Here is a 72,089-nt window from a genome sequence, read left to right as displayed (position 1 = left end):
ACGAACGCGTGTGTGCATATGTGTGCCTATGCTTTTAATGCTTCTGAAAATAACAAATCATATTTCCATGTTATCTTTTAAGGGCCTAAAAGCATCCATCCCAGTTAATGATGCAACCCTCCCTTCCACTTTGACAAGCAGGGGTTTATTTCATACCCCCAGCTACACCCACAGCAATGGTCAAACACACTGGTCAAGACGTATTAGGCCTCAGTTCAGGCAGCTAGTCAATGACAAAACCAGGTCTAAAGTCAAAGATGAAGATGGTGTCACCTCCACAGGACACTCACTCCACAGAAGAAGCTGTTTCTGAGATAAGCATCTTCTTGCTGACTTAATACATCCATCACTTTGGAAATGCTACACTGTCTCTCAAGATGTTTCCGAGAAGCTGTTTTAGTCACCACATCTTTACCTTTCAACTTCTTCAATTTTCATTTTTGGTTTAATTCCTCTCTGTAAATTTGCATGGAATAGGCAAGATAGTAGATGGATCAATTTTAAGGAAAGCTTTCTTTTGAGGAAATACGATTTAATCCATATTCTATTTACATCTCTGAGCTATTGAAACCCACCCTTTAAAAAAGACATTGCACTTTTCCCCTTCACTCTGGTGTTCCCCATTTATTCTAAGTGGACAGAGCACAGAAGATGGTCCACTGTGGTAGGGATTTTAGCCCAACAGAATGCCCATTCTATTTTTGGTGAGCATATTTTTTAGGAATTATTGGCTTTTTTATTATATATTTTATAAACAATGTACTTGTATTTAAAATCCAGACAGAAACTTCCAGTTTTTTTTTTTTGTTGAATTAGTTGGTTTACTTCTGAAGTGGAAGTCTCGCCATGGGCTTCTAATGCACCTCCGATCCTAACCATTGCCTCAGTAAAGTGAGGAGGCTATTCTGGTGTTTGAGATTCTACCAGCTTTGACACATTATGAATCTTTAATTCTGTAAACCCAGATTAGTTCTCTAATAGATTGTAAACATCTTTCCATATTCCACTCTCTGACCTCATTTCCCATATGGATTCTTTTTCAAAATGAACAAGAAACTCATACAATGCAATATCAAAGGAACCCAAACAACCCAATTAAAAATGAGCAGAGAATCTGAATAGATATTTTTTCCAAAAAAAACTTACAGATGGCCAACAGACACATGAAAAGACGCTCAACATGACTAATCACCAGGAAAACGGCTATTTGATTAGAAAGGTGCTGTTTTGGGAGAGAGGCCATGTCTTCCTATCTCTCTGCTTGGTCTCCCATCGCTTCTCACTAATTTGCTTTCTCTGCAGACTTATACTTCATTTTGGGTATTTTCAAACTGTATACATGGGTCAAATACATGGGGTAGGTAGGTTTACTTTGGGTGAACTGCTAGGTTCAAAGTAAAGAATTTCCACAATATCTTTAAATTTCTGATTTTTTATTTCCGATCATTGTACTAGACATTTGGAGAGTGGTCCTCACAAATTCCAGTACGAGTAGAACAAAAGTGTTGAGACAGGAGCCTTCCCTGTTTGGCCAGTAGATGGAAGTATTTCATAAGGAAATAGGCAAAAGTAGGGTTTTGGTTGGTTGGTTCTTGTTTTGTTGTTTTTAAGAGGATGGACAAAGATGCAGACAAAGGCCCATCTAGTCAAGGCTATGGTTTTTCCAGTGGTCATGCATGGATGTGAGAGTTGGACCATAAAGAAAGCTGAGCACCAAAGAATTGATGCTTTTGAACTGTGGTGTTGGAGAAGACTCTTGAGAGTCCCTTGGACAGCAAGGAGATCCAACCAGTCAATCCTAAAGGAAATCAGTCCTGACTATTCATTGGAAGGACTGATGCTGAAGCTGAAACTCCAATACTTTGGCTACCTGATGCGAAGAGCTAACTCCTTGGAAAAGACCCTGATGCTGGGAAAGACTGAAGGCAGGAGAAGAAAGGGACAAAAGAGGATGAGATGGTTGGATAGCATCACCGACTCGATGGACATGAGTTTGAACAAGCTCTGGGAGTTGGTGATGGACAGGGAAGCCCGGCGTGCTGTGGTCCATAGGGTCACAAAGAGTCAGACATGACTGAGTAGCTGAACTGAAGAAGATGGAAGACTCATCCCAGAAAAGAAGTAGAAAGGAGAAATGAAAAACAGAAGCTCAGAGACAAGTTCTATAAAACACAGAGCTTCTAAACTGACTAAAAACCCATTTTCTGTTGAGGTTTTCTCTATCCTCTGTGACTCTGTCCCTTTTGAAAGAATAGAAGGATAAATTAAACAGTTCATAACTCTGGAGTTTTTTTTTTTTTTAATACAATCTCTATGAATTCTTGAGAGTCTGAAAAAAATCTTTTCAGGAGAGTGAATAATGCAATCAGCCTCTCCAGCAATCATGCCAGCTGAACATGAAGCTGGTGACCTCACTGGAATGCTTAATGCCCATCAGCAAGAGTGGTATGAGAGGAACCACAGGGAGGCCTGTGTTGGCAGCTCCAACCAACGATTTGGGCTAGGGTTCCAGTGCAAGAATCACAAAACCATTGCTGTATCCTTCCTCTTGCCTGCTCCTGTTTAGAACTACTGGTCTACCACGGACAAGCTAAGGTGGATAACCAAACATTGTACCAGCAGCTGGTTGCGTGAGTCCTCTGAGTACTGTGTGAGTGTATTTCTAATATCTCAATTTCAGTGAACTGTGTGTTCGAGTTTCTAGGCAAAATCATATCCAACGTGGAAATTAGGTTGAAAAACAGAATTGTCGCCAACAGCAGAGGAGATGAAAGCCATCATTTCTGTATCAGCTCCCACTGAATTGGTGCACTCATCGACACACCCCTCTCCAAATGCCCCAGTCTCCTTGTGAGTTTCAGCAGGAGATGAAGGACTGGATTTTTAGCTCTGTGTTTGTTTTGGGGAAGCAATCAACAATTTTCCAAGTATGTCAGGAGAGAAATGAAAACTCTATAGATAAAAAATAACTTCTAGAAACCAAATTTCTTTTCATCTACATATTTTTAAAGAAAATCCCAACAAATAACAAGCATGCATGAGGCAAATGAAATGCTCTGAGACTGGTTAACATCTTCTAAAACAGAGCTCAGCTTATTCACCCAGCTCTATTATTTCTCTCATCAAAGGGTAATGTTACCCTCTTTATTAGTATTTCTGACTTTTTTCATCAGCATTGTGATTTTAATTGCATTTGTCTAAAAACTGCCTCTATAAGCAATGCCCTTGATATAGAGTTTCAATGTAACTGCTGCATTAATACACTTATTTTCTTCTTGTAGTATGTCCTTGAAGTAAGGGCTTTTAAAAATATAATATGCAAAAACTATGTAGATAAGCATTGAGGTATAAGAATTATTGAGCATTAAATCTATTTATCCCCAAGTTCTTTTTTTTTAAATGAAAAGATTGAGATCAAAGCAGAGGAATATATTCTTCAATTTATGAAAACAAAGTTACCATCCCCACCCCCCGACCCCTGCCCAATCCAAATGCATGGCATTTTGGAAGGAAAAAGATAAACCTACAAGGGTTAGTCATTGTCAAGCTCCAATGGTCAGTTTCTTTGGTAAGATCTTTGGGCCTCCTAAGTATTTTAAAACATCTTTTGATCTCACTTCTAAGAAGCAATGAACTTATTTGGGGGGTGGAGCAGGAGAATGCTATAGAAGAACGATGGATCGCAGCCTTTCTGGACAGGAGAGACAGGGAAAGAAGAAAGCAATTTGCTGGCAACGTATTATTTGCTGGTTGAGAAAGCCAAACTCCATGGAGCAGCCATAGCTGAGCAAGCTCCCTGGCCCCTCCTCATTTACACTGTCTATAACCACTAGAGCCAAGAGCTGGGGCTGGATGCCCTCCGTATCTGTGGATGTGAAACCTAGCAGATTCGAAGGGCCAGCTGTCCCATGTCATTTTATTTGAGACTTGAGCATCCGGGGTTTTGGTGTGAGTGGTCCTAGAACCAACTTTCTGGGGACACCAGGTACCACAGTACTCACCAAAGCAAAGATGTGTGTGTGTGTATGTGTTAGTCACTCAGTCATGCCTGACTCTTTGTGACCTTATAGGCTATAGCCTGCCAGGTTCTTCTGTCCATGGAATTCTCCAGGCAAGAATACTGGAGTGGAGTGGTTTGCCATTCCCTTCTCCAGGGGATCTTCCTGACCCAGGGATCAAACCCTTGTCTCCTGCATTGCAGGCAGATTTTTACCATCTGAGCCACCAGGGAAGAACACCAAAGCAAAGGAAGCTCTTTGGAAATCTTGCCATTAGGGAGCAACAGCGACTAATTTTTGCCTTCAAGGCCATCCCAGCCCTACTTCCCTCCCCCCACCCCTTTAAAAAAAAGGGTTAGGGTGTTTTTTGTGTGTTTTTTGTTTGTTTTTTTCCACCTTGGGGCACAGGTGAATGAGCCCTTCTAAAAGCACACCTTTGCAGTTTCCTGCTCAGAGCTGGGGAGGAAATGGAGTCCCGAGAAATGGTGGATAAAACAAAGCCTGTGTTTCTCCCTTTGTTTGTCAATGCTGCCTTGGCTCAGCTCGAGGAAGCTGGAGAGAGGGGGTGTTTGGGGCCCTGCACAGGAATCTCATGAGTTTGGGAACGGGTTGCTCTGGAGACCTCTCCCCTCTGGATTTTCAGGAGTCAGACAAGTTGAATTTAGGTTTGCAAAGTTAATCCTTGCCCTGAGGCACCATCCTTGGATTAATAAATCTAATGAAATAACCAAAATAGTAAATCATTTTACTGCATTTCCACTCAAAATGTTTTCTTCTGCTTGGATCTTTCTTGCTGCAAACACTATTTTATGAGTGATTTCAACCATAGATAATCCAGATTTCCCCCAGAAATTAAGAAATAGGGGAATCTTTATTTCTGGGCTTCCCTGGTGGCACAGTTGCCAAAGAGTCTGCCTGCAGTGCAGGAAACATGGGTTCCATCCCTGGGTCAGGAAGATCCCCTGGAGAAGGAAATGGCAGCCCACTCCAGGCTTCTTGCCTGAGAATCACATGGACAGAGGAGCCTAGTGGCTACGGTCCGTGGGGTCACAAAGAGTTGGACACGACTGAGCGACTAATACTTCTTTATAAGAATCATTAATGAGATGATACAAAACAAAGCACCAGGGGTTGCCAGAAGGGAAGGATGGGAAGGAGGAATAGACTGGGAGTTTGGGATTGACAATGGTTTTGTTAATTATTCAAAGTAATCGCACCTTTAATACAGTTGCTAATTGTTTCCTATTTTAGAACGCATATTTGGCTACCACACTGTGTGCTGAATGATCCATTGTAAACTACTGATACCAGTGTTTTCAAGGTTAAGAAGGAATGAGTTCAGTGTCTTCTCATCCCATTAAAATCCAAACATTCAAAGTACATAAAGAGAAAAAACGTGAGTGAGCCTCCCTGGTGGCTCAGCTGGTAAAGAGTCTGCCCACAATGCATGAGACCAGGGTTCGATCCATGGATCTTGGAAGATCCCCTGGAGAAGGAAATGGCAACCCACTCCAGTATTCTTGTCTGGGAAATCCCCAGAGGAGTCTGGCAGACTACAGTCCATGGGGTCGCAAAGAGTTGGTCACGACTGAGTGAATTTGCTTTCTTTCAGCTTTTTCACTTGAACTGGTTTCATCCATCCACCCAAACATCATTTCATCAAATAGATATTTCTGTGTTCTCTATGCTTTTCCTCCTCCTGATGTTACACTAACATTGGGGATACTAGAATAAACAACAACAAAAACAAACCAAAGCAGAGAAAGGTAGAAGAAATTCAACAAGTCTCCCCTAGAAAGACAGGAGTGCTGTAAGAAAGATGGCCCAGGACTCTTCCTTGGCTTTGAGAGGAAGGATTTTTCCTAATCCTTTCTGCAGCTGAAGAATAAGTTTCTGGGGGCCCTTTTGGTTTCCAGACTTTTTTCCCAAACCTGCCACACATTGGTTGCCATTCTTTCTCGTCCTATGTCCCCCACCTGCTTCTGGAGTGAGGCAGCAGTTAGCAGTAGGGATGCTTAGAATCTAGTACCCCAGCCCAGCCAAGCCACACTCCGATAATCATATCATTAACCTTGTGATCGGATGTGGGGTTGGGGACGAGCCAGGTCAGCTTCCCTGAGGGCTGAGACTCCCTACTTCGAAAAACATGCATTTCTATCTAATGGGCAATCTGTCACTTGCCTTCTAATAGAAATCAGCTGCTCCTAGAATAATCATTAAACAAACTGACAGCATGCGAGAGCTGGACTTCCCAGCTTCAGTGCTGCCTGCCTGAATCAAGCACGTGGAATGAAAACAAGCACGACACATCACTGCACATCCTTTAGAAGCTCATCAGTCACAGGAGGATCACAGGCTCTGCTGACTCTTCCCCTGGAGAGTCCAGGGGTCCTTTGTGGCCAGGGGCCAGTGCCCTGGACCCCAAGTGATGGCTTTGAGTCTTGACTTTGCCACCTACCAGTGCTAGGGCGAGAAAAGTCTCCTGGGAGATACAATACCTACCTCAAAAATGTCTATCTCATGGATTGCATGAGAGTCAAGTAGCTGTTATGAGAAAAAGCACCTTGTGAATTTAAAGATTTAAGCTCTCAGTGCGACGGCAGTTTGGACACTCGATAATCACAGCTGTCAGGGTTCCATATTAAACACTTTATGCAGATGGTCTCACCAAATCATCACAACAGTGCCTGGTAGATATCAATTCCCCTACTTTAGAGATGGAAGATTTGAAGTCTGGAGAAATTCAACATTTTGCCCAGGTCTCTGAGCTAACAAGTGGTGAAGATGATTCAAAGCCTAGTCCACGGTCCAGCTGACTCCAGAATCAGTATTCTCATTGATGGGGTTTGGGAGAGGTCACCCCAAAATATGGCAACTCGGCATATTAAATATACTAATGAATTTTTTTTTTAATGGGCAGAAGCAGTTTTTTTTTTTTTTTAACTGCCTTGCCATCCTTCTTCCCTGAAACAGGTCATAAAGCTCCCCTGTGAAAAGTAACTCTCCCTATGCAGGGCAGGACAAAAACACTCTTATCACCAGAGACAGGAAATTTAGGGCCAAAAAGGCTGTATAAGTGAACCTTGCTAAAGTCACCCTTATCTTTCTAGTTATTTCTTCTCCATGAATCACCCCTGGCCTAACCCCTTTGCGTCTTTTCCATTCTTCACAAATTTACTATTTCTTGGACAAATAGCTTTTGGATCTGGTCACTTCCTCTGTTTTCATTCTTCAGTGATCGCCTTCATCCCCATGTAAAAATTCAGTTCTCTTTGTATGCTTTTCTCTGACTGTCTGGGTCAGATTGGTTTCCAGACCAAGCCAGGGACCCTATGAGGATGGAAGGAAATTTTTTTCTTCCTCGACATCACTGTTTCCTCCTCTGCCTCAAGAGGATTGAGGGAACTTTGTCCTCTTCTGAATCACTGTTCAGCAATGCTGCCTGACAGTTGGCCTGTTACATACAGACTGCTGCCTTTATCTTGGGGCAGGGGAGCAGATAAAATCCTTGGCTTCTGAGGCTGCTTCCCTGCAGAGAGGTTAAACCTCCTTCCTCCTCTTAGCCCTCGTGATTCATTACAAAGGGGCACTCGATACTAATGAAGGCTCTTTAATGGCCTTTATAGAGCTATCCTGATTGCCTCCAGTGCTCTGATTTGGAGATCGTGTTGTTTCTTAGGGGAGCTCTTCAGACTAAGGAGGAGAGAAGTGGGCATGACTTGGAGGCAAAGAGGGGAGGGCGCTGAGGGATGAGGCCAGTCCCTACACCTAATTAGCAGCATTTTGCAGCTGCCACGGAGGAGAGCTCTTCTAAGGAGAAGTCACAGTAAGATGCTGTGATGCTTTAATGGCATGACCATCTCCTGGGAGACAGGGAAGAGAGGACTCTGGGTGACTGGCCCAGGTCCTCTAGAACTACTTTGATTTGAGGTCTCATCCCTGGAAACTGTTCATAACAGGGAAAGAGCTCTGATACACTGAAATGCACTGGGCAGAAGGGCAGATAACCTATCAAACATCATCTGACATTGAGTATTTGAAGTGTGTAGTTGGAATTATATAGCATTACTTTTAAGGTACATGATCCTTGTTTAGGGTAGGGTTGGCAGTAGGCATTTACTTCTTGCATATTTGTTTCATTTTGAAAAAAAAAATGAGTTAGCTGAGATTTATAGATCTTCTTTGGCTCCTCCACTGCATTTTGCAGAATCTTTTCACAGTTTTAAAAAGATGGGTTTGGTGGAGGAGATGGCTGTGCAGAGAAGGCAGACACACAAAAAGCAGAAGGAAACTATGAGGAAGCTTTTAGTGCTTAATTAGAAACTCAGGTGTGCAGCCCTAAAGAGGGACATGAGACCAGATGATTTTTCATGGAGGAGACAGTACTAAGGAGCAGGCAGAGTTCAGAGGATGAAGGAAATAGAGAAAATCATTCCAGCTGAGAAAAGGTCATGAAATTCAAGAATGAACACACATGCAGAGGGAGGGGGAGGAGAAACATTGTGAGCGGACTCAGACCACTTGGGAAGCTTGGTCCCTGGGTCTGTCTGCACATGAGAACCACCTGGGATGCTTCAGAGTCGACACATGTGCCCTCCCCACCGATCTTTTTGTTTTAGAAATTAATCTGCAAATCTCATTTCTCTTATACAGAATCTAGCACTGCAATTAAGAGGAGACATAGTTTAAAGGAAAAAAAAAACCAAACATGCTTTGAGATCTAAAGGTCAGTGCTTCTATCCCTGACCAGGTCTATGATCTTAACGACAAGGTAAAGAGCATCCTTGAGTAAAGTGGGTGTCATCTAGGGCTATTATATAGGAGATATTGGAAAATGGCTAGATCTCAAAGACACTGGCCTCTATTTAAGCTGTTTGGAAATGGAATAAGGTGTGTGTGTTTGTGTGTGTGTGTGTGTGCTTATTAGCATCAGACTCTTTGCGACCCTCTGGACTGTAGCCCATCAGGCTCCTCTGTCCATGAGATTCTCCAGGCAAGAATACTGGAGTGGGTTACCATTTCTTTCTCCAATGGGGTCAGGGGGGTCTTCCCAATCCAGGGATTGAAACTACATCTCCTGTATCTCCTGCACTGACAGGTGGATTCTTTACCACTGGTGCCACCTACAGAAATGGAATAAAATGTATAATAATAAAGACTGTAAAGTATCTTTCTGGGACTCAAGAACCACAAGATAATAAAACAATGGCTTCTTGACTTTTGTGGATAACATTTAAGATTTTGACTAGGAATATATAGCTTCATTAGTAATTTTGCAGACCTTATGAATTTGAACTTAACGTTCTAGAATTGGCTAGGATACTGAGTGTCTTGGTAGGTGAGCTTAACAGATTCTTTGTATCTAAATCTTGACTCAAGTCTGTTGTCTGTCTGGCCCTGTATATTCACTACAGTTCATGATTAAAGTTAAAAATAAAGCAGCACCAAAAAAGCTACCCGTTTAGATCTTTTGAAAAATGACCTTGAGAGACAGTCAACAACTAAGTTTGGGATAAAAGTTAAGGTGCTCAAACGTTATGTTTCTCAGCCAGAAAATAATATTAAGGACTCAAATAGTGAGTTCAATTCAGAACTATAATGTACTCTAAAGAGAGACAAGGGTAAGCAATCAGTGATATCTCAGCAATTGCTTCCACCAGGATTAATTTTAATATCTGTATAAAAGGCATTAGTACTGAATTTACAGAATCAGTTATTGTCTAAGGGGGTTACTTAAATTTTTACATTATATCTCATAACATTTTATGGGGAGAATGATAGATAATGGTGGTATTTTGAAATTTGTGGATTTAAGAATGTCTTGGGACATTTCCCATTGGAATGTGTATTTCTTAAAGTATTGATGATATGGTCCAGATAAGAAGAACAAAAGAATCTAGAGAAGAGAGGATGTAAAGCAGTTAAAAAAAGAATTCCCTGAACCCTGTCAGATATGGATCTGGAGATAACAGTCTGAAGGACTAGAGTCCTAATAGGTTGATAAGGGTAATGCAGATGAAAAGACAGAAATGTGCTGATGCAGGTAGGAGGCTGGACACTCCTAAAAATGCATGACATGAGTTAGGAAATTTATGTGAGCAAACTCCAGGAGCTATAAATGGGGAGTTTCCAAGACCAGGGCTAGAATTGCAGTCCAGTCCGTTCCTAACTCTGTGACTTTGAAAAAGTCCTTTATTCTCTTTGAACCATAACTTCTTTTTCAATTGGTTGTGACCCATAGCATGTGGAATCTAGTTCCCTGACCAGGGACCGAACCCTTGCCCACTGCAGTAGAAGCCAGAGCCTTAACCACTGGAACGCTAGGAAAGTCCCTTAATTTCTCAGTTTGAACCTATATTTCTTTATCCATAAAATGACTGCAGGGGCCTGGGTGATAGCTGAGATATAGTTCAGTGATTTTATGGCTTGTATATAATCATACTATATACAGGTATGCATCTATTTTTCTCCTTCTACTGTATGTTAGATAGTGAATATTTTCCATGTCACTGAAAATACTCTGAAACATTGTTGCAAAGACTGTGTAACATGTAATCTATTAATTAGCCATTTTCTAGGTGTTTGGGTTTTCAATGTTTTTAATTATAAAAATGCTACCATAAGTATCTTTGTAAATATTTGTCCCCTGCTGTAGTGACTTCCTTGAATAGAGTCTTAAAAGTGAAATTACTATGTCAGAGAATATAAGCCTTTTTTTAGACGTTTCATATGTATCGCCAGATCTCTTCTTGGAAAGCTCTTATCATTTTTATTCCCTCTTGAGCTCCTGGGTCTTCTCTTTTCCACCCACATTGCTGTGTTTCATGTTTTCTGTGTGTGAGTTCGGGTGATAATTTCATGTATCTTACCATTTCAATTTCTAGTTCTTCTTTCATTTTTAAATGGAATGTTTATACACATGCATTTATAAGTCACGGTCCTTCATGCAGGGCAGAAAAATATTTTTCCTCAACCTTCTTAGGGTCACTGGCTGGATCTGAAAATTAAACTGACAAAGACAATCAGAGAAAAACAGACACTTTTTATTGAGTTTTTTACATACACAAGGGAGTCTTCACCAGAGAATGAAGACCAAAAGAAGGGACCAGAGCAGGGAGCTTTTATGACTTTTAGACAAAGAATCGATACATTTGCAAAGAATTGACAAGACAAAGGGTTTGGACTAGAGATGGTAAACAGTGAAGAAGTAACTAGGAAAATAAGGACTTAACAATGGTTTGTTTGCAGAATCCACTGGTGCCATATCTGTGCTAATAAAAATCTATTTCCAGAAAGGAGAGTTTGTATTCTTGCTTCAGGTAAAAAAAGGAGAGCTTTTTTGTGTTTACTGTTTCTTAATTGCCTTCAGTTCAAAATAATTTTTATGTGAAAGAGGCATATTTTGGGGGTGGCATATCTGGTTTCCTATATTCACTAGTAAATTATCTGTTGATATTCATTGACCTTTTTTTTTTTTTCCATTGGAAAGACAGTCCTTTGTTTCAGTGTTAAGAATGCTTTTATGTTAGTGATAATCATTGTCTTTGTCTCTTATGTTGCTAATCCATAGGTGTCTTGGTCTCACCTATCACTGGTGACAAATTTTCTGCCAATCTTAATGTTCAGAGTCTCAAGCAGTTCTGGGGTCCCCCTTGCCACATTATTCTTTAGGAACCTGGTTAGGGAAGGGGAGGAACTCACATAGGGATCAGATATCCATACCTTTTCTTGATGGCAGCTCCTTCTGTCTCTAAGTCCCAGACAATCAGCCTGATGCTTTTCACCATATTCCTGAAGCAACGTGGGGACTCTTCTCTCTGGTCAGTCTGATAGGTTCCTCTACATTTTTACGCTGCTCCTTGGAAGAGGTTTCCCACTCCAGGGTAATGAGATTCCCCAACTATCCAGCAGGCTGGTGTCCCCCTTCTCAGACAGCACAAGTGTACCAAGGGTGGAGGTGGTGCTGTGGGGGCCAGGCCAAATTCAGATTTTTCTTAGAAGTCATCTTCCTACTGATCTCGAGGTTCTGACACTTTCTTTCAGCAGACATACTCACACAATTTTCCCCTTTCTGTCCAGTCTACCTGTCAGATCTGCAGACACATTGGAATGTGTCCAATAGTCATGTTCTCTCTTTCAGACTGGTTCCCAGAGCCCTCCAATGCAAGGCAGGTTGCAGCATCCCTTTCCTCTTGAAGCATCCCCCGGGTAGCTTGTCTGCAGGTAGGGCTGTTCCCTCTCAGAGCAGTGAAGGAAGTGCTACGTCCTGATCTCAGGAGGACTCACAGTGTCCGTTAGACGGCCCCTCCCCAAATACTGCTACGTGGCATGCCAATGCTTCTCCCAAGTTTGTTACTGATTAAAAAAAAAAAAATTTGTGTGTGATGTGGACCATTTTTAAAATCTTTATTGAATGTGTTACAATGTTGTTTCTGTTTTCCATTTTGCATTTTGGGCCTCAAGGTATGGGAGATCTTAGCTTTCCCACCAGGCACCCCCTGCACTGGAAGAGGAAGTCTTAACCACTGGACCACCAGGAAAGTCCCAATACTGATGCTTTCCAAGTACAGAAGTTCATATTTTTATATAAACAAATTTAGGATCTTTCTCCCTTCATGATCTGTTCCACTTTCATTCTACATTGAAAATGCCCGCAAGTCTGAACTCTGTTGTTCATCTGGAAAAGATTTTCAATGAAAAGCTTAAAAAAGGAAAAGCAATAACTTGCCCCCATCGTTTACTGCAGGCTTCTTTGGGGGTTCAGTGGTAAAGAATCAGCCTGCAAGGCAGTGGGGGCTGGTTTGATTTCTGGGTCAGGAAGATCCCCTGGAGGAGGGCATGGCAACCGCCTCCATTATCCTTGCCTGAAGAATCCCATGGATAGAGGAGCCTTGCAAGATACAGTCTATGGGGTCACAAAGAATTGGGCATGACTGAAGCAACTAAGCATGTAGCACATCATTTATTACAAAATTTATCAGTTCATAGTGATTAAAATCGATCAATTTGCCAGAACTATCAGGCATATGCATCCAAGTGACAGAGGAAAAAAAATTATAAAATAGACCGTATGTAAGAATGTAATGAGTAATAGAGGAAACACTGCATGTGAGTGAGAAAGAATCCTATTATTCTGTGAATAGTATGGAAAATTGGCTACTTAGATAAAACACCAAGGTAGAACTATAAAGTACATGTACAGCTATTTTAACCCAAGTTCAGGTAGGCAATTTTACTTAAGGTGTCAGATACTGTTTTGGGTACTGAGGACACAATTGTGAAATAAATAGACAAAAACTCCGATTTATTCTAGCCAGAGAAATATACTTCAAGTGAATGAAAAAATAAGTTAATAAACAGTTTTACAATATAAATGCTACAAAGGAAATGAATGTGGTGAAGAGTTAGAGAAGTGGGGAGGAGGCAGAATGACTTGTGATGAGGTGGTCCTGGAAAGCGTCTCTAAAGATGGAGTCTGAGCAGAGGCCACAGGAAGCACGTCTTCAGTGAAGCAATGAGAAACAGCAAGAAGTCTGCAGGTGACCAACTGGAGGGGTGGCCCCTCTAGTCTGCGCTGATGGTCTGAGTATCAGAGGGGCGGGGATGGTGTGAGAAAAGCAAGGAGAGGTGTGGAAGCGGCAGTGAGAAGGAGAATACACCGCCTCACTGCCCTGCAGTATTGGGGAGGAGAGGGAGATAAAAGGCCTCCCCTTGAAGAAAAACTTGGCAGAAATGGAGTTCTTTGGAAAAAGATGGTTTTCAATAAAGGTAAAGCCATGAAGCTGGGAAAGATTGAAGGCAGGAAGAGAAGGGGACGACAGAGGATGAGATGGTTGGATGGCATCACAGACTCAATGGACATGGGTTTGGGTAAACTCCGGGAGTCGGTGATGGTCAAGGAGGCCTTGCTTGCTGCGGTCCATGGGGTCAAAAAGAGTCGGACACGACTGAGCAACTGAACTGAAAGCCATGAAGAGTTAGAAGATTTACTTTTTCCAGAAAAGGAAATCCAAGGTGCACAGCAGAAGTTTTGTAGGGGCGGGAAGGTGTGGGGAACATATTGAATGATGGGATGTTCCAAATAGGAAGAGGATGACAGTGGAAATAGCAGTAAAGAGATGAGAGTACAGATGATACTTAAGTAGGGAAGCAGGGCATTGTGGGATTATCTCTTATCCTCTCCTAGAGGAAAAGTCAAAGTGTTAGTAACTCAGTCATGTCTTTGAGACCCCATGGAGTGTAGCCTGCCAGGCTCCTCTGTCCATGGAATTCTCCGGACAAGAATACTGGAGTGGGTAGCCATTCCCTTCTCCAGGGAATCCTCCCAACCCAGGGATTGAAGCCAGGTCTCCTACATTGCAAGCAGAGTCTTCACCATCTGATCCACCAGGGAGAAGTAGGGGAATGCTTATTTCTACTTATAGTCCCAAGAAATTAACTGAATGAAGTGGAGTGATGGTTCTCTGTAACTCCAGATGATGTTTGTATAATTTGTGTAACAATCTTGACTGGGGACTGAGGCATGAGCAGCAGGTTGGAAGATTCTCACTGAGAGTTAGAAGCAAGGTGTCGGTCTTTGGGTGCTTATTTCCTCAATCAGTTTCTTTTATAATGGTCAGTCATGAATATAGGGATTATTTCATAAGCTAGAGTTATAGTCACTGATACCAGAAGTCAGAGGTGAAACTGTCCAACAAAGAAAAAAAAATGCCTAAGTTGTTAATTCTACTAAACAGTGCCAGACTATGAGCTGTAATAATTTGGGAAAGAATTTTAAACCCTAGGAAATGTCATTGGGTATTTGTCAATACTGCTGAAAATCATGTGTATCAGTCAGCTTTAGTTGCAAGAAACAGAAAATGACCCTTACAAAACGAAAATGAATTTATATTAGAATAGTATCTACTCACAGTAGCTTGAATATCTGAGAATGCTGGACCAGTAAATGTGTGGACCATGGAGCCAAAGCAATGGAAAACAAAAACAACACACATATCTGGTCTGTTGGGAAACCAACATCGTGGCCAATTGTAATTGGCAAAATGGAGCCCCAACAAAGTCCACGTCCCAATCCCTAGAAACTATAAATAGAATACTTTATGTGGCAAAAGGGGCTTTGCAGATGTAGTTCAGATAATGGACCCTAAAATAAAGAGGCTACCCTGTTTTATCCAGGCTTGTCCAGTCTCATCATGTAAGCCTTAAAATAGAGAACTTTTCTGACCAGAGGCAGGAGAGATGTGGCAGGGGGAGAAGTCAAATTCCAAGCATGAGTAAGACTCTGCACCACTGATGGTTTGAAGATGGAGCCAGAAACATGATGAGAAGTGTAGGTGGCCTTAAGGAGCTGAGAGAGGGTCCTGTATGAGAGCTAGCCAGAATGCGGGGAGCTCAACCTGCTACTGCAAAGAACTGAATTCTGCCAGCACTTCAAATGAGCCTTAGAAGTGGATCAACAATGACACCCAAGAAAAGGCAAGGGCAAGACCAAGACCCAACTGCTTCAACTTGCATTTCAGCAAACGCTGGGCCTCAGTTTATTACTTATATAAACAGCAAGATGGAAGAGCAGTCAGAGGTTCTGGTCCCACACACCGGAGTGGGAACCTCTCAGATTCCCAGAAAGGGTGACATCTCTCCATCCCAGAAAGGATGACACTAAGCAAAAGCATCCAGGTAACTATAGTGCAAACTGTGGACTACCTCATCGCTAAGGCGCCAGTTCAAGGCTACAGCTTATCCTCTAGCTCTATTCTGACGGGGGGAAGGGGCAGGGCAGAAAGTCCCATACCTCATCATCACCTAGGAAATGTCTTACAGGAAGATTAAGTGCAGGGGAAGATGATCTCACAGAAGTTTCCTACGATGCTCCCATGCTCTCTTGCTCTGGGAAGATCACAGGCACCCTGCCCAGGCTCAGAAGAGCTGCGCTTCAGGCCTTCATCTGCTTGGTCTATGTGGAAACCTGCAGGGTCAGCAGAGTGCATGGCAGAGCCATTCCTGTACATGGATTCTCTCTCAGAGTCTCCAGATAAGAGCTCAGGCAGGTCACCACCTTGATTGTTTTTTTCTTATGAGACCCAGAGTGGGGAAATCAGTCATGTCATCCCAAACTTCTGACCTACAGAACTGCCAAGAGAATACATTTGCATTGTTTTAAGGTGCTAAGTGTTAGTCTCAGTCACGTCTGACTCTTTGCGATCCCATGGACTATAGCCCGCCACACTCCTCTGTCCAGGGAATTCTCCAGGCAAGAATACTGGAGTGGGTTGCCATTTCCTTTTCCAGGGGATCTTCCCTACCCAGGGATCAAACCTGGGTCTCCTGTATTGCAGGCAGTTTCTTTACCAGCTGAGCCACCAGAGAAGGTTCCAAGGTGCTAAGACGGCTGTCATCTGTTACACAGCATTGGAACACAGAAGGGCTTCACTTGTGGCTCAGCTGGTAAAGAATCTGCCTGCAATGCGGGAGACCTGGTTTCCATCCCTGGGTTGGGAAGATCCTCTGGAGAAGGGAAAGGCTACCCACTCTGGTATTCTGGCCTGGAGAATTCCATGGACGGAGGAGCCTGGCAGGCTACAGTCCATGGGGTCTCAAAGAGTTGGACGCTGACTTTCACTCTCTCAGAACACATATGAGCTCTATTCACCAGGACAGTCAGGGACTTAACTGAATGCTGTTGCTGGCATTTCAGGTGTTGGTGTTCTTGGAAAATGGATGCGCCCACATCTACTTTCAGAGAAGTTCCTCCTGCCTCGATTTTTTGCTTTACCAGTTCCTTCTTCAAGGTCCAGTGGTTGCTTGGTATTGGGTGTGCAATCATATGCCCGTGTGCTGACTACAGGGAGGGTTTGGAAGGGAGTGTCTGAGCTTTTGGGGTGGAATTAGGCTCTGCTTCTCTTCCACTCATAATGTGAGAAATCCCCCAAATAGTGAAATGAGATTCAAATTATCATCAGGAAGAAAGTGTTGTTACTGTTAATTATCACTCTTTTGTTGTCCAATACCAGGAGATCCAGGCTCCTACGGTTTCCAGATTTCACTATTTCAGAATAGTGCTTCCCTGAAGCGACTCGGGAACGGCCCCATTGAATCTGAAGCTATAGCGCACCTGGCTACCCTGAGCTTTTCCAGCAACTGACTAAACCAAAAGAAATGTCTGTGATACGGGAATACTGATCAAGAACATGGTTAATTAATGCATTGTGCTACTGCATAAGATGAAATTTGTGAGATGGTTATTGTAGAGGGGATCCTTTCACTCTGATCTCTTGGATCCTGCACCTGTGGCTTCAGGAAGGAAGAGCTCCTTTCTGGTTGTTGGTGTGGAGTGACTTCCAATTCTATGCACAACACCTCTGTTTTGCTGGGTGTTTTCCCTTAGTTAACACAGAGTCTTCACGAAGCACTCAACTGACTTCAACGGAGTTAGCTGCTCCTAGATGATGGATTGGAGGATAAGATCAGTAAATCCTAAGGGATTCTTTCACTGTAAACTGAATTCACTGAAAAGTGAGTTTCTTGGAATATTACTCTCTTTTCTAAAATTTATTTGAAGTGCTTCAACTTCGCAGTGTGGGGCATGCGTGCATATCTAAATTAACATTGATCTAGAGTGCAGGAATGGTCGCGTAGCATGTGAAGTATGTTGGTTGCTAACTTACATTTCAGAATATATCAGAACGGGTTGGTTAGAATCTGAAAACCTTACTGTATAGTTCACACTCCACTACAGTAAATACCTCACATATCAGTCTGATTTGGCACCAGAGGGTTTATTAATTAACATAAAGAATATTAAATTATGTCATTGGAGAAATGAATAGTGTCAATATATGTCAGGCAGAAAGATTTGAACAGAAAAAAAATCTATGCTAGTTTGATTAACACTCTGACAATCCCAGCAGGCTAATAGTTTTTGAGCAGTACCCTAGATTTTGAACTCTACTCATTCCCGAGTTCCCCACTTTATAGAGAATTCTTTGCTCTAATAAAACTAGGAACATAGCTGTTTCTGCCATCAGAATACTTGTTGGGGCTGGATGAACCTTTAGTGCAAGTGACTTGCAGAGTACGTAGAGTGTGGAAAGGGTGGAGAGTAGGGCTTCACTTGAGTTGCAAGACCACATTATTCAGATATCTTAAAACCTGCTCGCCAATCAATATTGGTACTTATGGCAGTATTTGCAGCAATATCAATGGTACTTTTGGTAGCATCAACATTGGCACTTAGGTACGGTTTTTGCTTTCTTTAAAGCACAATATCTGGCAATGATATTGCAGAGAAAAAAAACGGCTCCAACCATCAGTGATCACTGGAGGCAACCAATATCCACCCCAAAGAACCTAACAACTCTGAAGAGCTGATTAACCTAGGTCAGCCTTAATAAAGGTACCATTAGGGTGAGTAGGGCCATAGTGCTGATAGTGGTAGGTATATGGTGGCCACGGATCAACATTTCCTGGCGATTCCCTGGGTCGTTTCACTGATACACAGGAATGAGTTGGCTTAGGTCAACCCTGGCCTCCTTGTGGGTAGTGGCTGCTGCCAAGTGTCTCAAAATAGGTCATTTGCCACTTGCAGTGCCATCCTCCGAAAGATGCTAAATGCTTGACCAATCTACTAAGAGCCACCACATCCTTGAGATGCCAAATGAAGCCGCATTGTCTTTGAGTCCTTCTAGGGCTGGAGCCATGGGATAACTTGAGGAGCAACAGAAAGAAGGACAATCTTCCTGACTCTGTGTTGACGTTCTCATCTGAGCACTCTTTGGGCTGAGAGTCTCATAAGATCTCTCAAGGAAAGAACTCTTTTATCCTGTGGTTTTTAATACCCTTCTCCATGGAACTGAAAACCCACAGCTCAGGAAACACTGAGCGTGGGAGCCATTGTTCCAAGACCTTTGTATACCCAAAGTCTCTGCATAACATGACTTCCTCAAGCCAAACAAACATTCTGTGTATATAAACTCATGCAAATAGATACTGAAAGGAAATAAGTGCTCATGCTTGAGGTTATATGTGGGGATAACAGTGTTGTGGAATCCCATATCAGCCTGTCTTTAGAATGAGGTCATATTACAGTAATGCATACCAAAGTGAAAAAATTATATTTTGTGAAGATTAGTCATTATTCAATCTAGTAGATTTCCTTGTTGTGTCTAAGTCTTTTGATACTTGCAATACTTCAGGACATTTATCATACCTTATTTTTTATTTTATTTTTTTTGCCATGCTAAACAGCTCTCAGGATCTTAGTTCCCTGACCAGGGATTAAAGCCAGGCACTTGGCAGTGAAAGGGGGTGTCCTGACCACTGTGCTGGCCGGGAGGTCCCAGAACACTTATTGCAAAGTCAGCTCCTGCAGAGGCAACATCGCATCTGCAGATACCCTAAGGTAGCTCATAGGGTTGTCTTGTTCAAGCCCAGAGAAATATCCAGAAGGGTCCAAGGTCAGTGTTTTTAAGCTTTAAAAAATAAGTTGTTAACCTTTTTAAATAGTTAAATTTCACTTTAAAATATCTGGATTTCTAGATATACTTGAAAAACAAATCCTGCACCCTCACTCCCAGATGGCAGGAATAGGCTATGACTTTTAGAAAGGGCATTGGTCTCCAGTTTTTTTTTATACTTTCCACCTTCCCACTTAATTCTGTAGGTTTTTGTTTGTATTCTGTGCTTCAGAATCTCATTCATGTGGTGCATTTATGTGGAAGAACCCAGACAAATGTCATAGAAATCAATTTACCAAAAGCTCTACAAATACCCTATGACTCTTGACTATAATTTCATATTGTCCAGTGGGTTCCAAAAATCTGGTCATGGAGCAGCACCTTGATGGCTGCAGGGAAACGAACTGGAGGAGTTTTCTGAATTTAGATGATCAGGCTCCTGCCCTCAGAGATGTCCATCTTGTTTAAAACATCTAGAGTAATTTTGTTGCACACGTGTGTTGGGAACAATTGGTTTCCTCCAGCCGTTCTGATCCTGGAGGGAGGGAGGGTGAGATGGGAGGGGCAGGGGAGCCCATTGATTATTGCAACTTGACTGCCTGGCAGGTCCAGGAATACTCATACATTGAATTAAATTTCCTGGCATTCAATTCAGTTCAGTAGCTCAGTTGTGTCTGACTCTTTGCGACCCAATGGACTGCAGTACGCCAGGCCTCCCTGTCCATCACCAACTCCCAGACTTTATTCAAACTCATGTCCATTGAGTGGGTGATGCCATCCAACCATCTCATCCTCTGTCGTCCCTTCTCAGCATCAGGGTCTTTTCAAACGAGTCAGCTCTTCATATCAGGTGGCTGAAGTATTGGAGTTTCAACCTCCACATCAGTCCTTCCAATGAATATTCAGGACTGATTTCCTTTATTAGTAATTTTATTTTGATCTGTTAGATGAACCCATTGAATGAAAAGATCAAGATCTAAAAGAAACATGGCTGAAGTCAAAATTACAGAAGCAGTAGCAGCTCAGAGATCTGTGTTCTAGGTCTCTCTGTTTTCAAGAGTACTTTGGCCTCTTGGTTTCCCCAGACTTCTTGTACATTTTCAAAACCCTCAGCAGGGTGATAAGCAATTGAGTGATTACTGGGTTTAAAATTTCTCTAATTTTACCTCTTCTATTTTTCCTTTAAGCTCCTCTGTCCATAGGTATTTTTTGAGGTCTTTGCACAGTATCAAGATGGAACACTGACATTCTGATGGTAGGTCAAGTAAATATTTCATATCTAAATGTTGATATTGATGTATTTTTTTCAGGTTTTTCTAAGTACTTTTTCTAAATATTACCAGCTGAGCCACAAGGGAAGTCCAAGAATGCTGGAGTGGGTAGCCTATCCCTTCTCCATCGGATCTTCCCGACTCAGGAATCGAACCAGGGTCTCCTGCATTGCAGGCAGATTCTTTAACAACTGAGCTATCAGGGTAGCCTAAATTTTGATATTAGTCAATTTTTTTCAGGTTTTTCTAAGTATTTTTTCACTGGATAATATTCCACATGTATTTCCTGATATACATACTTTTTATACTCAGAGGAAAGACGTAAGGAAGATGGAGAAAAAGAAATTAGAAGCTTCCAATTAGAGTCCAGGATTTCCATGGTTTCAGAAACCTGATCAAAGTCTTTACCAAAAAAAAAAAAAAAAAATCACCTCACTCACACCCCCAACAGTCTTAAAAAGTACAGCATCAATGTCCTAACAGACACAGGGAGCAATAGTGTTTGGATATGAGGGCTTAGTCAAATGAAAAGTTGATCAGTGAGACTGAGTACCTACCCTTTGATAGAAGCCAGATGCTGCTTCTGTGCATATGAACTAATGGCAAATGAAGGACTTTCTCCTGAATTGTAATGTGTTCTTTTATCTGTATGAATGGGGCTTAGATGGTAAAGAATCTACCTGCAATGTGGGAGACCTGGGTTTGATCCCCGGGTCAAGAAGATCCCCTGGAGAAGGGAATGGCTACCCACTCCAGTATTCTTGCCTGGATAATTCCATGGGCAGAGGAGCCTGGAGGGCTACAGTCCATGGGGTCGCAAAGAGTTGGACACAACTGAGCAACTAACACACATGACTGAGCGATTAACACACACACATACACACATCTGTATGAGTATTTCAAATCTAGAGCTTGACAAAACAGAAGGAATGCAACATAACTTTTGGGACCGTGCTGAATGCTACCAATGCAGCAGCAACCCTAGTTAAATATAATACAGGATGCAGGACTGCCATGAAAAAAGTGTCCGTATGTTCAGGTCCTCTCTTCTTCCTTCCTGCCTAGTTCTCCCTCTTCTTTTTCTTATTCCTCCCCCTTGTTCCTTACATCACTTATCTTTCTCTCTGCCAAACACCACCCCAAGTAGAGTAATTTAAAACAATGAACACTTATTTAGCTAACGGTTCTGTGCATCAGCACTTCTGTTTTCAGCTTGCTTAGGTAATGCATCTGTGGTCAGCTTCCAATCAATGAGGAGCTCAGATCTGAGGTTTTGGGGACAACAGCAAGTACCTGTTAACACACAGCAGGCTAGCCCGTGAGAGGCACAACGGGGGTTGCGAGGATCTTGAGAGGGAAAAGAGGCATGCAGGGCATGTGGAGAAGGAGGCTCAGACCCAGTACAGCAACATTCCTGACACGTCCTCGAAGCAAAGCAAGAACAGCCCAGATGCAAAGACTGAGGAAGAGGTTCTGCCTCTTGCAGGAAGTCCTGTAAAGTCACATCGCAAAGAGGCATGGATAAAGGTCGGAGTGAAGAATTACAGCAATTTTTGTAATCTATCATTTCTCTGTTGCAGGTCTCATGAGTCTCTTGGTGACTTACAATTACTGCAATATCTCTGTGTATAGGTGTTGTGTGTGTGTGTGTGTGTGTGTGCGTGCACACTCAGTCATGTCCAAGTCTTTGCGATCCCATTTACTGTAGCCTAGGCAGATTCTTTACCACTGAGCCACCTGGGAAGTCTGTGTAGGTGTTATAAGGAGTGACAAAAGGAAGAAAAACTATTGTTGCTGTATTCAAGTTCCTAATAATCTACTGGGGAGATAAACATCTGCCTCATCTAAGGTCTACAGATTCATGCATCCCTAGCTTATAACCACCAAACACATGTGTGCTAGGGAGACATGAATGAGAGGCTATTGGAAGTAGGGACTATTTGAACCACAGTCAAATTTGTTTAGCTACTTCAGCTCCCTGTCTATCTCCACCATAGTCTAAGCTCTTCTGCGGCTGCTAAGTCACTTCAGTCGTGTTCGACTCTGTGTGACCCCATAGACGGCAGCCCACCAGGCTCCCCGGTCCCTGGGATTCTCCAGGCCAAAACCTTCTTTAATCCTGCTCTACTCAAATTTTAAACATATTTAAAAGCAAGGAGAACAGTATAACCACCCTCCACGTACTCACCACATAAATCAAACAGCTGTCAATATTTTGCCATATTCTATCATATATACGTGCCACACAACCATACATACACAGATATATGTATAATATTTAAAAACAAAATTCGTATATACATTTTAAAAATCAGACATTTTCAGCTGAGAGAAATTTATAGTTCTAAGTGCTAATATTAAAAAAGAACAAGTGTCACAAATGAACAGCCTAACTTTGTATCTTAAAGAGGGAGAAAAAAAAACTAAAAGCTAGAGGGAAGAACATAATAAAGATTAGAGCAGAGGCAAATAAAATAGAGAACAGCAAGGCAATAGAGAAAATCAATGAAACTAAGATCCTTGTTTCTCCTTCAAAAAGATCACAGAATTGATCATCTTTAGCTAGATTAACTTAGCAAAAATAGAGAAACGCCTCCAAGAAGTAAAATCAGAAACAAAAGTGGGAACATTACTACTGACTTTACAGATATAAAAATAATCATAAGGGACTACTATGAAGAACTGCATGCCAACAAATTTGATAACTTGCAAGAAAAGCACAAATTCCTAGATGCATGCAACCTACTAAGTCTAAATCATCAAGAATTAGAAAATCTCAATAGATCAATAAGGAATATGGAAATTTTATTGGTAATTAAAAAAAAAACCCTACAACAACAAAAATAGTTCTGGGTCAGATGACTTCATTAGTGAATTTTATCAAACGTTTAAAACAATAGAATCTCAGATTCTTCCAAAAAGTTGAAGGGGAAGGGACACTTCCTAATTCATTCTATGAAGCCAGAATTATCCTGAATCCAAAGCAAAGAAAACTGTAATACATACCAATATTGCTAATGAATACTGGTGGAAATATTCCCCCTAAAATACAAGCAAACTGAATCCATGTTAAAAAAAAAAAACAACCCATGATTAACAAACACTTATACCTGGAAGGCATGATTGGTTCAATATACAAAAATTGACTGATATAAAACACTACATTCTTTTTCAGATTCTTCTCCCATATAGGTTATTACAGAATATTGAGTAGTTTCCTGTGCTATGTGGTGGTCGTGGTGGTGGTCGTGGTGGTGGTTTAGTTGCTCAGTCGTGTCCGACTCTTGTAGCCCCATGGACTGTAGCCCACCAGGCTCCTCTGTCCCTGGGATTCTCCAGGCAAGAATACTGGAGTGGGCTGCCATTTCCTTCTCCAGCTATATGGTAGGCTTTGTTGATTATTTTATATATAGTAGTTCTTGCCTGGAGAATCCCAGGGATGGTGGAGCCTGGTGGGCTGCCGTCTATGGGGTCGCACAGAGTCGGATACGACTGAAGCGACTTAGCTGCAGCAGCAGAATATGTTAATCCCAAACTCCTAATTTTTCCATACGGACCTCCATGTTTCCCCTTTGGTAACCACAGGTTTGTTTTTGAAGTCTGTGAATCTGTTTCTATTATACAAATATGCTATTTTGTATCAACTTTTTTAGATTCCATATATTAGTGACATCATATGATATTTTTCATTCTCTGTCTGACTTAACTTCACTAAAGACAGCAGGTGGTATGGTTGTTCCCAGGGTCTTGCAGAGGAGAGGACTGGGAAGTCCGTGTTTGGTGAGTACCAAGTTTCGGTGTGGGACAATGAAAACAAGTTCTTGAGATGGATAGTGGTAAAGGCTGTAGCATAATATTGACTGTGTTTAAGGCTGCTGAATTGTGTGCTTAGAAATGGTTAAAACAGTTTTATGTTTTGTATATTTTATAACAATTTTAACAAAATAAGTTGTTGCTGATGTTGAGTATTTTATGTTGCATCACATCAAGCAGCACAAAATGACTAGCTGACCCATTATTCATGGCGGAGACAAACCATTCCTCCATTGTGAGGGGATATTGTCCCCTGTACAAGTGGGACTTCACCTGAGTGGCAGCATTTTCAGCACAGTCACTTTTCACTTAGTGATTTTAGCATTCATCAGTGATCCTTGCCTGACTCGAGCTAGTCAGTCGTGGTGTTTTTCTCCCTGTCGTTTCATCTACAATCATTAGCTGATTCTCTTTTATAATGAGATATTGTTTTCTCATCAATTAGGGCCATTTGGTGACATGTCATAGTCAGAAAAACACAAGTATAAACGCCTAATTAATTCTTTATTAATCTACTTTTAAAGTCAGAAGTTAGTATAACTGTCATTTCCAATGAAAGCCTTTTTCATGTGTGTAATTTCAATTTCAAATTTCAATCCACAATGTTTTATATATACATATGTATATACATACACACACTTCCCTGGTGGCTCAGCTGGTAAAGAGTCCGCCTGCAGTGCAGGAGACCTGGGTTTGATCTCTGCGTTGGGAAGATCCCCTGGAGAAAGAAATGGCAACCCACTCCAGTATTCTTGCCTAGAGAATTCCATGGAGGAGCCTGGTAGGCTATAGTCCATGGGGTCACAAAGAGTCAGACACAACTAAATGACTAATTTTCACTTTTTCATACATACACATACACACATATGGGCTTCCCTGATGGCTCAGATGGTATAGAATCTGCCTGCAATGCGGGTGATCTGGGTTTGACCCCTGGTTTGGGAAGATCCCCTGGAGAAGGGCATGGCAACCCACTCCAGTATTCTCAGCTGGAGAATCCCCATGGACAGAGGAGCCTGGAGGGCTGCAGTCCATTGGGTCGCAGAGTCTGACACAACTGAGCGACTAAGCACACACACCTGTATTTCACTGGGCTGAAATTGTATATTCACAACATGCTACAATGAAATACATTTATTATTATTATTATTATTTTGCTCATATTGTTTCAAGTTTGAACAGTAGAATCTCTTTCAACTAGGTCCTGGGTCCTTTTGACAGAATTCCATTAGTCTTTGAATGCCTTCTTGTTTTCTGGTACAAAAAAGATGTCCCAATACCTTTCCCTTGCCCTAGCAGATCTGGAGACAGTCATTTTTAGAAAAGAACACCGTCCCCTTTAGTGGAGAATGGTATTGAGAAAACAAACTTTGGATACAAGTGGTACTCAATTTTACTTGGATATCACTGATCATCAACCCTTTCATGAATGCCATAATTTTTTAAAAAAATCTTGCATCTATCTATACAGTTTTCATTTCAAGGATGACATAAAAAAAGTTACTTAATTTCTTGAACTTTAGATCTGTGTCTCTTTTCCCATACAGTGAAATCATGATACATAAAAAATGATATGGAAATGACTATTTATTTGTAGCATAATACAATATTCACAAGAAAGTTTCAAAATAAAATAAGCATTACTACTGAAATAAAACTACTGAATAAACTTTAAGATTTCCTTGTACTTCTTTTTAAAATAAGTTTATCAATGTCTTTTAAATTGTGGTAAGAACATTTAATATGCGCTCTATCCTCTTGGCAAATTTTTAAGTGTGTAATGTAGTATTGTTCATTATAGACACGATGTTATAATGATTCTGCTGTGACACCTCTTTGTAACCTCACACAGACTCAGTTTAGCCCTGAAGTATTCCAAGTCTTCTCCAGAAATCTCCAGCCTTTCTTATGTTACTTAGAGTGCTGGTCGTTGAACACATACTTGTGAACTGTAGGACATCATTCCTCTCTGACTCAGGGCAGCCCTTGCTTTTCAACAACCTGATCTGCTGGGTAACCCATGGGAGGAAGGGCTCATCCGTTCGCACCCGACATCCTCTATTGCTTCTGTTCTTAGGAATCTGGAATTGGAATCTACATGATTGATTTCTACCTTAAAATATCTCACCGTTGTGAATCCTAAAGATTTTCTGAGCTTGAGGTTATCAAACTCTCTTCTGTTTTTCTACGGTTAATGGGCAGAGCAATTCTCGTGAATCCTCACTGAGCCCAAACTGCCTAGTTCTGGGAAGAGAAGAAATATTTAAAGTCATTGGATCATACTGGTTCAGTAACACTTGAGCACACAGGCACAGGTCTCAACCAAACAATGATTCAAACATTGCCTAACTTGCTGAAATAGTGCTTCAAATTTGAAAAAGGAATTGCGTTTGGATTATTCCAATGACTTCTACGATTCAATACCATGGAATCCTTGACTTGTTAAACTCTGTATTTTAAGATACACGAATTTTGTTCTTTTTAATATTTACTTCACTTTAAACTTTAAGTGAAGAATATCTTAAAGCAAATTCTTCTTTTTTTTCTGGGAAAAGGTGGTATGTATTGATATTTTAAACTAAGAGTTCATTGTTCTGCCATGAATAGAGGCCCCTAACTCTTCTTATCAAGTTGCAATCTCAATTATATGTGGAACTTAAAAACATTGAACTTACAAAAACAGAGAGTAGAATGGTGACCCCCACAGCTTGAGGTGTTGGAGGAATGGGGAGATACGGGTCAAAGGGCACAAACTTTCAGATATAAGATGAAAATACCCAGGGATCTATGGTACAGCGTGGTGACCACCGCTAACAACAGTGCTCTGTCTACCAATACAATAACAATACTGCTTCACAGACTGTTGCTATGAGAGTAGAGCTTTAATGTTCTCACTGCAACATAACAGAAACAAGAAGAAAATGGTAATTATATGAACTAACCTTGTTAACTAACTTTATTGTTGTAAGTATTTGGTAATATATACATGTATCAAATCATTACCTTGTATAACTTAAATGCACACAATGTCATTATGTCAAGTATATCTCAGTAAAGCTAGAAAAAAGAATTAAGGAAACTTCAGGAAGATGTAAACACAATAATTAATTTGGTCATTATTAAGGGACACTGTATGATAAATGCTTATAACTTAAAGACAGTGTGATCTCCAAGTTCTGAGAATTATTTCTTCAATTAAAAAAAAAAAACACAAACAATCATTCAGTTCAGTCCCTGAACTCAACCCACTACCAAGAAAATAGAAGAATTCACTTGGGGTAGGGTAGGAAAAATCCCCTAGAGAAGAGAATGGCAACCCACTCCAGTATTCTTGCCTGGAGAATTCCAAGGACAGAGGAGCCTGGTGGGCTACAGTCCATGGGGTCACAAAGAGTCAGACAAGACTGAGCAATTAACACTTTGGACTTCCCAGGAGGTGCTAGTGGTAAAGAACCTACCTGCCAATGCAAGAGACATAAGAGACCCAGGTTCGAACCCTGGTTCAGGAAGACCCCCTGGAGGAGGGCATGGCAACCCACTCCAGTATTCTTGCCTGGAGAATCCCATGGGCAGAAGAGCCTGTGGGCTACAGTCCAGGGGATCACAAAGGGTCAGACCATCTGAAGCAACTTAGCACACGTGCACAGGAGCTGCCCATGCTCTGAAGAACAGAAAATCTGTACACACTGGATGTGTTGGTCCTGCCTGCTCGGTTACTCTACACATCTGATCAAAATCCAAATGAATTCTGAGTCTGGACAAAAGGCACGCCACAGCTAAAAGCTTCCGCATGCCGCAACAAAGATGAAAGACCCTGCAGCTAAGACCTGGTGCAGCCAAATACACTCTTTAATTTTACTTTAAATGTCAGGTGACAGGAAAACTCAGAACTGGCTTCCAGTTTGGCATCTGTTCTGGATTATGATTTCTTCTGGACTGCACAATATTCTGGATAAACCCCAAATCCCATTTTATGCAAGAATCTAAGCTCCTACCTTGGTCTTCCAGGTCCTTTGTCTCACAGCTGAGTCAGGAGACCAATGTGGAGGATTAAATCCATTCAAAGCTTGTGCAGAGACTATTTTCATTTTCCCCTGCTGCATTTTTCAAAAGAGGATAAGACCTATTAAGAGAGATTTATATTCTGTCAAGCTTTATTTGAGAGAATGATATTCAACATTCCAACCCATTTTTGCTAACATATCTGAAGAGAAAGAATTTTTCCCTTTTAACATAGTGAACTCGTCTCTTTGGTTTAAAATCTTATGATGAGGTCACAGATATCTGATGGAATCTCAGACCAAATTAAACAAAGGAAAGAACCACTTCTTAAACAGGATTATCTATAGTGTTGTGATTGAATATATATTATTTTACTATTTCAAAATTTACTTCATGCATCTTCTGTACCACATAAATTTTCTTCCCACTCATGCAGTCTTGAATTACAACGTGGAACGCAGAACACACCTCCTGGAATCCAGGAGGCTGAAGTTACATCTATAGATTGTTGCTGTTCTTATTTAGTCTCTAAGCTGTGTCTGACTGTCTTGTGACCCCAGGGACTGTAGCCCACCAGAGTCCTCTGTCCATGGGATTTTCCAGGCAAGAATACTAGAGCAGGTTGCCTCTTCTTCTCCAGGGGATCTTCCTGACCCAGGGATCAAACCTGCGTCTCCTCCACTGGCAGCAAGTTTCTTTACCACTGAGCCACCAGGGAAGCATCTCAGCTAAAGATATTTCTCCTAATTATAAAAGCATCCTCTTCCCATCTTCAGCCCCTGACCTTTCATGTGCCTAGAGAATCTAGCAGAGCTTCCGAGGAAAAAATATGACCACGGTCCATGCTTTCCTTCAAGTCAGAAGGACTACCAGGGAACTGTTGGCAGCCAGGGAACTCCTAACTCCTCCCCCCTGGGGAAGCAGCTTCATCGGGCAGAAGTCTCTGGAGAGTGACCAAGTGCTAACAGCCCTATCTCTTTTCTCCAAGACATTTTATTCACCAGCAAGTGCTTTTGGATGAAGAGATTCCTTTCTTGGTTTCTCTTGTTAAATTTAACATCTCTCAAAAGAATTAATTTCAGCAACTCAATACTAGCAAGTGACTAATGAATTACTTTGGCCACCTGACACAAAGAACTGAGTCACTGGAAAAGACCCTGATGGTGGGAAAGATTGAAGGCAGGAGGAAAAGGGGACGACAGAGGAAAAGATGGTTGGACGGCATCATCAACTCAATGGGCCTGAGTTTTGACATGCTCTGGGATTTGGTGATGGACAGGGAGGCCTGGCATGCTGCAGTCCATGGGGTCGCAAATTTGGACACAACTGAGCTGAACTGAGCTAATGAATTATATAACTATTTTCTGGGAAATTATAGAACAGAGAAAAAGGGAAAATTAGAGTGATGAACTCTGATTGGAGGAATCTGCTTTACCATGTCGGAAGTGCCTTGGCACAGGTGACCCACTCACCTTGCTGAGAGTATCAGCAATCAGAGATGAGGCAATCAGAAAAGGGAGAAATGGAAATTTTCCAAAGACAAATAGGGCAGTTGCTTCACCCTCCATGGGAGGGTGCACAGCAGTCATGGGATGTACACATAGAGCGGGGTGCAGGATGGCTTTTTCCTATCACCCCAAAAATCAGCGTGAGAAGCCATCAGCCTAGGAGAAGAAAGGGCCCTTTAACTTAGTTTTCCTCTGAGGTTAAGAGAATATTACCGTTTTTGTTTAAAAAATCCCACAGATAAATTTCTCCTATTTCACCACTGTAGGCATTTTCAGTGGCTTGAATTGAAAAGCCATGAACAGTGATGAGAGGAACATCACATTTCAGAAAATCGTGGTAAGAGATGAAAGAAACATGGGGACTGGCCACTCAGGTGGACGACAGGGTGTGTGTCAGTGGTATGATGACACCGGGGGACCCTGGAGCTGCCCCTCCTGTGTCTCTGCTCTTCTTGAGCACTGGGCTGGCTGCACCTTTGCCTCACTTTTAAAAAAAAATTATTTTTATTGGAGCATAGTTGCTTTACAGTGCTCTGTTAGTTTCTACTGTTCAGCAACGTGAATCAGCTACACATAAAAATATCCCCCCTCCCTTTTGGATTTCCTTCCGATTCAGGTCACAACAGTGCATGAAGTAGAGTTCCCTGGGCTATAAAGTGTGTTCTCATTAGTTATCTACTTTATCAGATCAGATCAGATCAGATTAGTCGTGTCCGACTCTTTGCGACCCCATGAATCACAGCACGCCAGGCCTCCCTGTCCATCACCAACTCCCGGAGTTCACCCAAACCCATGTCCATCAAGTCAGTGATACCATCCAGCCATCTCATCCTCTGTCGTCCCCTTCTCCTCCTGCCCCCAATCCCTCCCAGCATCACAGTCTTTTCCAGTGAGTCAACTCTTCACATGAGGTGGCCAAAGTACTGGAGTTTCAGCTTTAGCATCATTCCTTCCAAAGAAATCCCAGGGCTGATCTCCTTCAGAATGGACTGGTTGGATCTCCTTGCAGTCCAAGGGACTCTCAAGAGTTTTCTCCAACACCACAGTTCAAAAGCATCAATTCCTTGGTGCTCAGCCTTCTTCACAGTCCAACTCTCACATCCATACATGACCACAGGAAAAACCATAGCCTTGACTAGATGAACCTTTGTTGGCAAAGAAATGTCTCTGCTTTTGAATATGCTATCTAGGTTGGTCATAACTTTCCTTCCAAGGAGCAAGCGTCTTTTAATTTCATGGCTGCAGTCACCATCTGTAGTGATTTTGGAGCCCAGAAAAATAAAGTCTGACACTGTTTCCACTGTTTCCCCATCTATTTCCCATGAAGTGATGGGACCAGATGCCATGATCTTCGTTTTCTGAATGTTGAGCTTTAAGCCAACTTTTTCACTCTCCACTTTCACCTTCATCAAGAGGCTTTTTAGTTCCTTTTCACTTTCTGCCATAAGGGTGATGTCATCTGCATATCTGAGGTTATTGAGATTTCTCCCGGCAATCTTGATTCCAGCCTGTGTTTCTTCCAGTCCAGCATTTCTCATGATGTACTCTGCATATAAGTTAAATAAGCAGGGTGACAATATACAGCCTTGACATACTCCTTTTCCTATTTGGAACCAGTCTGTTGTATACATAGTATCAATATTGTATATGTGTCAATCGCAATCTCTCAATTCATCACACCTGCTTTCTCCCCCCTGGTGTCTATACACAAGTTTCCTATGTCTGTGTCTCTATTTCTGCTTTGCAAACACGATCGTCTAGACCATTTTTCTAGATTCCATGTATAAGTGTTAATATGCAATATTTGTTTTTCTCTTTCTGACTGACTTCTCTCTGTATGACACTCACTTCATTTTGTGCCTGCTGCGTCCCTGACCTGGACAGTAGCATGGTTTTCTGTACTTAGAAGGTGTAGGTCTCTTCAAGCCCTGACTGTGATGGATTCCTCATGTGTAACCTTAAGGGAATATCTTTATCTCTTGAGAGATGATACCACATGATTACCACTCATTGTTGGAGACATTAGGATCCTATCACCTGAATAGGGTTTTCTCATTGACAAAGTCTTTTCAAAGGTTATTTCTTCCCTTTCTGCCCTTGTTTCCCCAAATTGAGGTATAATGAAATGTTCTCTGAATTTATCTTTCACAAAAGCTCTGTTACATTAAAATCTATGAGTCAGGTAAATGCAAGCAATGAAACTAAAATGGTATAGTTTACTCCACTGGGGCTTTATATATATATTTTGTGTGTGTGTGTGATTGATGGATTGATTGATGCATTTTTGCTTTCAAATAAACACAACTTTTCCTATTGTAGACCCCTGGCTTTATTGTGCTTTGCCTGGAAGATTTAATAAAATCGTGCCTTTCAGCATTTGTTTTAGAGCTTCCATCCTGATATTGCACTGGTGTGGGTGATGCAAAGAAAGCAAAACAAAACCTATTAACCTTCTTCAAAATTGTTACAATATAAGTTTCTTCTTCGAATAGATACGCTGCTGGTTGATCAGTTGTCCAAGAAAACTTTTCTAGCCACTGCCCTAGAGCTCTCAGCAGTGAGAAGTTAGGAGATTTCGGCTCAAGGAATGAGACCATATTGACATCAACCACAGTATCCTGAAACTGATGAGAATATGTCTCTTAAATATTTAGAGCAATGGGCTAGATGTAAAGGGAATTAAAAAAAAACACACACACAGATATTTTCTCAGGGAATGGGACAAATTACCCCTTGGATCTAAAATAACACCTATTCATATGAACCAGAATGATAAAGCAGAACTTCCCAACCAGCCCTAGGGAGATGCTGAGCAAAACTATCAGTGCTGATAATTTCCAATAATTCTCAGCATGCACGTATCTTATAATTCTCGAAGTACACTTAATGCATTTGACTTTGCATTTTCCTCCTGAGAAAACTATCACTATTTATCAATATGTATGGCATTATAAAATAAGAATTAGGTCAGCCTCCTTCACACTTTGGGATCTAACATGGTAGTAATGCTTGTTAGACATTGCTAATTCCGTTCCCCCCAATATCTGGTCTCCTCTTCTTTAAATGGGGACCTCTGACTTTTAGTTGAGCACATTACAGCCCAGAATAAAAGACTCTCTTCCCAACCTTCTTTACCAGCTAGCCATGGCAAAGGGATGAATCTTCACCAGGAAGATGGATGTGGAAATGTGTAGAATTGTGGAAAGGCTGCTTGAAAAGAGCTGTCTCAGCTGAAAGAGGGCCCCTTTATGCTCCTCTGTCATTTCTCCTCCTCACTTGACACAGTCATGCTCACAAGGTGACCCTGGGGGAGGGGGAAATACAGACTAAGGACGGTAAGGTAAAAAGGCAGGAGCCCCAAGTCCTGCCCACGCATGGAGCTCTTCCCCAGCCCTAAGCAGCTGACTCAGGACCTTCTCTACTCAAGTCAGACATTTCTCTTATGGAAGCCACTGGTTGCTTTGTCTGCTCTATGAAGGTAAATCTTAAATATAAAGTATATCAATAACAATGTTGTGGAGGGTCATGTTGGAGCCTGAAATAAGAGGAAATTCAGTAAAACTGATCCTGTCTTTAATTTAAAAGTTCTGACCTTTTGTTTACATGGATTTCTTGGCATACATTTTGATTTGTTTAAATACTTCATTGGGATTGCTGCTTCTTGGAAGATAAATTAGACATTTCCCCCTATTCCTCCTAAGTACAACTAAAACTTTTTCATTATATATATGTAAACCATGGACTTTGGATTATATTGATGGTTTAATGCAAGTTCATCAATTGTAAAAAATGTACCACTCTGGTGGGGGATACGGATGAGGAGGGAAGCCATACGTGTGTCAGGACAAGGAATATATGGGAAATCTCTGTACTTTCTATTTAATTTTGCTGTGAACTGAAAACTGCCCTAAAAAAATTGTCAATTTTAAAAGAATTTAATAGAACTGAAAGGAGAAAAAGGCAAAAGACCAAATTGTATGTGGAAAAATCAAGACCCTTGTCCTAATAAAATGATTGGACAGAAAATTAGCATGAGTACAGAAAAACTCAGTGTGATCAATGATCAGGATATAATCCATTTTCATAGAAAAGAAACCACATAGGGGCCATACATCCAACCTCAATAAATTTAAAGAAAATTTAATTCAGATTGAGTGTGTTGACTGACTACAAATGAATTATATATTACCCCTTAGTAATATTTATTAAAATCAATATATTTAGTTCTCCTCACTCTCCAAATTCTTTCCAAAGATAAAAAAAATCAAGGACATGTCTTTTGCTGCTGCTGCTGCTGCTAAGTCACTTCAGTCATGTCCGACCCTGTGCAACCCCATAGACAGCAGCCCACCAGGCTCCAGTCCCTGGGATTCTCCAGGCAAGAACACTGGAGTGGATTGCCATTTCCTTCTCCAATGCATGAAAGTGAAAAGTGAAAGTGAACTCGCTCAGTTGTGCCCGACTCTTAGCGACCCCATGGACTGCAGCCTACCAGGCTCCTCCATCCATGGGATTTTCCAGGCAAGAGTACTGGAGTGGGTCACCAGTGCCTTCTCTGAGACATGTCTTTTAGGACCAATGTAAAAATTAATCAATTAGCAAATATTATTTAAGAAAAATGTTTCATTAATTTTATTGTGTGCATGATGTTCTAGGCAATGTATACATGTTAAACATTAAACATTTTTTAAACAAATCATCACAGAGGAAAATTTCCACTTAAGGTATTATGTTCCTAGTTAGTATACTCACTATTGTGTGTCACAATAACTGACTCTAAACAGCTGATGCAGATAAAAGATGTGACCTTTGAATGATCTCAATATCCTAGACCCTTACTGGACCTTACTGGGCTTCCCTGGTGGCTCAGATGGCAAAGAATCTGGGTGCAATCCAGGGGACCTGGGTTTGATCTCTGGGTCGGAAAGATCCCCTGGAGAAGGGAATGTCTACCCATTTCAGTATTCTTGCCTGGAGAATTCCATGGACAGAGGAGCCTGGCAGGCTACAGTCTATGGGGTCACAAAAAAGTTGGACATGACTGAGCAACTAACATTACTGGACCTAACTGAAGACATTGTCCAAAAAAGTGAACAATGAGGCTTATTTCAACTAATCATGCTGGATCCATGGATTCATTCTATTCTATCTATAAAGCTAGTCTTCAGTTAACAATTAACTAGCAGAACCACCATTAACTCTGACTTTTCAACACTTAAAATCCCTTGATTTCTTTTTCTAACCAACAAATAAATGAATTTCTTCATTGCTGTATGTTCCCTTGTTGGCAAGTTAATAGATTCTGATTTGCAACTTAGAAAAAAGGTAAATTTATTTTTCTTCCCTTCTTTGGTAACTGGATAAACCAAGGTCTGCAGATTCTGAGCCCAAAGCTCTTGTATTCACCCTGTACTGCCTGAGTGCCCACCACTTCCATGGAATATGCATAAGGCACACATTTAAGAAATCCAGCCCTGACCCCACAAGAGGTCGTTGATCTGTTGAAGTAAATAGAGATGAAAATAATAACATGAAAAATATTTCAAGAAAGCAAAAAAATGCAATTGCTGAAGAGTGGAAGATACCAAAAGCACTGGGGACTTGAAGGGAGGAGAAGCAGAATGAAGAAAGACTCTAGGCAGGAATGCAGAAAATATGCAAGTAACACCGAGATCACTAACGCTCCTGTATCAGAGGCTGATCAAGCTGAACAGGAAGTTGTAGGGTCAGGTGTGGCTGAAGTTAGCACTAGGAATTTGTATTTCATTTTCCAATCTGACCCACCAGGGGAATGTGCCCTATTTATCTCAATAATACAAGATGACACAACAGTGGTCCTTCAAAAAGGGATGAAATGGGAAGAAAGTGAAGTCGCTCAGCCATGTCCAACTCTTTGCGATCCCATGGACTATAGCCCACCAGGCTCCTCCATCCATGGGATTCTACAGGCAAGAGTACTGGAGTGGGTTGCCATTTCCTTCTCCAGGGGGTCTTTCCAAGCCAGGGATCAAACCTGGGTCTCCCACATTGTAGGCAGATGCTTTACCATCTGAGCCACCAGGGAAGTCCTATGAAAGGAAGTCCTATGAAATGGGAGAGGAGGTTAAAAATTGACCACAGACTCACTGCTATAAGCCATGGGGATCTGCTGGATACCTTTGAACCTGGAATGACGTATAACGACAGTGGTGTTTTATGAGATTGGTAAGAAAAGGAGCAGAGGGCAAAAGAAAGAGGGATGAAAAAAACTGATTGCATATTTTAATCAAATCCAAAATTTGTTCTGAGTTGCTTATATCTGTCAAAGAATTAGAGGATGGAATTAGAACTGCTAAAGCGAACTGAAAGAAGTCCTCTGATGGAATGTGAGCTCTGTGATACAGAGCTGGGTGAGTTATTCTGCAGACAGAGCCTGGGTCAGGGCCTGGCACACCATCAGTATGCAATAAATAGTTTTAAAACAAATGAAAGTTAAATAATTGAATTAAAACAACACTGGAGAACTTCTGGGTTGGGCTTGTAATATGAGAATTTGGCAAATCAAGGACGTTTACATTATCCTGTACTGGGTTTTCTTTGATACTTGTGTCTGCAGATATTTGAGTGGGGACCTAAATTTGAGAAAATAGAGTCTTTTAATTTTTAAGTTGAGTTTCTTACCCTGATTCTGAGGTTTTATTTCATTACAGAGAGTTTGGAAGTGTTTCAGGAACTAAAATGAATACTTTCAGCAAAAGCTAGGTTTGTGAGTCATCAGATAAAGTTATTGTTTTTAAACTGAGAGAACTTCTCAGAAATAAAAGTCATTTAATAGTCAGGATCTGACCCCAAGATCAGACCAGCAAGATCCGGATAACTTCTGACCTAAAACCTTTTCTTTTCATAGAAGGCTCACCTAAGTTCACTGTATTCAGCCTTGCACGCAGCACCATGTGGGAACTTCTCAAATACCTTTGTCTGCAGCTGCCCTCAGATATCCAGGTATCACGTGGTCCGGAAGCGGGGGCTTGGTCATTAGTATTTTTTGAAAGTTATCGGGTGATCCTGCTATGCAGACATTATAGAGGACCACCCCCTGCTAACTTTATCTCTCCCACCAACTGCACCCCATGCTTCATTTCCCTCTAAAGTCACCAAGCCCTTTCACGTTTCTGTGCCATTACTCACACTGCCCCTTTTCACTCTTACTTCATCCGAGGAATACCTGTTTATTGTCTTTGTGACTCAGATTAGATCCATTTGCTCCTGGACATCTACTCTGCTCTCATGGCCAGCTCTGGCATCATCCATGCCTCTCTATCCGATGTTGCCACAGCTCTCAGCTGACTTATATACAGTTGTCCATTTAATTTTGCCCCCTGGGTTAGGAACTCACTGAGGGCAAGAAACATGGTTCATTTCTGGTAATATCCTGATCACTTGCCACTTGGTAAATAATTAATAAATATGTATTTGATGGAACCAAAATTATTTGAAAATATAACAGACAGTAATGTCCAGATTATGTTAAAGTCCCATTCAAAGTTTCTTTCTTTCTTTTTTTTTTAAAGCATGCTTTGTGTGTATTTTGTGCATCAGGACACAGAACTGAAAACTGAGGGTCCTATTTTCTGGTCTGGACAGTCCTTAGGTTTCCCTGAATTTTAGTTTCCTCACCTTTGAAGTGAGAGAATGGTTTCAAATACATTCTATATTCTCATTAATTTTTAAATCAATTCATAGCTCACAGAATATAAAATTATAAAATAGCCTAATGGGGTGGTAAGAAAACATGCAACTTTCTGCTTGTAAGCTATTTATATGCTAAATGCATATTCACCTCCTGAAATCATATCTTCATGGACTGGAACACTCTTTGAAGCACAGAAAATCAAGAAATGTGCTGCTCTTCAGCCTTTATTAACCATCACTTAATGGATGCTTACCAAACATTAGGAAATTCACAGCTGGGATGGTACCGTAGGTGTCTGCTTTACTTATTGATCATTTGTCTTCAAACTACAATAGTATTAACATATTCTATATTCATGCTAGTAGTATTTGTTGGGCAAGCAACATGGATTTATCCTTCGTTACCCTAAAAAGATGAATGTTAAGTGAAGCTAGTTTCAGAGGATCACACTATTTATTCTAAGAGAACACAAGAGTCCTTACTCAAGAACAGAGAATTCCCAGTAGGAGAATAAAATTATGTAGCATTTACTGAGCACCTTCTATGTACCTTACATTCTACTTTGCTTGTTCTCTCATATGTATAATTTTATACTCATTAACATGGCAAGGTAGATTTTTTTTTTATTTTATAAATTTTATTGTGTTTTAAATTCATTTAAAAATTTAAAAATTTTATAATGAAAAAAATTTTAAATATGTAAAATAACAGTTTAGTGTAGTGAACATCCATGTACCTATCACCTAGATTTAATACTTTGTCAATGTTTTTCCGTTATCTGTTTTGTTTCAGGTTTTTAAAACTAGAGATATTCTGACAGTTTACCTTAAATTCTTTAGTATCCTCTCAAAAAAATAAGCATCGTTGCTGAAACAATCATTCACAATACCACTACAGCACCAAAATATTGAAACATCTCCTTCATATCATCTAACATTAAGTTCACATTGTATTCATGTTCCCAATAGTTCTCAGAATGTGTGGTATTAAAAAAATACATACTGTCCGAAGTAGTTCTGGGCTGGGCTGGAGCGGAGGAGGGAACAGTGAGCACAGGGGCCGAGTGTGCTCACATCCTTCTGCCCCTCTTTGGGGGGAGGCTCGTCTGAGACAGGACGGCCCCTTTGAGTCACCAGCCGGCAGGATTACTCCCACACCCGTGTGCAACCTGGCACAGCGGAGACACACAGCACACACACACCAGGCCAGGCCAGTCCCTAACGGGATATCCCAATGGGATGCTTCCAGAAGCTTGGAGAAAGCTAAGGCCACAGTAGGTGAAGACGAAATGCTAGAACTTCCACGGCGCACAGTGGAGGGCATGATCAAAATGCCCAGGGAGAGGAGCAAACTAGAGAAAGCCCAGTTGCATTCTAGAGGGTCTGAAAGACACTACAGTTGCCAATGAGATGAGGAATCCACTGGAGAACTGAGCAAACGTATCATGGGGATGCTGAGTGGTACCTGCCTTCTGAAGGCCAGGGAAAGTTACACAGTTGGGCCCCTTGGTATCAGTGGGTTAAGATCTGATCTTATATATAAGATCTGATACATAAGGTGGCCGCACTTAACAGAGTAAAGTCAAGTGGGCACAGTTATTGTAACGAGTGTCAAGATATGAGCAGTAGCTGAGAGTCTGGTCTGCAGGCAGCTATGAAACGGTTACCAGGATACAGTATTCTTGGGGGTAAGAGAGACAGGCAGCCACCAAGAAAAAGACTTATTCATACAACAATAAGTCAAGAATAAATGACCAGGAGGCTGAGGAAAGCTACCCCATATGATACCAAATGTTCAGCATTCTTGCTTAGTTTCCAGACATGAGCCAGTTCTCGGGCCCAGAATTCATTTAACAAAGAAGAGGTGAGTCAAAATGAAGAAGGATTCTGCAACAGTCTGGCAAGAACATATGTAGAAATTTCCCAACCCTCCCTAGAAGGACCTACCATCATTTTCTCGGGTAAATGTACACTAAGGACGGATAGTACATAGGCCTTTCAAGAACTGTTAGATACCAGGTTCATGCTGACAGTGATATTCTGAGATACAAAGTTATCCTGTCCCCCATTAAAGTGGGATATATGGGGTTCTCATAATACAGCGAATCTTGATCCAGGCCTGGCTCATAGTGGATCCACAAGGTTCTATTCGTGGTTAAGAGCAGTATTCCCAAGCGGGGATATGCTGGCTTCAGATCCTGAAGAGCTTGAATAGGCACCGAGCTTCCTTTTTAGTGAAAGAGGTCCTAGAGGCAAACTGTTTTTTATTTTGGAGAGAATTTCCTACCATAACCCAGACCACTAGATCCCTAATAACATGACTAATAGAGGAGGCCTTAGTGTTCATATGGAGAAGGCAATGGCACCCCACTCCAGTACTCTTGCCTGGAAAATCCCATGGATGGAGGAGCCTGGTAGGTTGCAGTCCATGGGGTCACTAAGAGTCAGGAACGACTGAGCGACCTCACTTTCACTTCTCACTTTCATGCATTGGAGAAGGAAATGGCAACCCACTTCAGTATTCTTGCCTGGAGAATCCCAGGGACAGAGGAGCCTAGTGGACTGCCGTCTATGCGGTCGCACAGAGTCGGACACAACTGAAGCGACTTAGCAGCAGCAGCAGTAGTGTTCACAGGGTTTATCTTCCATCTTCTGAAGCACGTTCTCACCAAGACTTCTAATGTCATTGCCATGTTTTGGCTCACTTTGGTCAATTAACATTATGTCAATAAGATGGACCAATGTAATATTCTGTGAAAAGGCCGGATAGTCCAGGGCCTTTTGGAATGAGGGTGGAAGAGATGACATGTGACAATGTAAGTGTATTCTGTGGCCAGTCAGCACCAGTTGAGCCAGGCCTACTTCTGAACCTCCTTTCTAATAGGAAAAATAATGCATTTTCCAGATTAATAGCATGGACGCTCTCTGGAGGTGACCACTGACCATATCTGGGAAGGAAGCAAATTCTTAGGAGTGGAAGTTCCCTGAGGTCAAGGCCAATGCCCCAAGAGGTGGGAATCTGTGAGCAACCAGGGCTAGTGCTCTCATGCAGCTAGGCTGATTGGGTGATGGTCCTGACAAGGAGATCCAAGTGGGGACCACTGTAGCTATGCTGTGTGTACTTAGTCACTCAGTCGTGTCCGACTCTTTGCGACTCCTTGGGCTGTAGCCCGCCAGGCTCCTCTGTCCTTGCGGATTGTCCAGGCAAGAATACTGGGGTGGGTTGCCATGCCCTCCTCCAGGGAATCTTCCCAACCCAGGGATCGAATCTAGGTCGCCTGCATTGCAGGTGGATTCTTTACTGAGCCACCGTGGAAGCCCAAGAATACTGAAGTGGTAGCCTATCCCTTCTCCAGGGGACCTTCCTGACCCAGGAATCAAACCAGGGTCTCTTGTATTACAGGTGATTCTTTACCTGCTGAGCTACCAGGGAAGCCCACTGTAGCTATAACAGTAACTAATCCCCACAGTCTAAGGGAGAATAACTTATGTAAGTTATGTAAAACCCAGAAAACACTATTAAGATTTTAATATTACATTTAGTTGCTGGATTGGAGAAGAAATCTAAATCTATGAAGTAAAACTGATTTTTTGGAAAGTTCTGTTGTTTCTATCAGTAATTTTTCCTTAGTGAAATGGATCAGAAATGCAGAGTGTTTAGCAAGACCTTCTTCATATTGTTTCCAGTTGCTTTACACTCTCGGTGTGTGTATTTTAAGTTAATTTGACCCTGTCACTTGAAGAGGGTTCTCACTTGGATCGGAATCAATATATGGATGTGAGTAGCCTTGTCCATTCACGGAATGCTGACACTTTCCAGCAGGGGAGAAGACTATTACCAACGAGAATTCCACACAGAGGACCTGGCTGACTTTTGTAGGTAGAAGCAGCAGAAACCTAAATTAAGGCTTGTCTGTGATAGCGTTCCAGCCAGGACTAAATGCAATAATGCACATATTGATTGACCTCGCTCGTCTAGCCTTTGCAGTTTGTAGATGAGAACAATTTGATTTCTTTGTTTCTGCCTTCTGTAGTGCAGACAATTTCCTTTGGCCCTTGGGGAACATTTCTAAGAGGGAGAACAGCTCATCCTAAATCTTATGATGGACTTTGCCTGGGTGAATAAAGAATAAAATTTTACTTTGCCCCTTTCCCCCACATGCTTGGGATTTAAATGTTGGAGAAGCAACTCATTTCCCCTAGGTCTCAGTTTCACTGTTTCTAAATGAGGAAGTTGAACCCATGATAATTGTGTACACTTCCATCTCTGAAATTGTTTCTGAGGTCCTGAGATCATCTTTCTGTACTGAGACTACCTGAAAATCAGTTTTCACTCCTGTTGGCCAATGCATACCATATTCAATGGTGTTTGAAACAAAATCATATTATTATTATTATTTTATAAAAGCAATACATGATTTTCAGGAGTAAGCCTCTTTCTGAAGCCAAACACTTAAAAGTAACAGTTAAGACACAAAATGACCAATTGAAACTAGAAACAAGGGAAGTGAAGTTCCTTTCCCCAAACTCATCTGTGAATGGAAACTGGGGAAGTGCTGCTGCTGACAGTTCCGTGAGGTGACATCTCTAGAGAGAGGATGAAAGGACATGGACATAGATTTAAGACCAAATCTGAAGACAGTCACCCATGGGTTCAGTACAAGACCGATGATGTCTTGAGATCACCAAGGAAAGACTAAGTTCTGAGCTGGGAGCTTGGCAGAAACTGAGCAAAGATAGATGCTGTCAGCTAGGGAGTGGGCATAGGTGAAAAGTAAAAGGCAGAAAGCCACAAACCACAATTCCAAACACAAACACACAACTCACACTAAGAAAAAATGCAAAATTACAATAACCAGAACATAAATGTTCTTTAGATAGTATTAAATAAATAACTCTGAAAAACTGCTATAAAATAATCATATAATCTAGGAGTTAAATGCATAGCAACTATTAATGGGAGGGAAAAAAACAGGCATAAAACAAGAACAGGTAGAAAATGAGAAATGCGATTACTGAAATAGATTTTTTAAAAATATTTAAACCTTAGACTGAACACAGGCATAAAACTAGCTAACTGAGAGGTAGTTCTAAGGAGATTATGTAGAGAGTCTTGATTAAAATGTAATTAGACTGTGCTCAAGTTCTTCCCTTTCAGAAGTTAGTTGTTGTTAGTTACTCAGTCATGTCCAAGGCTTTGTTACCCCATGGACTATAGCCTGGCATGTTCCTCTGTCCATGGGATTCTCCAGGCAAGAATACTGGAGTGGGTTTCCATTTCCTTCTCCATCAGAATTTAGATACAGGCAATCAATAATTTAAGACTTTGTTAAGAAATATATAGTTAATTGCTCAGTCGTGTCTCTTTGTAATCCTATGGACTGTAGCCCACCAGGCTCCTCTTCCATGGGGATTCTCTGAACAGGAATACTGGAGTGGGTTGCCATGCCCTCCTCCAGGGGATCTTCCCAACCCAGGGATCAAACCCAGGTCTCCCACATTGCAGGTGGATTCTTTACCAGCTGAGCCACCATGGAAGCCCAAGAATACTTGAGTGGGTAGCTTATCCCTTCTCCAGGGTATCTTCCTGACCCAGGAATCGAACCGTGGTCTCCTGCATTGTAGGTGGATTCTTTACCAGTTGAGCTACCAGGGAAGCCCATATTTTATAATAATAAATATATATTATAGAAAATTTGGAAAAGAAAATAATGGATGAAGATAGAAAGGAAACTCTCATATAACACTGTCACCCAGAGAGACAAAAAAAAATAATAATTGATATAATTCCCTAATATATATGCAATTTCCTCATGTATTATTTAATCCTTTCATTTATATATGTGGACATATATGAAGGAATTGGGGCTTTCCTGGTGACTCAATAGTAATGAATCCACCTGCAGTGCAAGATCTGCAGGAGACTCAGGTTCAATCCCTGGGTTGGGAAGATCCTCTGGAGAAGTGAATGACAACCCACTCCAGTATTCTTGCTTGGAGAATCCCATGAATAGGAGCCTGGTGGGCTACAGTTCATAGGGCTGCAAATGATACAAATGAGCAACTCTGTAAAAGTCAGGCCATACCCGTGAGGAAATCATGTATATAAAGTATTAAAAGATAATTAATAAAGTCTCCCATGTCCACTTGAAATGCTAGAGTTCACCTCAAGGAGTTCTGTTATTATCCCATAAGTCTTGAAAGTTCCCAGTACATATATTATTGTCAATGCATACCTTCAAACTCACCTAAACTTATGTGCTATACTAGGTTTGTAAGAAATATGAGTCCTGTCTTTGAGCAGTTTAATATAAAGAATAAATCTGAAGTAGATTTATCCAGAACCTCACCACTAGTACGTCTACACCTAGGGGGAAAAAAAAAACAGGCATAAGTTAGTTTTTATGAGCCTTGTGGCCAAAAATTCATTTTATGTTTCATCCAAAAGAGATGATAAACAGTCTTGTCAACAAGTTAGTACTTGTTAGCACTTCAGGAACTTTACGTAAACTCTGCTTATATAATATTGGCAAAGCTTTAAAAAAAGTATTCATTCTAAGAAGCATTTGGCTTGTTACTAATAAACAGATTGGCTTTCCAATATAGGGTACAAATATGAGAGTAGATTAACTGCTACCTGCTTCTCTTCTCACCTAAACTTTTCCCCCATAGTCAGATTACTATGAAAGTTGTAATAAAATTTGTAGCTGGTGTTTCATTCACATTTCAGTATTATTTTGTTACTATTCAAGCCAGTGAATAGAAAACAAATTTACATGATGATAAGAGCTCAGGCAGATGCTATCCATAATGTTAACTACTTGTCATACATGGAGATGTAGTTTTCTCTCCCATGGGAAAAGGATTTCTCATTTCTCCTAACTATAGAGCTGTAACATTTATTGTCTCTCAGCAAAAACTACAAGGCATTCACTGCAATGATGTCTCTTCTCAGAATAGGGTTTTACAGCTTATAGCTTCTCTCACTGACTTTCTCTCTGCCTTTAGAATATTTGACAGAGATTCTCTCTGGAAAGGAGTCTGGATAGTGAAGAGAGGTTAGATCATGCAGCTACAGTCTCCTCTTTCCTGTCACAGACCACAGAGACCCCATATCAAAACGCTGGGTACCCTTAATAGAATTCCCTGGCGGGCAGGGGTTATAAGCTGCTAACCCTGCCAGAGGCCAAGAAACACAACACAACACACACACACACACACACACACACAAAACACTGGCAGATGGAATTTTATCAGTCAACCCTAGTAGAATCCACATACTTGAATTCTGTTTCTCAAAGTCACGTTTAAACGCAGATAATAGTTTTGAGCACATCCAGGAAGTATTCCTGCTGACAACTGGGAGCTCTCATTCTATACTCTCCATGTTAATTCCCCTCAGTGACTACCAGTGAGAGACAAGAAAGCTTTTGAAGAACTTACTAAAATATATTTTAAGCAGGTAATGGGGACGAATATCACAGTTTGGCATTTTTTTTTTTAGAAATATTGACAAATTTACCTCTCAGTCAGTCAGTCAGTCAGTCAGTTAAGTTGCTCAGTCATGTCCGAATCTTTGCCACCCCATGGACTGCAGCATGCCAAGCTTCCCTGTCCATCACCAACTCTTGGAGATTGCTCAAACTCATGTCTATAGAGTCAGTGATGCCATCCAACCATCTCATCCTCTGTCATCCCCTTCTGCCGCCATCAATCTTTCACAGCATCAGAGGGTCTTTTCCAATGAGTCAGTTCTTCACATCAGATGGCCAGAGTGTTAAGTTTAAGCTTCAGCATCAGTCATTCTAGTGAATATTCAGGACTGATTTCCTTTAGGATGGACTGGTTGGATCTCCTTGCAGTCCAAGGGACTCTCAAGAGTCTTCTCCAACACCACAGTTCAAAAGCATCAATTCTTCGGTGCTCAGCTTTCTTTATACTCCAACTCTCACATCCATACATGGCTACTGGAAAAAAACATAGCTTTGACTAGATGGACCTTTGTGGGCAAAGTAATGTCTCTGCTTTTTAATATGCTACCTAGGCTTATCATAGCTTTTCTTCCAAGGAGCAAGTGTGTTTTAATTTCATGGCTGCAGTCACCATCTGCAGTGATTTTGAAGACCCCCAAAATAAAGTCTGTCACTGTTTCCACTGTTTCCCCATCTACTGGCCATGAAGTGATGGGACCAGATGCCATGATCTTAGTTTTCTGAATGTTTAGTTTTAAACTAACTTTTTTCACTTTCTTTCACTTTCATCAAGAAGTTCTTTAGTTCTTCTTCGCTTTCTGCCATAACGGTGGCTGCATATCTGAGGTTATTGATATATCTCCCAGCAATCTTAACTCCAGCTTGTGCTTCATCCAGCCTGGCATTTCGCATGATGTATTCTGCATATAAGTTAAATAAGCAGGGTAACAGTATACAGCCTTAACATACCCCTTTCCATATATGGAACCAGTCTGTTGTTCCATGTCCCGTTCTAACTGTTGCTTCTTGACCTGCAAACAGATTTCTCAGGAGGCAGGTAAGGTGGTCTGGTATTTCCATCTCTTTCAGAATTGTTTGTGATCTACACAGTCAAAGGCGTTGGCTTAGTCAATAAAGCAAAAGTAGATGTTTTTCTGGAACTCTCTTGCTTTTTCAATGATCCAGCAGATATTGGCAATTTGATCTCTTGTTCCTCTGCCTTTTCTAAATCTAGCTTGAACACCTGGAAGTTCATGGTTCCTGTACTGCTGAAGCCTGGCTTGGAGAATTTGAGCATTACTTGGCTAGTGAGTGAGAAGAGTGCAAATGTGTGGTTGTTTGAACATTCTCTGTCATTGCCTTTCTTTGGGATTAGAATGAAAACTGACCTTTTCCAGTCCTGTGGCCACTGCTGAGTTCTGCGTTTTTTGTGGTAATATTGACAAATTCACCTCCCAAGTCTTGCAATCATGCGAACTGTCCGGTTACGTATGTATCGCTGATGGTGTAGCACTGCTGCCTGTTCCTGAAATGTGAACTGCCAAGCACTTTGGAAGGACAGAAAGGTAATTGGGCTAGAAATCTGGAATCTTATGTTTGGTTCTGCCTCAACCATTCACGGGTTTCCCTGGTGGCTCAGATGGTAAAGAATCTGCCTGCAATGCAGGAGACCAAGGTTTGATCCCTTCTTGGAAAGATTCCCTGGAGAAGGGAATGGCTACCCACTCCAGTATTCTTACCTGGAGAATTCCATGGATAGAGGAGCTTGGGCAAAATGGCCTTGGATAAGCCATACAGCTTCTCTGGAATCTTGTTTTCTTACCTGCAAAATAAAAGGGTCTAGCATACTTTGCTCATTTGATCTATAATTTGTAGATTCTGTGACTTAAATGCATGGTATATGCGTAGAAGTGAAAGTGAACCTCAGACTGTGACTCAAACCCACACGGCCAGGACTCGAGCCAGGCCAAACCTTCAGGCTTCCAACCAAGATCACACTTGGTCTCTGGACTTAATAAGGCTCAAGTTCTTGATGTCTCATCACAGAAGAAATTCAGTGAGAGACAAAGTGATAGGTCAGAAGTGGATTTGTTTAGAGAGAAGCACACTCTGCAGACAGTGGACCGGCCAGCTTAGAAGGAGACAGCAGGCTTGAAATATGGCATGGTTAGTATTTATGGGCTGGGTACAATTTCATAGGCTAATGAGTGGAAAGATTATTCCAGTCATTTCAGGGAAGGGGTGGGGATTTCCAGGAATTGGGCCGCCACTCACTTTTTGGCCTTTGATGGTTGGCCTGAAACTGTCATGGTGCTGGTGGGTGTGGCATTTATCTCTGCTGTGTTATGATGTTATGAAGAGCTTATATTGAGCTCAAGGTGTAGTAGAAATCAACTTATCCACCATCTTGACCTATTTGGTTCTAATTAGTTTAAGTCATGTCCTCAGGCTTTGTCATTCTTTCCAAGTTAGTGTCCTTCCCCTTTCCCTGCACCTGCACTGCAGGAGACCTGGGTTTGATCCCTGTAATTGGAAAGATCCCCTGAAGAAGGAAAAGGCAACCCACTCCAGTATTCTCGCCTGGAGAATCCCCATGGACGGAGGTTCCTGGCCAGCTACAGTCCATGGGGTTGCAAAGAGTCAGACACGACTGAGGAACTAAAGACAGCCCTTCCCTCCTGTTTCAGAAGTAGCATGGAGTAGGAAAGCATGAAAGACAGGAACACAGACCTAAGAGGCAGCGAAGCCTACCTCAGTCACCCTCAAATCCTGGTTGCACTTCATGTTAGTGGGGTGGATGCAACACCTTAACCTCCCTGAACACACTTTTTCATTTGTAGAGAGGAAATAACAATGCATACCCCAAGGTATTGTCAGTATTGAATATAAAACGTAACTAAGGAAAAGCCTTGACCATTTACTGGCACAGAATATGCAGACTAAAAATGGCAATTTTATTGCTTTTGGTATCTGTTTTTCACATACAAATTTGAGAACCATTCATTTATATATGACAAAAGAATCCTGGGATTAAAATGATAAATTCTGGGCTTAAATCCTGCTGTGTGGGTGACAATAAAAAATACAATATACCAAAACTTGTGGAAGGAAAGATGTTCTTTAGAGTGTAATTCATAGTATATATTATAATTATATTTTTATAATTAATTGCATGAAACTTAAAAAATGTTAAGAAAAAGATAGTTTGATAAACCTAAAGAAAGTAGAAAAAATGAAACAGTCAATGTAAGAGTAGAAACTAATGAATTAGGAAACAAATATATAATAGAGTAGGCAAAGTTTTCTTAAATAGGACCAAAATGTATTATTCATAAAATAATTGATTTATAAAAGAAAACCTATTAAAATTAAGACTTTGTCAAATATATATTTAAAAATAATAAGACATTTGAAATACATAATTTCATCAAAAGATAAACATCCAGGATATATAAAGATGGTGCTGCTGCTGCTGCTAAGTCGCTTCAGTCATAAAAGATGCTAGACAAATAAATAAGAAAGTTCAATAGAAGAAAACAGGCAATAGTCTTGAAGAGATGACTCACAAAAGAGTTATCCATTTGGACAACAAATATATCTAAAAACACTTGGACTGGTTCAAAATTGGGAAAGGAATGCATCAAGGTTGTATATTTTCACCCTGCTTATTTAACTTATGCGCAGAGTACATCATGTGAAATGCCAGGCTGGATGAATCACAAGCTGGAGTAAAGCTGGGAGAAATATCAACAACCTCAGATAAATAGATGATACCACTCAATGGCAAAAAGAGAAGAGGAAATAAAGAGCCCTTTGATGAGGGTAAAAGAGGAGAGTGATAAAGCTAGCTGAAAACTCAAATTCAAAAAAACTAAAATCACAGCATCCAGTCCCATGACTTCATGGCAAATAGATGGGGAAAAGGGGGAAATAGTGACAGATTGTATTTTCTTGGGTGTCAAAATCACTGTGGACTGTGACTGCAGCCACAGATTTAAAAGACCCTTACTCCTTGGAAGGAAAGCTGTGACAAACCTAGATAGCATAATAGCATAATAAAAAGCAGAAACAACATTTTGCTGACAAAGGGCCCATACAGTCAAAGCTACGGTTTTTCCGGTAGTCATTTAAAGATGAGAGAGTTGGACCATAAAGCAGGCTGAGCACTGAAGAATAGATGCTTTCAAATTGTGGTGCTGGAGAAGACTCTTGAGAGTCCCTTGGATAGCAAAGAGATCAAACCAGTCCATCCTAAAGGAAATCAATCCTGAATATTCATTGGAAGGACTGATGCTGAAGCTGAAGCTGAATCTCCAATACTTTGGCCACATGATGCGAAGAGCCAACTCATTGGAAAAGACCCTGATGCTGGGAAGGATTGAGGGCAAGAGGAGAAGGGGATGATAGAGGATGAGATGGTTGGATGGCATCACCAACTCAATGGACATGAGTCTGAGCAAGCTCTGGGAGATGGTGAAGGACAGGGAAGCCTGGCATGCTGCAGTCCATGGGGTCACAAAGGGTCAGACACAATTCAGGGACTCAACAACAATAACAAAGGACACTCAACTTCATAGGTCATTATGTATATGCATGTTAAACTACAGAGAAGTACCAGAGCATACTTACCATAATTGCTAAAATTAACATTGTGAGTGTTGGCAAGAATGTGGAACAATTAACACTCTCACTTCTGGGGGAACTGTAAACTGGAACAATTGTTTTAGGAATCTGTTTAGCAATGCCTACTAAAGCTGAGTATATGCGTACTGTAGGACCCGACATCTCCACCTCTAGTTCCATACCCAGGAGATTCACACCACACATAGCCACAGTAGCACTATTTGTAATAGCCTCAAACTGCAAAAAGTCTAATGTCTATCAGCAGATAAATAAATGGTGGTGTATTTTGACTATGAGACAACAAGCAGAGTGAACAACTGTCACACATACAACATGTATGAATCTCATACATGTGATGTTGAGCGAAGGAAGCTAGTTACAACAACAAGAAAAACATACTATATCATTCTGTTTATATGAAGTTCCAAAGGAAGTAAAAGTAATCTATGATACCAGTTGTCAGAATAATGGTTAATTGGTAGAAACGTATTTTCTGAGGAAGGTTCTTGGGTGAAGGTATTTTTTTAATTTTTGGATTTGGGTGACAGTCACATAAAATATTCAGTTTGTGAAATTTACCCAGATAGATACTTATGATGGGTGGATATTTTCATGTGCTTATATTTCAATAAAAAGTTTACTTGTAAAAATACTGGCTCTGTGACGTCCCAGCTTTTTGTTCTTTGGAAAATCAGTTATCAATCAGATCAAATCAGTCGCTCAGTCGTGTCTGACTCTTTGCGACCCCATGAATCGCAGCACACCAGGCCTCCCTGTCCATCACCAACTCCCGGACTTCACTGAGACTCACGTCCATCGAGTCAGTGATGCCATCCAGCCATCTCATCCTCTGTCGTCCCCTTCTCCTCCTGCCCCCAATCTCTCCCAGCATCACAGTCTTTTCCAATGAGTCAACACTTTGCATGAGGTGGCCAAAGTACTGGAGTTTCAGCTTTAGCATCATTCCTTCCAAAGAAATCCCAGGGCTGATCTCCTTCAGAATGGACAGGTTGGATCTCCTTGCAGTCCAAGGGACTCTCAAGAGTCCTCTCCAACACCACAGTTCAAAAACATCAATTCTTCAGCGCTCAGCCTTCTTCACAGTCCAACTCTCACATCCATACATGACCACAGGAAAAACCATAGCCTTGACTAGACAGACCTTTGTGGGCAAAGTAATGTCTCTGCTTTTTAATATGCTATCTAGGTTGGTCATAACTTTCCTTCCAAGGAGTAAGCGTCTTTTAATTTCATGGCTGCAGTCACCATCTGCAGTGATTTTCTATATCTTATTTCTCCTATCTCTAAAACAGACATGAATGAATAACTATTTCACAGCATGTGAAATAGAATTGTCTCTTTTTCTCTTTAAAGCACACCATGGCCAATTAGTCAACGTGTTTCAGGTTCTGTGGGTGCAATGATGAACCAGACAGTTTCCCCGCCTGCAATAAACTTGCATTTTGCTTCATTATGTATAGATATGAGGACAAGGATCACATTTGATCCAACCTGAACTCAACCTTCTCTTTTAACTTCCACACAAAGAATTGCTAAGAAAGTGGCAAAAAGCAATTCAATTCATATTTGATAAAGAAAAAAATGATATAAATTTCACCTTTTCCCCTGCTTTGTCCCCTCACTGTGATACAGACAGTATGCATAAGGTAGCTGGGGAAAAGCTGAAAGCAAGAGATCTTGTGGTTAAATAATGAAGATGAAAATTATCAGGGTAGTGTATTTAGAAAGCTTGATGATGCTGATGGCCCTGGTGTTCTTCAAGCCAAACCTGTGTAGAATTTTGGTTTCCTCTTTGTGTTTTAGTTCACTGTTCAGCTTGAATCTAACTCTCAAACGCAGTCACCTGCACTTACTCACTTCAGCTTACAGCCACCTTGCTTGTGACTTTCCTGGCCAGTTCCCAGCACTTTCAACAAATGCCTTTACTTGCCCATGGCTTGAACCTAAAAACGCTTCAACCTTTAGCTTGAACCTGAAGACAAACTGGTAAATTATTAAATTTCCAAGGCCACCTCTTACAGGATTTGGAAGATCTCAACAGGAATCTCTATAATGTGAACTGCCCAGCAATGTTATTAGAGCCCCATGGTGCATGCATAGAGAAGCGAAAAGAAAATAATCGCTTCTTTAATACCTGGACAATTGACACCACTGACAAAGCATGTGGATTCTCTTTATCCTGAGAGTTGGGCTAGCTTCTCTTCCAGTTCCCCAAGAAACAGTGAAATATTCAGAAACTTCTGAGTCCCAGTCAGCATTCAGGGTGGGTGAAAGGGAAGGGGCTTGGCAGAGATAAGTCATTGAGCTCAATTGTGCTAAATTATTGTGGCTCATTAGGAATTATCAAAAGCCTTTCTCAGCAGAAACAATTTACACTGAAGAGATTGTGTTTTTCTAAAACAACTCTCACATTGGTTAAATGCATACATGAGAAACTGTCCTTTGGTCAGGGTTAGTGTTAAGGCTTTACCCTAGACTTTGTCAATGCTGCCGTGGTTGAGCAGTAACATAAAAAGGCAATTGCTACAGAAAGTAGAAAGTAGATCACTGCAGATTTTACTTAAAGCCAGTGATGACTGCGCAACACACTTCTTGAAACAATGAAAGTAATAGGAGTAAGATCTTAGCATGCATTGAATGCCCATGATGTGTCAGATGCTGTTCTAAGTTTTCAAGTCTGACATCACTTATTCTTCACAATATGCCTATGTTATATACTTTCCAAAAAAGCTTGGAACTACCCTGGTAGTCCAGTAGTCCATTGCCTTCCAATGCAGGGCGTTTGGTTTCGATCCCTGGGCTAAGATTCCACATGCCTTGCGGCCAAAAGTCCAAAACGTAAACCAGAAGCAATATTGTAACAAATTCAATAACAACTTTTAAAATGGCTCCCCCCAAAAAATCTTTTTTTTTTTTTTTAAAAAAAGCTTTCTTATGGTATAATTGACATATGTAATACACTTCACATACTTCAAGGATACAATTTAATAAGTTTTGACATATGTATACACCCCTGAAACCATCATCATGATCAAGATGAAACCATTATCACGATCAAGATGAAAGAACATGGATCACTCCAAAAGTTCTTTCTTGCTCTTTGGCAATTCCTCCTTCCTGTATTTCCACATTCATATCTCTTTCCAACCACTGACCTGTTTCTATCCCCATAGGTCAACTTAAAGTTTCCAGAATTTCACATACATTCAATCATATAGTTGTCTGGGGGAATCTGGCTTATTTCACTTAGCATAAATATTCTGGGATTCATCCATGTGGTCTGTGTGGAGCCCATTCATTTTTATCACTGAGTAGTACTTCGTTGTATGTATAAGCATATTTTATACATGCAACTGTTGATGGATATTTGAGCTGCACAATTATTGGTTGTTACAAATGCAGCTGCTATAAACATTTGTATACAAATATTTTTATACATTTATTTTTATTTTTATTGTCTAATAGCTAGTAGTCAAATATATGAGTCCTGTGGCTTGCTTACCATTTAAAAAACTGTTAAACTCTTTTACAAAGTGGTTGTACAATTTCAGTGATAGAATTTTGCCTTGAAACTGTGCATAAGAGTTCCAGTTACTCTACAAACCTGTCAATGCTTGTTACTGTCTGTTCTTTTTTCATTTCAACCACTCTAATATGTGTGCTGTAGTAGTTCCTTGTTGCTTTAATTTGCATTTCCCTAATGATTAGTGATGTCAGCTGTCTTTTTATCTGCTTATTTGCCATCTGTTTACCTTCAGTGAACTGTCTGCTCAGATCTTTGACCCACTTTTGGTGGTTACTTGTGTATTTGGAGAGTGCATAGTAACATACAAAGAAAGTTCTGGAAAAGAAGCAAACACACGTAGTTGTGAACAGTATCAGCGATATTGAGTGCCAGCTTCCTTTATTCGGTTAACATAGTGCTACTTTACCTCTTTCTTCTCCAGATGCATTTGATAGACTTCATGGTATACGTGACAGTATTACTTTGGTCTTTTCTTGAGATGAGTTTAAGTCTGGGACCTTAACTGTGAAAAAAGCTGAATAGAGAGAAAACCTGTTGAACAGGACTGGCTTCCCTGATGGTTCAACTGGTAAAGAATCCTCCTGCAATGCAGGAGACCCCGGGTTGATTCCTGGGTTGGGAAGATCCTCTGGAGAAGGGATAGGCTACCCACTTCAGTATTCTTGGACTTCCATGGTGGCTCAGCTGGTAAAGAATCCCCTGCAATGCTGGACACCTGGGTTTGATCCCTCGGTTGAGAAGATCCCCTGGAAAAGGGAAAGGCTACCCACTCCAGTATTCTGGCCTGGAGAATTCCATAGACTGTATAGTCCATGGGGTCACAAAGAGTCGGACACGACTGAGTGACTTTCACTTTCACTTTTAAGTTTGAATGCTGGTTCTATTCCAGGCTAGTTGAGTCACTGTGGACAAATCCCTTATGTCTGAGTCTTAGTTGTTTCTATCTGGACAACTGGGGGGTCAGTGTGGGGTGATGGCTCTCCCTTTACAGAGCTGCCATGAGTATCAAAAGGAGCTAAGGAAAGAGAAGCATCCAGGACTGTATTAAACTTGTGTTGTTTTCAATTTCCTTGTCTTTCCTCCCCACCTCTCTGTAATTTCAGTGGGAGACAAGCAGAGATGTGTACAGGGCCTGAGAAAAGAAATACATGATATACTTCAGGGAATTCTTTTAAATACTTTTAAAGTAGATGCCTTTATAATTAGAAGAGTGAAAAAATTTCTGTCACCTAGCACTACAGATGCCAGTGAACGAAAGGTACGTTGCACTATGCACCAGATGTATAAATCAGCCCAGGGAATACATAAGATGAAGAATCTTATTTCAAGTATCTGAAGCCTCACTAGGGACACAGTATATATCCCCATAATTCTTCTCTTTTTATTATTTCAACTTATATGAAATGTTTACTTGGAAACAGAAGACCTCCTCTGGCTAATGCTGAGTGATGTTGACGTTTTTATGAAAAAAAGAGATGATATTGCTTGCTACAGCTAGGTGGGCGGTAGGCTGGGAAATTGGGATTTGAGGATCTTCAATAGTACTAAGTATTTTTAATACATTTAAACCTGATCCAAAGTCCATGTGGTCAATTGTATTATTTGTTCATAAGTAATTATACATTTCTTAAGCTTGGCTTCCCCTGATGAGAATACCCTTCTGCGTAGTAGTTTCTAACGGTAAATACATCATTTGAAGTCTCCAATACTTCAATGCTGCCTGAGTGAACAACAATTCAATTCAGTTCTGACACTAATAACCCAATAGTTAGTATGTAGGTCCCATGGGTTAAGGGCTCAGTCCCACAAAACTGCCCCCACTTCAGGGTCAGCTGTAAATGGGGCCCCCGGCTGACCCACACTTCTGCCTGCTGACTACCAATTCAGCAGGGGCTTCAACAATCCCCTTGATCAGGTTCAATAATTCATTAGAATGATTCACAGAACTCAGAAAACCACTTCACTTATGTTACTGGCCTATTAGAAAGGATACACAGTGCAGAGTCCTAACCCCATCAAAAAAGATACTATATGACCCTGCAATCCCCCTCTTGGGCATATATTCAGAAAAAAAACATATGGTTGGAAATGATAAATGCACCCCAATGCTCATTGCAGTACTGTTTACAATAACCAAGACATGGAAGCAACCTAAGTGTCCGTCAATAGAGGAATGGATAAAGAAGATGTGGTACATATACATGATGGAATATTACTCAACCATTAAAAGAATGAAATAATGCCATTTGCAGGAACATGGATGGACTTAGAGACTGTCATACTGAGTGAAGTAAGTCAGACAGAGAAGGATAAATAGCGTATATCCTTGTATGTGGAATCTAAAAATGCATTATACAAATAAGCTTATTTACAAAACAGAAACAGACTCACAGCCTTAGAGAACAAACTTATGGTTGCTGGGTGGAAGGATGGGGGAAGGGATAGTTAGGGAGTTTGGGATAGACATGTATATGCTGCTATATTTAAAATGGGAAACCAATAAGGACAGGGAACTCTGCTCAATGTTATGTGGATATCAATATATATATTTCTCCAAGGAAGACATACAGCTGGCCAAAAAGCATACGAAAAGATGCTCAACATCACTAATTATTAGAGAAATGTAAATCAAAACTGCATTCCGACCTCATACCAGTCAGAAAGGCCATGATCAAAAAAACCTATAAATAATAAATGCTGGTAGGGGTGTAGAGAAAAGGGAACCCTCCTACACTGTTGGAAGGCATGTAAATTGGTGCAGCCACTATGGAAAACAGTACAGAAGTTCCTTAAAAAACTAAAGATAGAACTGGGTAACTTTGTTACCCAGCAATCTGGGCATATCCCCGGAAAAAACCATAATTTGAAGAGACACATGCACCCCAATGTTCATTGCAAGACTATTTATAATAGCCAAGATATGCAAACAATCTAAGTGTCCATCAACAGATGGATGGTAAAGAAAATACGGTACATACATACAATGGAATATTACTCAGCCATAAAAAGAACAAACTAATGACATTTACAGAGACGGCAATGGCACCCCCCACTCCAGTACTCTTGCCTGGAAAATCCCATGGATGGAGGAGCCTGGTGGGCTGCAGTCCATGGGGTTGCTAGGAGTCGGACACGACTGAGCGACTTCACTTTGACTTTCCACTTTCATGCATTGGAGAAGGAAATGGCAACCCACTCCAGTGTTCTTGCCTGGAGAATCCCAGGGACGGGGGCGCCTGGTGGGCTGCCGTCTATGGGGTCGCACAGAGTCGGACTCGACTGAAGTGACTCAGCATAATGACATTTACAGCAGCATGGATGGACCTAGAGACTGTCACACTGAGTGAAGTCAGACACAGAAGACACATATCACGTCATATCCCTTATATGTAGAACCTAAGGGGAAAAAAGGGTACAAAAGAACTTATTTATAAAATAAAAAGTAGAGTCAAATATATAGGAAACAAACATGATTACCAGGAGATAAGACAGGGGAGGGATAAATTGCGAGACTGGGATTGACATAGACACACCACTATACGTAAAAGAGATGACTAATAAGAACCTGCTGTATAGCACAGGGAACTCTACTCAATACCCTGTAATGGTCTATAGGGGAAAAGAATCTTAAAAACACAGAGTGGATCTATGTATCTGTGCACCTCGATTCATTTTGCTGTACATCTGAGACGAACACAAAATAGTAAATCAACTATACTCCAATAAAATATTTTTTAAAAGATTGACCTAAGAAGTAAAAAATAAATAAATAAAGGATGCAATTCAAGACCAGCCAAATGGCAGAGATGGGTAGGGCAAGGCGGGAGGGGGCTTCTGTGCCTTCTCCAGGCACACCACCCAAGCATATCAACATTGCATCAAATCTGAAGCTCTTTGAATCCATCAGAGGGGTTTTTATGGAGGTTTTACAAGAGATTAAACCTTCTGACATCTTTGACTGAACTCAACTGCCCTCCCTTTCTTCTCCCTCCCTGGGGGCAGGGTGGGCTGAAAGTTCTTATGCTGCATTCACATGGCTGGTTTTTCTGGTGACCCATCCTCCTCCTAAAGCTACCTTTAGGGTCCTCCTAAAGGGACCTCCTTCCCTATGATTCACTTCATTAGCACATGAAAACTGAAAACCCCAATAAAATCCAAGAGCCTGGGGAGTTGTGTGCCTGGAACCAGGGACAAGGACCACATATACACAGATGTGGGCATACTCTCCAGGCTCCACTGACTTTGGGTTGGGTTATCTGACTTACGTGGAACAATGAAATGTGGGCCGCTTGACAGTGTGCCAGTTCCAAGTGAAGGATTTAAGAGGAATTCCATGGTTTCGCTCATCCTCTTGAATTTCTGCCCTCTGTCACAGAACAGCACGCCCTAGACAGTGGCTGCCCCTTAAGCCTGGTTCCCAGAAAAAGGACCAGTAAGTAGAGTAGACATGAACCCAGACTGTAACGTGGAGCCAAGTCACTCCAAGTCCAGTTGAGAACAATACTCAACTCCCAGAGCCATGAGTAAGAAAGACTTGTTTGTGTTATAAACTGCTGAGACCTGGAGTTTGCTTGCTGCCACAGCAAAAGTTGACAAATGTATACATCAACATGCATTACTTCATGTTTATCCTTCGCTTACTGTTGGATTTTAAACACAGTTGTACATGTTTGAAATAAATCATGTTTCATTGAATTCAGAACTGCCATCCATTTAGATTTTTCTTTGCATTTTGGGATTTAAGCTGAACTTTATAAGGTTTCATTGTCACTTGCTCCTATGGATTCAGGCTTTCTTAAATCCACAAAGACCTGGAAATTAAAGGAATAAATAAATAGGTTACCTGTGGGGCAAAATCCAATGCAAGTGTTGAAAACTCCAGTGTCTGAAAAATATATTCCTTGAGCCTCTCAGTCCAAATGCCACTGGCTTCTTCCATCCCCAGCTGATAGTACATTATGTTCAGGACTTATCAAAAATGCAGCCAGTCTGCAATTCAAACCTGCTCGCACAGAGGCAAGGTTCCCAGTGGGAGATGCCTCGCAGAACTGACTTATCTCTTGACTAAGAAAGGCTAGTTAGGAATGACAGCTCTAAGAAGGAAAATGTGTTTGGGGGTGAAATGCATGCTGAACAAATACAGATGAGAAAGAGGCAAGAAGAAAAAGGAGGGGAAAAAAAGAAAAAAAAAACCCTGAAAAAAAAAAAAACCCACTAAAATCTGCCCTGTAGAAACTCAACTTTGTGTGCATGTGTGCTGTAAAGCACTTCAAAGCCTAAAGAATCAAAGCAGAGAAGGTGTTAGCCTACAGTGAGAGACGAACGCATAGCCCGCACTGCCTTGGTGCTAGGCAGGCACTTCATTGGAAGGAGTGAGAATTAACTAGGGCTCCTTCTGAAAGCCTTCCTTGGTGTTGCCTGTTTGGGCTTTTGTGGGTTTGATTTCTCTGTGTTCTTGGTGTTTTTCCAGTTACCAGGCTGCTGCAAACTCAGGTCTTGAAAGCAAATCTGACTCTGTAAGTCTACAGGAAAAAGTGCAGCAATATTTACCCCTTTGATTCATACTCTGTTCACCACGGATCTGTTTTGTCCTACAACCCAAAGACTCATAACAATTAATGAACAGCCCATACTATCAAGAACACAGAATAAATTTCCCTTCTGAATCATTTTTGATTTTGGTTTCTGCAAACTCATTTGTGGATCGCTGGGTCCAGACCTTCCTGTTGTGGGAGGAGCTGCTTATTTTCAAAACTAAGTGCGAAGCTATTGATAAACTCAGAAGATGTTGGTTGACAAAACAGCCCAATATCAATATACTCAGCCTTAGAGTCTTCTCTTTGAAACTCATTATGTCCTTTAATGTAATGCAATATTTTAGCCTATTGTATACGTAATTGTCTCTGTGGGCATACGGCAAATTTAAATTTTCAACCAGTTTTAACCTGAGCCGTCAAGATTAATTTTTTCCCCCAATTTTGGTTGGGTGACTGAAATAATTGCTGGAACTTAGCAGGTTAAGATGGATTGACTTTCATGATCTATTATGCATCTATTATGCATACTACAAGTTATTATTGTCTATTATGCATACTACAAGTTACAGAGTTGTGATTGGGGTGGAGAGACATCCTGTTTTCTGCCGTTTGTCTTTCTGAACTTGTTTTTAAAAATGCTTCAAGAGAGCTAAGAGTTCTTATCATTGGTATTGCATCTATGCATTAGAGAAAAGTCTTTAATTATTTGGCATAAATGAAAGGAGTTTTCCTTCTTAAAGGTGGAGACTCTATGAGTAGACAGTTCATCACCATAACCCTGGGATCCTGCTTGTCCTTCAGTTTCAAGTTTCTTCCTTTAGAAATGGGATTTACTGGAAGCAGAGTCCAGGAGAATGTGGATCTTGCTGAAAGCACACTCCTCTTAAACACTACCTGTCCATGGAGGTAGGAGAACCAGCACCCTGTAAATCAGGCCCTTCGTTTACATGCACTCTTCTTAGAGGTTATTTCCCTTAAACTTCCTAAATCAAACTCAGGCATAGGTGTAAACCATGGGTAAGTGTTGGCCTGTCTTCAGAGGAGCAGAATATATTAACAGATTTTCATACCATCTGACATTTTCCAAACTCGAGAGACGAATGATTGTGGAAAAGCGACTCCTTTGCTACCACGCAGCCAAAAGAGAAGAGATGAAAAGAAACTGAGCAGTCCCTGGGCACTACCAAACTCCGCTTCCGGCTTTTTCCTCCCGTGGCAAGCGTAGATCATTAACATTGGTAATGTCCTCACTAAATCTGCTTGGAGAAAGTGACAAGTCTCATTTGTTACTGACAGAAAGTCAGCTGGGAGTACGTTTAAAATGCATCGCTCCTGCTCCTGGATCCTCTGAGTTGCTGTGCGTTGTCTGTCGGGTAGGCCTGGTATTTGGTTAAAGACTATCTGTGCTTTCATCCATCTCCTCGGAGGCCTCCCGGAGGGAAGACCGGCTGCTATTGCTCCCTCCTTCTTTCTTCGGTTCCAGAAACAGCCTCTGCCAGCCAGCTGGAGGTGCTGTGATTTCAAATTGGGAACCTGGGGAGGGAGTTCTTAAGCCAGTAATTGCCGTGGAAAATCAATAGTGCTCAGTCTGACAAATAATTGCAGCAGATCTGGATAGATCATGTGGATGTGGCAATGATACTGGTTTTCATGAACTAGAAAATGTAGTTGGGGTCCCTTTTAATAAACTTTAGAGTAATTTTAAATTAAGTAAGGTCGAGTTTAAAAAACACGACGCAGGGGCTTCCTGGGTGGCTCAGTAGTAAAGATTCTGCCTGCCAGTGCAGGAGATGTGGGTTTGATCTCTGGTCTGGGAAGATCCCACATGCAGCAGAGCAGCTAAGTCCGTGAGCCACAACTACTGAGCCTGTGCTCTAGAGCCTGGGGGCTGCACTTACTGAGCCCACGTGTCACAAGGACTGAAGACCACAAGGAGAGAAGCTACCGCTCACCGGAATCAGAGAAAAGCCTGAGCAGCAACAAAGACCCCAAAAGCCAAAAGTGAACCAATAAAATTATTTTAAAAAGATCTTGAAAGAAGTGATGCAATGGGATCTCTCAGGAATGGAGATGAGTGTGCCTCATGAAAGAAAAGCTTAATCATGACCTATGATCTAAAATTAAAGTGAATTTTATGTGGATGATGATTGCCTGATCCCAATGCCAACCAAATCCAGAGCTATGGATTTTAAGTATGACATGAAATATTTAGACTCCACATTGGGAAGGCTTCCTCTATGATGCGGATATTTAGCTTATAGAAGGAAGCTACAGTGGAAACTGGATCAGGAGTAAACTAGCTGTTTACCCCACACTACATGCCTCACTTCTAGTTAGAATGAATGGTGCTGAGTCTTTGACAGCCATTCATGGCCTTTGAGAACTGAAAGTGAGTTCTCCAAAATGTCAGAGAATCAACTATCTTCTGTGATAGATGTGGGTCACATTTAAAGCAAAATTCATGTTCTGTGATTTTATTCTTATTGTTCTTTTATTTAATGTCAGTAGTTTCTTCATTTAGTTTTAGAAGTGTAGCCTTTCAAAAGCATGTGTGCCATGGGAATGCAATACATATGGCAATAGTAATCTACCCCCTGCTAATTTACCAGGTACCATGCTTAGTCTTGTGCATACAGATTTCATTTGATCTTCTAAACCCATGAGATATTTATATCTTTTCTTCAATTTTAGATAAGGAAAGTGAAGTTCTAGATTTGGTATTTCAATAACTTGATAATAAAACAAGTAGAAGATCATGTAGGAAAATTGTAGCCACATAAAAGTAGAGTCTGGTGAAAGATCATGTGGGACAGCCCTGATGTGGAGATGGATACACAGTATTCATTGTTCATTCTAAATATCAAGGACATCCAGAGAAATAAGGAATTGTCCCCATCACTTTTTAAAGTATCTTTGATATTAATTTCTCATTTAAATGCTTTCTTCTCTGCAACCACCCTCTATGTATTTTCAGTCTTCTAACTTTATTGAGGCTTTTAATGGCTAAGTCAAAGATCTCTCTTGGCAAATGTCACACTGCACTTGAAAATATGTGGTTTGCTTTCAAATATCTTTCAATATTGATCTCTAACATAACTATACAGTAATAAGAGAACAGACTCTGTATGGTTTCAATACCTTTAGACCATGAAATTTCTGCACCTGGTCTTATATCTCTGGATATGTTCCAGTGTCTCCTAGTTTATAGTCTATGGGAACTGGAATAGAATTTGTATCCTACTGTTGTGTGAAAATTGTATAAATTTTAATTATGTCAAATTGGCTCATAATGCTTTTCAGGTCTACTATATTCTTCTACTTCTCTGTTCAGTTCAGTTCAGTCTCTCAGTTGTGTCTGACTTTTTGCAACCCCATGAATTGCAGCACGCCAGGCCTCCCTGTCCATCACCAACTCCCGGAGTTCACCCAAACCCATGTCCATTGAGTTGGTGATGCCATCCAGCCAGCTCATCCTCTGTCATCCCCTTCTCCTCCTGCCCCCAATCCCTCCCAGCATCAGAGTCTTTTCCAATGAGTCAACTCTTTGCATGAGGTGGCCAAAGTACTGGAGTTTCAGCTTCAGCATTAGTCCTTCCAATGAACACCCAGGACTGATCTCCTTTAGAATGTACATTCCTTCTATTAATTTCTGAGAGTTTGATGATTAAAGCCATGAAATTAAAAGACACTTACTCCTTGGAAGGAAAGTTATGACCAACCTATATAGCATATTAAAAAGCAGAGATATTACTTTGCCAACAAAGGTCCGTCAAGTCAAGGCTATGGTTTTTGCAGTAGTCGTGTATGGATGTGAGAGTTGGACTATAAAGAAAGCTGAACACCAAAGAATTGATGCTTTTGAACTGTGGTGTTGGAGAAGACTCTTCAGAGTCCCTTGGACTACAAGGAGATCCAACCAGTCTATCCTAAAGGAGATCAGTCCTGGGTGTTCATTGGAAGGACTGATGTTGAAGCTGAAGCTCCAGTCTTTGGCCACCTGATGCAAAGAGCTGACTCATTTGAAAAGATCCTGATGCTGGGAAAGATTGAGGGCAGGAGGAGAAGGGGACGAGGTGGTTGGATGGCATCACCAACTCAATGGACATGGGTTTGGGTAGACTCGGGCAGTTGGTGATAGACAGGGATGCCTGGTGTGCTGCAGTTCATGGTGTCGCTAAGAGTCAGACACGACTGAGCAACTGAACTGAACTGAACTGATATTGAAACTCTAACTAAAATTCTTAATTTATCTACTTAAAACAAACAACTATAATACATAGTAGAACTATATGTAACTTTGTTCTGTACTTTCCAAGTCTCCTGTAAATATGTTATCATTTTTCATAATCAAAAAAATAAAAATGAAAGATAAAGGAAAAAAAAAAGAAGAAATGGTCCCCATCATTGAGACTTGAGTACAATGGAACAGGTTGGGGGAGGGTCTGTCCCCAGTGGGGTAACCGTCGTGTAGCGCTAGGTCAGGATTGTGGATGGGAGGACATCACGTCAATTCCAGGGGAGAAGCTACACTGATGGGAAGGAAGAGCTTAGCCCAGAGGGAAGGAAGAGAGCCTGATATTTGTGCAATGGTGAGAAGCACAGTGTGGCTGGAACACAGACGACATCAGTTTGATGAAGAGGAGTGCTGAGTAAGGCAAAACAGGGGTCTAAATGGCAAGAAGTGGGGTTGAGAAGTAAGGTTGGAGATGCTTAAGCAATCTAGTGAAGAAGGCTGAGCACCGAAGAATTGATGCTTTTGAACTGTGGTGTTGGAGAAGACTCTTGAGAGTCCGTTGGACTGCAAGGAGATCCAACCTGTCCATTCTGAAGGAGATCAGCCCTGGGATTTCTTTGGAAGGAATGATGTTAAAGCTGAAACTCCAGTACTTTGGCCACCTCATGTGAAGAGTTGACCCATTGGAAAAGACTGTGATGCTGGGAGGGATTGGGGGCAGGAGGAGAAGGGGACGACAGAGGATGAGATGGCTGGATGGCATCACTGACTTGATGGACGTGAGTCTGAGTGAACTCCGGGAGTTGGTGATGGACAGGGAGGCCTGGCGTGCTGCGATTCATAGGGTCGCAAAGAGTCAGACACGACTGAGCGACTGAACTGAACTGAAGCAGTCTAGTATGTAGCTACATTGCTCCCAATCCCCCTAGAAGAGCATGCCTTTATTTATTCTTTTTTTAACATTATTTTTTACTGGGGTATAGTTGCTTTACAATGCTATGTTAGTTTCTGCTGTACAACAGAGTGAATCAGCTATATATATACATATATATCTCCTCCCTCTTAGCCTTCCCTTCCACCCTCAATCCCACCCCTCCTGGTCATCACGGAGCACTGAGCTGAGCTCCCTGTGCTATATAGAAGCTTTCCACTAGCTATCTGTTTTACACATGGCAGTATATATGTGTGTGTGTGTGTGTGTTCGTCTTTAGCAATGCAATCTTCCCTTTCACCTCCGAGGTTGTCCAACCAGAGTCTTCCTTTCATTCTGAAGTGGGTCCACAAACCTTTGCTTCTGTTGAGGACAGAAGCTCACTGATGGTTTAAGACCGAAGGATGGGTTGACCTACTTCCCACACTGGAGAAATCACTTCTGGGCTTCAGGACACTGGTTAGTGTTCCCTCTTACAGCTTTATCTTCTCAGTTCTCGCTTGATGTCTAGGAGCATGTATATATTGCCACTAGGGCCACCAGTAGTCTATACTGTGTCTGTGTACTTTGGAAAAAACTGAACTTCCTCCCTCCCACACCTGCCCTGCTTCTCTCCTGTTACCACTGACAGCCCCTCTGATACCTGGTTTGGGATTCAAAGATGCTATTGTACCAGGAATCCCCCTTCATCCAGGTAGATGCCATCACTTGCAGGGCACAAGGCTACCATATTGGATTACAACTCTCTTTGCTCGGCATGACATAGTCCCCCCAGATTTCAAGGTGAGGCTGTAATTGCATTTTTGTAGTCCTGAGCTCCAATTTCCATATAAACAGCATAATTTGATAAGTCACACTATTACAGGATATAGCTAGCTCTGCCACTGCAAGTTCTAGAACAGACTTTAAATCACTATCAACGCTTAGTAACCATAGCAGGGAAGGTTTTGTGATGGTATAGATGGTCTCTCAGATCCTCCTGACCTAGAAATTCTGCCTGTGCTTATAACTGTTAACAGATGAGCGGCCTGTTCCCATTGATTGAAGGTCTGTGAGTATGTGAAGCTGGGTGTGAACAGTGCTTGGAGCAGATGGGAAGAACAGATTTCTTAATGGTAATTGGTCCCTTGGATATCAGGGCTTACTTTCCACCTCATTTTTGGAGGTCAGTACATCAGTATAAAAGGAGAGAGATTTTTCATATCTGAATTATTTTGTAGCCTCATATTGTCAGCTTTCAGTTGACTATCTTCATCCCCTACTCGTCTCCTAATATCAAACATACAGAGGCAGAGAATTCAGAGATCCGGATTAAAGTCCCAGATATGCCATTCACTTACTGTGCAATCTCTTGGAGGAGGGCATGGCGACCCACTCCAGTATTCTTGTCTAGAGAATCCCATGGACAGAAGAGCCTTGTGGGCTATGGTCCATAGGGTCACAAAGAGTCAGACACGACTGAAGTGACTTAGCACACACACACACACACACACACGCAAGTCAGATACACTGCTTTTTTGGATCTCAAAATATACATATGCAAAATAAACATAATTGGGAAAAATGCCCCCAGTGCCCTGTTCCTATTTCCTACCACATTGTGAGGACAGGCGTCAGCACCCTCAACCCCCCACCACTTGCCAGAGGCATCATCCTATAGCAGACTGGACCCCGAGGCCACACATACATCTGCCTTCTTCCTCCTTTTCTGCTAGGAAAGTTAGCAAGCTGGTGCTCTGGCCACTCAGCCCTTTTTCCAGCAAGTGACAAGTCCAGAGGCAAAAAGGAAGCTCTGCTTTACACAGTTAATTAAATTGTTCATGCTTTGCTCTGATTTAAAACTAAAACTAAGAATCAGTTATAGACCTCGGGAGGTTCTAATGGAGACTTGTTTAAATCATGTGCTCCTACATCTGTTACACATTCGCTTCCACACATTGCAAGCTCTTCAGACAGAAAGATGCTCCCCATCCTGTGGGCTTTACTCTGCAGAATGCCCATCACTCAGGTTGCTACATACCCAACACTGGCTCTATCACCTAGGCATCCTTTTTGGCATATTTTTCACACTCAGTATTCTGCTACAGATTGTCCCCATCACTTCAGTTAAGTCAATCAATGCTTATTTTTAGAGAATAAGTATAAATGTAGGTACACAATGTGGAGAGTGTATTTACATTCATGGGACACGTTTCTGTGACTGTGCCTATTAATGACAACATTATTCAAGTGGTTCTTGTAGAGATGGGAACACACACAGTATACAAGTCATTTAAAGTTCATTTGGGTGGAAAATATTTAGATAAACTTAAAGTGGAATCCTGGTAAATGCAACACTGATTCTTAAATTATTCTAGTATTTACTTTCCAATTTTTGTAGCTCAAACACAAAAATCGAGCTATAAATTGCTAAGTAAGAGAAGTTAAACTAAAGTCACCTTCAGTTTGCATGGACCAGAATCAGCATTAGGCTCTCATTACACTGGGCTTTTGTAAGTGATGTAATAAGGATGAGAGTGGGGCGAGAGGTCACAAGTAGGAGCCAGTACGAGCTTCCTCTTCTCCACTAGGGAGCCTGGGATGCTCCAACATCCATGGACAAAGAAGTTGGCAGGCTAAAGTCCATGGAGTCACAAAAGAGTAGGACGTGACTTAGCAACTAAACAACAACAAAATGTACGTACATCAATCCCAACCTTGCAGTTCTTCCTACCCTCCCTCGCCCCATGTCCACACATCTGTTCTTTACATCTGTGTCTCTATTCTTTTCCTGAAAACAGGTTCATTTGTACCGCTTTTCTAGATTCCACATATGTGTGTTAATACACAACATTTGTTTTCCTCTATCTGATTTGCTCCACTCTGTATGACGGACTCTAGGTCCATCCACATCTCTACAAATGACCCAGCTTCATCCCTCCTTGTGGATGAGTAATATTCTATTGTATATATGGACCACATCTTCTTTATCCATCCATCTGTCGATGGACACTCAGGTTGCTTCCATGTCTTCTTAAAAGGAAGAAGCAATCAGTTCTGATTGTACTTTAAATAGAAAACAAGCTGGGCTAAGACAGTTAGAAAGAATGGCACTGCACATCTTGTGTGGTGCCTATTCTTTCCAGGTATGTGATTAAAAATTACAAAACAACAATACCAAGATTTAAAATAAAACTAAGTTTAATTTTTAAAAAAATCTCATTTTTCCCCTCCAAAGAGTTCTCATTTAATGCTTTGATTAGGAAATAACCTTGTTAAATCTAAGATTTTTCAAGCATTTTTCTGGTGATCCTGCTTTGCAGAGGGCCCTACACGTGTTTCCTCTGCCGGGTGGGAAGCTGTGACTGAACACAGCAGGACACCTGCCAAGAGTGGTAGCATCCCTCTTGTAGTCTTTATTATTTTTTGGTGACCAATTTAAAGTATTTTTTATCAAATTTGTTGCAATAGTGCTTCTCTTTTATGTCTTGGTTCTTGGCTATAAGGCATGTGGGATCTTAACTCCCCAACTGGGGATCAAACTCACCCCCCCGCACTGGAATGTGAAGTCTTAACCACTGAACCTCCAGAAAAGTCTCCTCTCTTGTACTCATGGAGGGGAGAAAAGAATGGAGGCTCAGATTCAACAGTCACTGCGGGGCAAGAGCATGGATTTGGACACACAGAGAGGAAAAGGTTAATCAGGGACTGGGTGTTGGTCTCCCTGTACCTCTGAGTAAGAAAACCAGGGAGAGCTTCTCCAGGGTTCTGTGGCTACTCTATCACTGAGCAGTGTGCCTCAACAGGTAACTGGTGAGCTCTGCAGCGTTTCCTTCTGCAAAGATGTTGGCAATGAAAGAACAGATGTATGTCTGCTCAGCTATTAAGTGTGAAGAATCAGCAAGTCTGAAATGAACACAAATGATAATATACATCGAGTCCTTCATGGAAACAAATATCAAAATCAAATCTGGCCGCCTGGTCTTTTGCTTCCCTTGGTGTTCCTGACTGCGGCAGCAGGCTTGGCTGGAAAAGACCTCCCAGCACCTGGTTCAGGGTAGAGTCAGCATACATTTCTAATTTCTTTCTTTAGTCTCAAGACCAAAAGTTACAATGGTTCATTTCTGCTGGGATTCCAGGGGGTGAGAGGCCCTGGAGATGAATGGGGATAAGACTGCCCATGAGGCATGAAAAGGACGTGAAGAACAGAGAGCAGAGTAAAAATACAAATGATAAAATATGAACTATGAAAGTACAGAAAAACAGTAGCAGATTCATAAAAGAGAAAGAAAAAGAAGAGAATCAGTTATTGGTTGAATTGCTTCCCCTAAAATTCATACGTGGAAATCTTAATCCTTTATACATCAGAATGTAACTGTATTTGGAGACAGGGTACTTAAAGTGATGATTAAGGTAAAATGAGGTCGTACGGATGGGCCCTAATCCAATATACCTTAAATTTTTATAAGAATGTTAGATTAAGACACAGACTCGCAAAATGGGAAGACCTTTTGAAGATACAGGGAGAAGGCAGCCATCTACAGCCAAGAAGCCTCAGAAGCAACCATTTTTGCTGACACCTTAGTCTCAAATTTCTAGCCTCCAGGATTGAGAGAAAAAAAATTTCTGTTGTTGAAGCCACCCAGATTGTCAGACGCAGAAAATAAAATCCTCCAAGGATGAATAGAAAGAATAGAGAAAAGTTGCAGAGAGCTAGAAATCCTCAAGAAAATAAGATAAACAAATAATAGGATGCTCGTAATAAGGATGGGAAGAGAGTGGAGAGGTCAAGTGAAAGGGTATGGAGGCATTTTTTGCTGAATTTCTAGGGAAAGGAGGGAAGGAAACCTGGAAGACTAGCAGGCACAGAATAAATGAATGCAGCCAGAGAAGGCACACAGCGGGCTTCATGAGTGCATGATTGCAATAACATTGGAGCGTTTAGCTGAACTTCCTCACTTTGTGAAACACCAACTCCAGGAAAGCCTTGGAGTTAGTTCTTGCCAGGGAACTTAGATAGCTTGAGGAAATAATAGACTCATGAGATAATCTTGATTATATATTGTTGCTGTTGTGTAGTTGCTAAGTTGTGTCCAACTCTTTGTGACCCCATGGACTGAAGCTTGCCAGGCTCCTCTGTTCATGGAATTCTCCAGGCAGAGTTGGTAATCATTCTCAGCTCCAGGGGATCTTCCTGACCCAAGGATCAAATCTGGGTCTGCTACATTGCAGGCAGATTCTTTACTGTCTGAGCTGCCTGGGAAGTCCTCATATAAGAAGGAATTTAAATAACAAAGGGGAACTATCACGACTCTTTATTTCTGAAAGAACTGATTGATACAAAAATTGAGCAGGTAATTAAGACTTCTGTTAATGACGTCATTAATTGGGCTCATTTTCTGGTCTATTTTCTGGTCCTTCAAAAGTGTTTCTAGTGGTTTGCCCAATAATATGTCACAGAAACTATGGAATAATGCCTGATATGGAGAGGCTTATAAGTCAAGTGCTGAGAAGGGGAAAAAATGTGTTACAGATTTTTTGCAGATGTTCTCAGATCAAATTATGGTGTTGAAAAATTGTATAGTATGTTCAATAGAGCATCCAAGATGAAAAGACAGTTCAGTGGCTTTGTAATCTGGATAAAAAAAGAATCGTGGAGCTGTGCTTATGTAGGGTGTAATTCACAAGTTCAGAACTGTCAATGGTGGAGGTAATGGTGAGGAAGCATTTGACTTATTGAATAACTTTCACATAAATTTACATATAAAAACCTGGGTAATAGATGTGCCAGATTTCTTATTTTCTATATCTACTGAGTGAACACTTAGGTTTTATATTTTATCTATATCAACCAGTACATGTTCTATACACATGAAATGCTGAGAACATGGGGTAGACAGAAGAAATTATCCTAAGAATCACAGAATACCAGAGTGTGGAACAAAATCAGGTGTCATGTAGTTTAGGCATTTTCTTTTGCATTCCCATGAAACTGAAGTTCTGAGATATTAGTGGTTTGAACCAAGTCAGTGCTGGAGACAACGGTGGATCAAAACTAGGAGACAAATTGTGCAACTCCCAGATTTCTGGACATTTGAGATCTTTGCAAAAAGAAGGTAAATGTTCCAATCAGCATTTTTGTAACTGTTTTGAAAAGAAAGTAATCTCTTTTTAGACTGTTTCCCTGATAAGAAAGTATGTTTAGATATAAATCTGGGATATTAAAGATATACCAAAAGTGTTACAAGTCTTTATTTGGGGCTATCATTCCCTCACTTGTTCAGCAAATCCTTACTGAGCATCTATTATGGATCTTGGAGAAGGAAAAGGCAACCCACTCCAATATTCCTAACTGGAGAATCCCATGGACAGAGGAGCCTGGCAGGCTACAGTTCACGGGGTCACAAAGATTCGGACACGACTAAATGACTAACACACACACATACTATGGATGAAGCACTGTCCTACAAACTATAGGGACAGCAGTGAGCAAACGTCTGCCCTTAGGGAATTCATATGTTCATTGGGGAGACAAGAAAAACAAGACAATATACAGAACGTCAGATGTTAACAGCACTGTTGTTGACAAGAATGAATTGGGAAGAGACAGAGAGTTCAGGGGTGGGTTAAAAGGATCCAATCAGAGCAAGCCTCACAGAGAAAGTAATGGTGTGCAAAGGTTTGAAAGAGAAGAGGAAGTATGAGCCTTTCTACTAAAGGGAGCAGTTCTGTGGAGCCATGGAGTTAGGTCTTCCCAGACTTTAATCATTTCGGAAGATCAAGACAGGTGGCCAGTATTTATTACATTAAGGAGGAAATAAGGGTAAATGCCACTTGTCCTTTTCACTGTGTAAGGTGAAAATACTCTTGGGGCCAAATGGTCTTTCAGATTCTCCCGACATATACAGTCTGGCTTGGCAAAGTGGATACATTTCATGAACTGGCTGGTTGAAGATGGTGAAAGGGCGCCGTCGCTGAATTCGGTCAATGACTAGTTTTCTTTCATGTCAGTTTTTAATCTTTGGTTGCAGTATGATTGTTTGGGTTAAGAAATATAAATTGGGATACTGCTTTCTGACAAAAGTATGATGGATTTATTCACTGTGCCACAGCCAGAAGTATAACCCTTCTGCAGAAATGAACAGTTGAGCACTTCTAGGTCACAGGATGCTGAATTCCACCCTCTGAAGATGATACTTCAGACCTCTTTAGTATAAATGCAAATCTTACCAAAGAGTGGCATGTCAGCAGGGTTTGAAATGATTCTTTTCCTTAGAAAGCAAACCTAAGAATTGATCTTTCCTAAACATTCAATTTTTCTGCTGTTAACCTTTACAATGACTTGATATGTGAAAAAAAAAAAAATTGAGAACCCACTGCAGATACATATGAAAAGAAAACAAAAAGAGTCTCTTCTTGACACCCTGGTGGTCCAGTGGTTAAGACTCTGTGTTCTCAAAGCGGGGGGCCTGGATTTGATCCCTCTTCAGAGAACTGGATCCCACATGCCACAACTTAGACTTTGCATGCTAGAATTAAGATAGCACATGCTTCAGCTAAGACCCTGTGCAGCCAAATAAAGACTTTTTAAAAAAGTCTCTTCTGTGTGTGTATATATATACACACACACACACACACACACACACATACACATATATATATATAGACACTCCTTGGTTTCTGTATGTTACAATGAACTAAAGTATGATTCAGTTTACATATATCCAGTTTCCCCATCACTTATTAAATGCTCAGCTGTTGAAGATACTGAAGCTGTCTTCACCACTGAAATCTACACACAAGCCTATTAAAATTTTCAGGGACCCTTTGCGGGCTCTATTCAGAATGGGGACAGGTTAGGCATAAGTTCTGAAGTCAAAACAGGGAGGGGAGCCGGGCAACGAGCAGATGGAAATGCTTTTGAGCGCCTGAAGCATGAGAGCACTCTTGTTTTTGGAGATACCTGAAAGTAAGACCCAGTGACAGTCAGAAATGGTTTTCTTGCAGATAACGATGCAGTGACCCAGCTTTGTAAGCATTTTCTCTACTTC

This window comes from Bos grunniens, chromosome 27 (genome assembly GCF_055505025.1).
Source record: "Bos grunniens cultivar Pamir isolate PY7600 chromosome 27, Bosgru_T2T1.0, whole genome shotgun sequence".
In the NCBI taxonomy this organism is placed as follows: domain Eukaryota; kingdom Metazoa; phylum Chordata; class Mammalia; order Artiodactyla; family Bovidae; genus Bos; species Bos grunniens.
This window is presented reverse-complemented; position numbering follows the sequence as displayed.